General features: G+C 46.0%; 3 protein-coding genes across 5 annotated transcripts; 2 read left to right on the forward strand and 1 right to left on the reverse strand.

Moving 5' to 3' along the window:
• The first annotated feature begins 5,381 nt into the window (after positions 1-5,381).
• ptmab (prothymosin alpha b) lies at positions 5,382-8,745 on the forward strand. Its single transcript, XM_084546965.1, has 5 exons — positions 5,382-5,545; positions 7,402-7,467; positions 7,554-7,638; positions 7,728-7,813; positions 7,927-8,745. The coding sequence occupies exons 1-5, from the start codon at positions 5,501-5,503 to the stop codon at positions 7,969-7,971; spliced, it is 327 nt and encodes a 108-aa protein (XP_084403091.1). The 5' UTR covers positions 5,382-5,500; the 3' UTR covers positions 7,972-8,745.
• A 21,960-nt stretch (positions 8,746-30,705) lies between these two features.
• LOC311489736 (prohibitin-2-like) lies at positions 30,706-47,841 on the reverse strand. The gene is made up of 10 exons (XM_084546961.1): positions 47,803-47,841; positions 46,237-46,366; positions 46,003-46,087; positions 45,427-45,506; positions 38,667-38,851; positions 34,640-34,769; positions 34,261-34,364; positions 33,612-33,689; positions 31,446-31,522; positions 30,706-31,099 (listed from the first exon to the last, which is right to left on the reverse strand). The coding sequence occupies exons 1-10, from the start codon at positions 47,821-47,823 to the stop codon at positions 31,081-31,083; spliced, it is 909 nt and encodes a 302-aa protein (XP_084403087.1). The 5' UTR covers positions 47,824-47,841; the 3' UTR covers positions 30,706-31,080.
• Positions 47,842-49,654: 1,813 nt separating this feature from the next.
• On the forward strand, positions 49,655-58,755 carry LOC311489735 (CYFIP-related Rac1 interactor B-like). Of its 3 annotated transcripts, none has more exons than XM_084546958.1 (11): positions 49,655-50,065; positions 52,948-53,021; positions 54,670-54,791; positions 55,339-55,444; positions 56,134-56,270; positions 56,360-56,437; positions 56,524-56,640; positions 56,965-57,044; positions 57,320-57,446; positions 57,541-57,611; positions 57,699-58,755. In XM_084546958.1, exons 2-11 carry the CDS (start codon positions 52,949-52,951, stop codon positions 57,766-57,768), a joined length of 981 nt encoding a protein of 326 aa, XP_084403084.1. In that variant the 5' UTR covers positions 49,655-50,065; position 52,948; the 3' UTR covers positions 57,769-58,755. The 3 variants fall into 3 exon arrangements, with proteins under 3 accessions (XP_084403084.1, XP_084403086.1, XP_084403085.1); XM_084546960.1 differs by lacking the exon at positions 49,655-50,065 and adding an exon at positions 50,953-51,969; XM_084546959.1 differs by lacking the exon at positions 49,655-50,065 and adding an exon at positions 50,953-51,928.
• Positions 58,756-61,147: the final 2,392 nt, after the last annotated feature.

Genomic DNA, 61,147 nt, shown 5'->3' on the forward strand with positions numbered 1-61,147 from the left:
CTCCTAGCTAACAGTAGCTTTTCCTAGCCTCCCAGCTAACAGTAATGCTTCCTAGCCTCACAGCTAACAGTAGCTCTTCCTAGCCTCCCAGCTAACAGTAGCTCCTTCTTGCTTCCTAGCTAACAGTAGCTCGTCCTAGCCTCCCAGCTAACAGCAGCTCTTCCTAGCCTCCTAGCTAACAGCAGCTCTTCCTAGCCTCCCAGCTAACAGTAGCTCTTCCTAGCCTCCTAGCTAACAGTAGCTCTTCTTAGCCTCCTAGCTAATAGTAGCTCATCCTAGCTTCCAAGCTAACAGAAATGAACCACAACAGAAATGTCTCCAAGGGGTGGAGCTGAGGAGAAAATGAGTGAAATGAGTTTATTTCTTTTTTAACATCCTGATCACACGACTCCTCTTTTATCAGTGTGTCAACAATTAATTAAAACTGACGACATTAAAGATATTTATAATTCCGATGAGGACGTGTTGTTAATTTATCATTTTCGTGGTGTTTCGTCTACTTACAGGTGTTTTCTCTCTCTGAAATCGTCAACTCTGAGTTTCTACAGGACATCAACTCCTCATCAAGACAGAGAGACAGAGAAGACATTCATCCTGCAACAAAGACATGAAAACTTCAACTAGTAAACCCTGGTCTATCAACATTAGTGAGCAGCCAGGACATTTATTAAACAGATTTATGTTCAGGATCTGAGGCCTGACATGTGACCAACCAGCAGATTATTAGTGATTCTAGATTAAGATTAGATTAAAGATGAACCTGTGTGTGTCTGGTCTGAACTCATCAGATTTCCTGAAGTTTAACTGTAGCCGATCTGAACTTGTTCATTCTGCTGCGACGCTGCGACACGTTCAAACACGTCCTTCCTCCAGGTATGAGGCCTGAGGAGCTGAGCGGGAAAACCGATTTAAACTGCTCACGTCTGGCTGACGTCCCGTCATGTGGTCTGAACCTGGTCCCTACAGGCCGACCTGGATCGACCTAAACCTGGATCAATCTAAGCCAGGATCAATCTAAACCAGGACCCTCATAATCTACATGCTGCAGCTTTTAGAGCTGGAGTTGAGTTCTTGTGATGCATCAGTAGTTTTTAGGACTAATAATTAGACTCTGTAATAACTGGATCGTCCACTGGGTTGGTTTCTCCAGCGTTCCTCTAGCACCTACCAAAGGTGAATTAATTAATTAATTAACTACAGAGCGTTAGAGCGTCTGTAATTACTGCAGGTATTTATGGGAAGGAACTAAAAATAGTAGAATAATAAGAAACTAAAGTGACGATGAAAGAGGAGGAAGCCGCCATGTTTCCACAGACCACAGACCTTTAAGGTATTAAGTGGCTGCAAGATCCAACCTCACCACTAGAGGGCACTACACCACACACAGTGGACCTTTAAACAAAATAAAGTTTATTTATCGAAGCATCTTTCAACAATAATGTTTCCTGCGTCACATAAAAAGTTAAAAACACAACATTTAAATTAAATCAGACTTAAAACAGGATTCAACCTCCGCATCACCTGGACAGTCCTCCAGCCAATCAGAGACATTTATACTAATCAGATGACGTGTATGACTACTGTTACTCTTCTGCCTATTACCACATTAAGCCCCACCCACATGATCTGATCGGCCCAGTAGACCTTTGCTTAAGGAGAATCAGTTCTCTCCTCAGACTTTGATTATAAGCGTTTACACGAGGAAATAAGATCCTGGTTCAAACTGGTTCAGATTCTGGTTTAGTCTCTTGCTCAGGTTCTGGTTCAGTTTCTTGTTCACATTGTGATATAGATTCTGGTTCAGATTCTGGCTTACACTCTTGTTCAGACTCTGGTTTAGTCTCTTGCTCAGGTTCTGGTTCAGTTTCTGGTTTAAACTCTGATATCTAATCGTTTAAATAATAAAAGTTCAGATGGATGTCTGAATGCTGTCGTACGACATCAACCCTTTCCAAGGGCCCCGCAGCCCAACTGTGTCATTTGGCCCCAATTATGTCTAGAATAACTGGGGCCTTAAAGCTATGTTTTGACACCAGGCCCCACTACAGGACGGGGCCATGAGATTAAGCGCCTGTCTCGGCTCATATTGTAACTTCAGAGCTGAGAATTCCTAAACAAATCTGCACTTAATCAAATTATGAACAACCAATTGACACGCATTGAACCTGGGGCTTTAGGGGCCTCTCTGGCTCTGGGGCCCCGCGGCAGCTGACCGCTCGGCCCGGACGCTAATCCAACGTTAGCGTCGCTCGGCTCATATGTGGCTGATAGGTTTGTGTCGGGACCAGAACTGGATCAGTACGTGGATCCTGAACCAGACATTTTTAAGAAGTCAGAGATTTGGCTCATGTTTTTCTTTTTGCTCTGGTTTAGTTTGGAAGTTGTTTTTATTCTGTCACCACCAACACCTACTACATTTAGTAGATTTATGGTTTGTTGTTGTGAACTTCCTGCTTCTTTGGAAACACAAGTGAAACCAAAAAGAAATTACAAAAATAAATCATTAAATAAGTCGAGTTTCCTTCTAAAAAGGAACTCAAATGTTTAACGAGCTTTAAAATGTAAATTAATTCTGTCAAAACACTGAGGAGGAAGATTTAAAAGAGACTTAAAGCTCAAAGTTAAGTTTCATTGAGGCGTTTGTTGGGTTTTCTGTCCAGTTTTCTTCCTTTCAGTTTTGTTTTGGGGCGTATTTATCTATTTATCTATCTCTTATCTATTTATATAAATGACCTGGATGTTATAGTTTAATCTTTGCTCCACGTGTTGATCTGAAGTCTATTTCTCTTCTCTGGTGTTTTATTGTGACACAATATTTTTCGACACACTGGTGTAAAAACTTTCTCTATTTCTACTTTTATACTAAAACTCAAGAAAACACGTAAAAAAACAAAACAGCCACGACACCAGCAGATACAGAAACAAAGAAAGTTTTATGACTTTAGTCGACGTTTGCTTCTCGTCATTGTTGTTTTCATGACTAATCATCGGCCTTTAGCTTTTTAATTGAAACAATCTGATAAAACTCACAGTTTATTTGCTCATAAGTGACTTTTATAACATTTAAACATCTATTCTGACCCGTATCGTCATATTTCTGGGGTCATCTGGAAACATTCAGGTTGTTGTTTGTGTAATTGCAACTACTTAAGAAGTGTTTTTAATTGTTCCAGTCTTCATGGTGCTGAGATATAAAGTCCTGGACTCGTTAGTGTTTCTATGGGGGACCCTAAAAACTGATGAACCTGCTGGAACGAGATGTTTCTTCAAAGCTTTATGACTTTAGTTGATGTTTGCTTCTCGTCAGCGTTTGATGGGAATAAATCTTTTCATTGTTTTAATTAATTAATCTGCTGACTGACGACATTAATGACATTTAAAACATCTCTTCTCCTCATGTTGCTTCATGTCTCTGTACAGGTCGTGTTATATTTGAGATGAAGACGTGTTTTTAGTTTTCTTGTTTCGTGTCCTTTCAGGTTTTATCGACATCAGAAAATTCAGAGACTGAGATAAAGTCCTGGACTCGTTAGTGTTTCTACAGGGGACCCTAAAAACTGATAAACCTTTATGAGTTTAGGAGACGTTTGAGTTGTTTACACTGATAAACATTTATTCTTCAGTCTTTTCATCGTCTGTTAATATTGTGCTTCTGTATTTTCAGGTGCTGTTAAATGTTTTGTAGTTTCTGGAACCAGACCATAAACCACATTAATCCGGTTTAACTGTTCAGAGGAGTTCGGGTTTATCGGGTTTTCCAGTGTGAACGGAACTCGGAGTCAAAACACGGTGGTAGTAGTGACGCAGCGGGGACACCGGGCTCGGTTCTGCTGGAGGATCACCCTCCGGTACCGGGTTGTGAATATACTATAAGACGCCGCCACGCAGGGAGCTCGGCTTCTCCTCCGCACCGTTAAACCCCGGTGGACGTTTAACGGCCGCCTCAGATCATGGCGGTAAAAGTGAAAGAGCGCGTGAGCTCGTCAGCAAACGGTAAAAGGTAACATGTCCGACCGACCGGAGAGAAACCCGACACCGAGGCTCCGCGTCCGCGATCCGGAGCCGCCGTTTCCCGCCAGCCCACGGAGCCCGCTGTTTGAACTGACGGACGTCCGCGGCAGCCAATCAGCGGCCGCCGTGCGCCAAAGCCGTGTTTATTCCAGCCCGGCAGCCAATCAGAGGCGTCCTCGGCGGCCGCGTGCGTCAGCAGAGTAGAATGTGAGAGTGGGCTGCCTGTCACCGGAGCTCACTCCGCTCCCATCCCCCATCCTGACCGAGCAATGGCGGCCGCTCTGTGGCCGCTTTGTCCTTCTCATGTTCCGCGTGTAAACGCGCACAAGTGTACAAAACTCGGTAAGGAATGAATACGTGTTCCCTTGTGTTTCATAAGAATGCGCTCACGAGCACATGATGATTGTTCGCACTTGTCTCATCGCATGTCTTGTTATGTCGCACTGCTTTTTTTCTTCCCTCCTCCTCTTCCTCCTCCTCCTCCTCCTCCTCCACGGAGCATTTCTTCTCCGTGGGTTCTAACAATGGACCTGGAGGAAATGAGGCCACCGGCACCGACCCCGTACCCCACTGTCCCCCACTGTCCCCCGGCTTCCTGGGGGGTTTGTTCCACGGAGAGTGTTTTTATTTGTGTCTCGACCTTGGCGCACGAATTTATGGGCTGTTATGTAAAAAAAAAAAAAACTCGAGTGTCAAGTGCGCACATAGATGAGAGGGAGTTTCAAACATGGCCGCCTGGAGGGGGCGGGGCGAGCCGCCGCCGATGAAGAGCCGTGATAAGACATGGCGGCGGTGCTCCACATTCACACCGGCTCCGTCTGGTTGACATGAGCTCATGAAGCGGCGCAGGATGAGACAGTGACGCGTTAAAAGGCGCTAAGCCACTAAAACACGTCCGTGTCCGGGACATTTTGCCGCTTTGCCCCGTTGCCCCGTTTATATATTCCCTCGTCGCGGCGGTGGGCGGGAGAAGCGGACCGTCGTCGCCGCTTGACTCGACCAGACGAACATCAATCAATCAAAGTGACACTACGTCAACCGAGCCGCCGACTAATCGATATATTTGATGCGTAGTTCGGTGTAAACTCGATGTTTTCGCCGTTCGCCGCGTCGCAGCTGCGGCCCCGCGTCCGCGTCGGGTCCGATTCGGGGTCTTTAATCGGGTCTGATGGTTGTTTTAACGGAGAAAGGGACGGTTGCAGCGGCAGGACAGGAGGCGAGAGGAGGGGGGCGTGGCCTACGGGTTTAGAAATTCTAGCCATTGTTCCACTCCGACGCGCGAGGAGAGCACCTCTGTGGAGCGCTCGGCCAATCAGCGCTGCCCCCGACCTCCTCCAGGCCCCGCCCACTACACTATATATAAAGGCTCGGCCGTCAGCAGCGTTGGCCACTGGCACAACATAACACTGATTGATCCGCCAACGAGCAGAGGGATTTACTTTATTCAGCCTTTCATTTGAGCCGTCCTTTATTTTATTCCACTAAAACAATGGCAGACACACAAGTTGACTCCGGCTCGGATATCTCTGCCAAGGTAAGCCTTCCGCCTCACCTCCAGCCTCTGCGCCCCGCGGCTCCTCCAGCCGCTCAGACTCTAACCTACATAAAAAAAAAAACATTTAAACCTCATTTTTGTCCTCGTCTCGTTTCGCGCTCATTCGGACCCGGAGCCCGTGGAGAGGGGGGGCGGGGGTGGTTGCGGGAGATAACGGGTCAGGAGAAGCCGGTTTTCGGTGTGAGCTCCGGGGAGGATGCGTGGAGCGCAGCGCGGCTCTCCGGCTCCGCATCACGGAGATTTGCTGCCGCGGCTCATTGTCCGGAGAGGAACCGTCTGCGCGCGTTCTTTGTTTATAGGAAGCAGCTCGGTTCTTCCCGTAGAAACGAGCATCCCGGACCCGAACTCCCCCCCCCCCCATCTGTGTGCGCGGCGGGTTCGGGTCTCCGGGCTCGTTTCTCCGCCGCTCCGTCGTCTTCCCGCTGAATTGACGCGCACATTTACGCACAATTTATTCCGCGTATTCCGGAGAGAGAATGCACACGAGGAGAATACAAAAACAAATAAAGCCCGGGTCCCGGTAAAAAAAAGAGAGGAGAAGGCGCCTCGGTGCCCGGCTGGAGCGGTACCGGGGGCTGGACGCGGCGGGAGTGAGAAGTTGTTCCGTTTGAATGGACGGAGAGGCAGGCGGTGCGTGGGCTGATCCACTCCGACGGCAACTTTCGCTTCTCCATCTTTTTTTTTTTATTTCTCTTTTATTTGTTTGTTGCTTCGTGGTTTGTAGTTTTTATTTTAAAGGGCACCCCCGGGCCTGCTCCGTCCGACCCGGTTTGTTTACCGACTCCGGAAGGTCGGCTGCCGCTGCCGCCGCTTGCACGGCGTCTCCAGCCTCCGTTTACCGGAGAGGCTGTCACCCGGAGCTCCGCTGCCGCTTCCGCTTTTACCTCCAGGTTGATTCTAGTGATTTTAATCTGGAGGGCGCGTTTTTTTTTTTTTTTTTTTTGTACCGGGGGGGGAAACTTTTCTCTTCCGTGGAGGTGTGATGTGACCGGGGGCAGGGAGGGGGGCGGAGGGGGGGCTGCTGGACTTTGGATCAGATCGGGTAAAACTTTAATAGCCCCGCGGGGGGAGCGTGGTCTGGGTCCGCGGCGGATCTGAATGAGATGGTTGTGATGAACATATGGAGGAGGGGGGGGGGGGGGGGGGGTAAAGTTGGGGCCTGGTATTAACGCTGTTAATCCGGGGGTGTCCGTTCAGACTCTATTTATAGTCGCGGAGCATTTTTACGCACAAGCGCCTTTTTACGCGCAGAGGAGGAAGAGGAGGAGGAGGAGGAAGAGGAGCGTCTCCTGCTCCACAGCTTAATGGATCTGAACCGATCACATTATGTAAAGCAATGAATCAATAGCAGGTTATGTGTTGGGGGGGGGGGGGGGGGGTAAAAAGCTCCGGTGTTTGTGTCGCTTCGTCTCCGCCGCCATGTGTCGTCTTCTATTGTCCTCCTCCGTTACACCGAGCGGCCAGCAGCGTGCGCCGCGTTCACCGCCTCCTCCTCCTCCATCACCAACCCCTCCTCCCTCCTCCCTCCCTCCCTCCCTCCTCCTCCCTCCTCCTGCGCCCTCCTTGTGTTATTCTAAAGCGAAGCGGTGCATCCTGGGTATTGCAGTGCCTCTCCCGGGCGTGTCTCGTGACATATGGCGGCAGCGGCAGCCTGCAGAAGACTACAATACCCAGAGTGCCCCTGGGGCTACATCAAAGTATCAGATTACAACACATTAGAGGGAGAGAGGGAGGAGGGGTGAGGGAGGGAGGAGGGGGGAGGCAGGGGGAGGATCTGCAGAGAGCAGCTTGTTGTGACTAAGTAGGGCAGCAGGTAAAAGTTTCATCTGTTCCAGGACCTGAAGGAGAAGAAGCTGGTGGAGGAGAAGGAGAACGGCAAAGATGCTGCCACCAACGGAAAGGTAACCTCCACCTCCACCTGCACCACCTGCACCCGCCTCCAGCCAATCAGAGCCCTGCCTTTAAATAACTAAACTCTGTCCTCCAGGAGAACGAGGAGAACGGCGAGCCAGAGGTAGACGACGAGGAGGACGAGGAGGTGGACGAGGAGGACGAGGAAGATGATGGAGAAGGTAGCAGCAAGGATCTGGTTTAACCAAAACACTCAGACGGCCTCTGATGACGGATGGATCTCATTCTTCTTCTTCTTCTTCTTCTTCAGGTGATGAGGAAGACGAGGAGGAGGACGATGATGAGATCGAGGGCGGCACAAAACGGGCAGCTGAGGACGACGAGGACGACGACGAGGTGAGACGATGAAGACGAGTTTGAGTCTGAGCGACAGGTTCAGGAGCAGACGACTAACGACCTCCTTCTTCTTCTTCTTCTTCTTCTTCTTCTTCTTCTTCTTCTCGTTTCAGGACGACGTCGAAACCAAGAAGCAGAAAACCGACGACGATGATTGATGCGCTTCCCCCCGCCCCCCCGAGCCATCCTGCTGAACCACTTCCTGAGTCTCCACCTCTGACGGGTGGAGGAGCTGGAGGACTGATTTAAAAGGAGAAAAAATAATAATAATTAAGAAAAAATGAATAAAAAAAATAAAAATCCAACATGGTCATTAGCAAGTAGAGTTCAACAACCCACCACCTCCACCTCCACCTCCATGCAGCGCGACCCCCCCCCCCCCCCCCCCTCCTCCTTCTCTAAAAGCTGCAAAACAAATTTTCTAGAGGACCCTCCAGCCACACCGTCGACGCAGAAATCCGGCTCCAACAACGACCACCACCACACGAACGGAGAATTTGTTTGTATTTTTATTTACATTTTATATTTTTGTACATATTGTCAGGAGGAGGAGGGGGGGGGCTTCTTTCTGTCCACAGCGATCTCTCTTCAGACCAAATCGGTGCTTCTTCTCCAACGACAGATTTTACTTGGTTGACCATGTTAATGAAATCTCAACAGAAAAAAGAAAACCCTGTAAAGATAAACCCAACCTCTTAAAGCCGTTGAACTCAGAGCATTCCAGTAAATTTAATGTATGTACTTTAGCTGTACCATAACTAGTTTGTTTGTATGGGAGGGTAAAGGCCAAAGAAAAGAGCCTCTTTTCTTTTGGGTTCTGTTCTGTTCTTTTTTTTTTTGTCAGCGACTTCTTCTTTTATGACGGCCTGTTTTGATGTATGTGCGAAGTTTGTTGTTTGACAATAAACCGGACTTTTATTTTGTGAGTTGTACCTCGTTTCTCTGCTGCTTCTTATTTTATTATTTAAAGTCGGAGCAGGAGGACGTCCAGGTGAGATCTGACGGGGTCAAAGGTCACGGAGCTGAACGGTTTCAGTAGCTCTATAAATATTAATAAACACAGATCTGACTGAGTCCAGATAAAACAGCTACCAATAATATAATTAAACCATAAACTAATGACTCTATATAAATATAAACTCATTGTCCCTATCACTGATTATTCTGACACATTTAACATCCACCTCTAACCTCTCCATATTATTTATAATCCCTGTATAGATTTATATTCAGGTCACTGTCTCATGTATGAATCAGTTAATCAGCTTCATCTTGATAATAACAGACGTCTCACTGGGTTTGTTTCATTCACTCTCACCATCCGTCCTGTTTAAGTCTGATTCTTGTTCCATGTAGTTATTTAGTTATTTAGTTCCTAGTTATATAGTTGGACGTATATATTATTTTGGTTGGTGTCAGGTCTTTCCAACATAAAGCTCCGTCCTCCTCTAACGATGCTACGTCTCAAGGGTCTAACCCTCAATAAATGGAATAAATTCAACGTATGAGATGAATTTATTGCATCTTGTGAGTTTGGATCCAGAGTCTGATCAGTACGGTCTGGGGGCGGAGCCACGTGGAGCTGTGATATTGATGCCCCGCCCACACTTACTCCAGACTCACTCATGTTTTAGTTTCATTAATACTACGCTCTGCTCTACCTCCACCTGGTACAAGGACATGATGGATTATACTCTGGACTAGTTTTAAAAATTAGTTTTTACTACTCTCATGGTCCCACGGGACCGCTATACAGAGCGGTTTTCATGGCAACTGGTAGTCGCCATTATGTCACATCCTGTTTCTAAAGCGTCAAATAACTAAAACTAAAGACTTGAACATTCATCAACATTATATTAACGACCTAAAATGACAGAAACCATCCTTGAAAATAAATTTATTTGACGTGTATTTTAGTTTTTTAGTTTGGCCCAAGCCCCGCCCACTAACATGGAGGGGGTGGAGCTTATGACCTATACTGCAGCCAGACACCAGGGGGAGCTCTACTTGCTTTAGCTTCTCTTTAGAGGAGCTGTTCTGATCTGAACCAGTTAAATCTAACATAATATTTTACTTCCTGGTTCATTTTTTATTTAGATTTAGTCCGTTTAGAGCATTAACGTCCTCAGCACCTTAAAATAAATCAGTTAGATTCTGTCTCAGATCATAAAGATTTAAACACTATAAATGTTTCCTGGGGACCCTAAACCGTGACGGACCCACTGGGACATAATGGTTCTTTAAAGTCGTCATCAGCTTCTCATCAGATAATCTATTAAATATAAACCAGGTTTTCAACATGAAGGTTTCTCTGAAAACAATACCACAGGATGAAGAACACGTCCACAGACTGTAAACTCTTATTTGACGTTCTTCAGTTCTTCATGTCGTGAGTGAAGAACTTGAACTAGTTCGATTCTCAGGTAGAGGTGGAAGAGATTCTTTAGACATTTTTTTATATGTTTTGTATTTAATCAGGTGAGTTCATTATTATAATATTTATTTAATGTGTATTTATTTTAACTCTTTGTGTGCCTACATCATTTTTATATTAGAGTTTGTATTTTCTATTATAATATTAATTATACTACTACGGTGTATTTGATCATTATTTGATTTTTTTAAAATTAATATTAACACTATTCTTGTAATATTTTTAATAATAGTAGTAGATGTGTTTATTATTATTGTTTTAATTAAACTTTTAAAATAATTGCATAATATTAAAACTATTGTGCAAAATAAACACAATAATATATATTTATATGTATTTTTATGATTATTAATTCCTATTATTCTAATGTCCCACTGAATGGGGGGGGGGGGGGTATCTGCAGCGCCCCCACCAGGACAACAGTCTGCATTAACAACGTGTTGACTGTGTTGACCGTGTTGCTGGTGCTGCTCTGAACCAGTTCCCTGACGTTAATGACTCTTAAACCAGATCAGTCTCTGAGCTCAACACCTGAAATCCGTCTTACCTCAGCAGGTGGTCTGACCCAGACGTCTCACCAACCCCCCCGCGGCTCCCACATGGTCCGTCCCAAACAGAGGAGGAGAGGGGAGGGAGCGGTCCACTTGTACCGGAGCTGGGGGGGAGGGAGGGGGGGGGGGAAGCTGATCGTCCTGAATGACACAGAGAACGAGACATGAATATAAATGTGTCTCACCTGGTCTCACCTGGTCTCACCTGTCCATCCACCTGGTCTTAATCTAAATGTGTCTCCACATGCGTCCCCAGCCAGCACTTGAGATCTGATCTCAGTTTGTGTGTCTGTAAATCAGCAGCGCCATCATGTGGTCAGTAGAATATTGTAGCAGCTGCTGTCTCTAATGGATCTCTACCTACCGCTGGATCAGAACCATCAACAGCTGCTGGTTGCCTTGGAGACATGATCCAGATGTTGGAACAAGATGGAAAGACTCTCACATGTTAAGATCTGATTTAGGTAGAATATCATCCAGCTGCTGTCTGTGGCTGGGACACTGTTCATACGTTCATGTTCCCCTGAGGATGAACTCTAACGTGTTATAATTATTACTCGTGGTCTTTGTTGCAGGTTGCTAAAGAGGAAGTTGCCGGTTGACTCTGTAGCTTTGAACTGAACACGTTTAACGTCCTGAACATGTTTTCAGTAAATGAGGAAACTGAGTGAAACAGGAAGAGGCTCAAGAACGACTTCCTGTTGACGCCACGGAGCAGGATCAGATGTTTGGTGTCAGACCCAGAGTCTAGGTCCAGATACCAGGATCCACCGAGGCAGTGAAGGCAGCACGGAGGAAGGTTCAGCCTCAGGAGACTCTGAACAACAGCAGAGGACACAAGACAAACACTTCCTGGACTGGAGCTGACGTTACCAAACACACATGAACCCAGGTCAAGAAGAACACGACGTTACCTCAGCACCAGGTAGCTACTACCCACAATCCTTTGCTCTCTGCTTTAAACTCTCTTGGTCTGGTTTCTGAATATGACCAGAGTTAAAAACGTTAAAAACGTTAAAAACGTTCCTACGACAAACAGACGTCGTAGACCGGAAACAAAGATGGCCGACACATCAGAACCTCAAAGAACTTAATTACAGACGTGGTTTCTGTGAATCAGTTCCTAACGGAGAGACTCCAGAACAACACTCCTGTCCATGTGTCCATGTGTCCATGAGTCCATGAGTCCATGTGTCCATGTGTCCATGAGTCCATGTGTCCATGAGTCCATGAGTCCATGTGTCCATGTGTCCATGTGTCCATGAGTCCATGTGTCCATGAGTCCATGAGTCCATGTGTCCATGAGTCCATGAGTCCATGAGTCCATGTGTCCATGTGTCCATGAGTCCATGAGTCCATGTGTCCATGTGTCCATGAGTCCATGAGTCCATGAGTCCATGTGTCCATGTGTCCATGAGTCCATGAGTCCATGAGTCCATGTGTCCATGAGTCCATGAGTCCATGTGTCCATGTGTCCATGAGTCCATGAGTCCATGTGTCCATGTGTCCATGTGTCCATGAGTCCATGTGTCCATGTGTCCATGAGTCCATGAGTCCATGTGTCCATGAGTCCATGTGTCCATGAGTCCATGAGTCCATGTGTCCATGAGTCCATGTGTCCATGTGTCCATGAGTCCATGTGTCCATGAGTCCATGTGTCCATGTGTCCATGTGTCCATGTGTCCATGTGTCCATGAGTCCATGTGTCCATGAGTCCATGAGTCCATGTGTCCATGTGTCCATGAGTCCATGAGTCCATGTGTCCATGTGTCCATGAGTCCATGTGTCCATGAGTCCATGTGTCCATGTGTCCATGTGTCCATGAGTCCATGAGTCCATGTGTCCATGAGTCCATGTGTCCATGAGTCCATGAGTCCATGTGTCCATGTGTCCATGAGTCCATGTGTCCATGTGTCCATGTGTCCATGAGTCCATGAGTCCATGTGTCCATGTGTCCATGAGTCCATGAGTCCATGTGTCCATGAGTCCATGAGTCCATGTGTCCATGAGTCCATGTGTCCATGAGTCCATGAGTCCATGTGTCCATGAGTCCATGTGTCCATGTGTCCATGAGTCCATGTGTCCATGAGTCCATGAGTCCATGTGTCCATGAGTCCATGTGTCCATGTGTCCATGTGTCCATGTGTCCATGAGTCCATGAGTCCATGTGTCCATGTGTCCATGAGTCCATGTGTCCATGTGTCCATGTGTCCATGAGTCCATGTGCAGCGCCGGTGTCGCTGACCACACGTCTGCAGCATCAATATTTAAGCTCCAGCGTCTCTGGAGGTCAGCGGAGGTCAAACAGAGGTCAAACAGAGGTCAAACAGAGGTCAAACGGCTCTGACCTCCGCTGTGATACGACCGGTCTGAGCATGCTCAGTCCGGTCTCCCTCTCAGAGTCAGACAGATGTCGGCGGCTGCAGCTCGACGCCATTAGACGCTTTTAATTATTGATCTGGAGAGAAGAGCAGCAGATGGAGAACACACACACACACACACACACACACACACACACACACACACACACACACACACACATTACATGTTATGATCTCATCCATGTTTGTTGGATCATGTTAAACGTCTGAGCATCATTTATTTATCCAGCGTGGATCATTTAGAGCTTCAGACAGTTTAAAGACGATAAAACACAGGAAATAAAAACTAAATAGATATAATTAAATAAATAGAAGCAGTATATATGTCTATAAAGATAACGTACAGCTGTTTATTAACTCAGCTGTCAATCAGCCTGAAAGTGAGACCAGTGACCAATCCTGTGGTCTGAATGTGGATGTGGGCGGGGCTTCTCTGTTGTTAATGTAAATAAACTTAAATAAATAACTAATAAAAGATATTTTGTTCTCGTAGGTTTTATATTTCTTTTATTTATTTCAGAATGTAAAATCATTTTAAATCAGTGTCAATAAATAATAATAATAAATATAATTAAATATATTAATATTCAGTCACTGATGGTATAAGATAAGATATAATATAATAATAAAATGAGGATAAATTATTTATTTATTTATTTATGTGACAGGTTCATAATTTGTCTCTTTTATTTTTATTATTTAATAATTTCTAAACCAGTTAATAAATAATTTATTAGTCTATTATTTGAGACAATAATGATTTTTATAATTAACAGATATGATCTTTAAACACGTCCATTAAATCATTTAAACATTATTTACATCCTTTAATGTTTTTATTATTTAAATCATTATTCATAAAATCATTTATTAGTTTATCTTTATTAATAATAAACCAGTAATGATTCTATAATAAAACATTATTATAATAAATGTCTCTGCTCATCTCCAGGTCTCTGTCTCCCCCTGGTGGCCTCAGGATGAATCACACCTTTAATCCTGTCAAGGACCTGGTTGTCTCCTGGACCTGGTTCTGGTCCAGTCAGTGAGACACACTGGGGACAGACCCTGTCTCAGTTTATGATGAAGACATCTTCTGTCCTCTAAAGGCTGTCCCATGTCCTTCAGGTGTAGGTGGTCCACTACAGAGTCCACTACAGTCCAATAGCATCTAACAAAGTCCAGCAGAGTCCAACAGACTCCAGCAGAGTCCAGCAGAGTCTAACAGAGTCCAATAGAGTCCACTACAGTCCAACAGAGTCCACTACAGTACAACAGAGTCCGTAACAGTCCAATAGAGTCCACTATAGTCCAACAGAATCTCTACAGTCCACTACAGTCCATCAGAGTCCATGACAGTCCAACAGAGTCCAACAGAGTCCAGCAGAGTCCACTACAGGGTCCACTACAGTCCGTTACAGTCCAACAGAGTCCATTACAGTCCAGCAGAGTCCAACAGAGTCCACTACAGTACAACAGAGTCCAGCGGAGTCCACTATAGTCCAACAGAGCTCACTACAGTCCACCAGAGTCCAACCAGAGTCCAGAACAGTTTTCTCTTGACAGGTGTAGTTTTATCAGGATCCAGAACCAGAGGATGGAGGTTAACGGATCCAACCTGAATCTGACACCAGCAGAGAAACCTGGACCCAGACCTCGGTCAGAGATACTGGTCTAGCAGAGACCAGATGCTATTTAGTCTGCCTTCACTAAGTAGCATCTAGCTAGCTACCGCTACAGAGTTAGCTAACGTTACAAATAATAGCTTAATTTACTTAAATGCTAACACAGCTAACGACATTTAGCTGTTTAATTAGCCTCTTGTCTGTAGCTAACTTACCGTCCATGCTAGCGCAGTTAGCCTCCAGACGTAGCCGTTGGTTCTGTTCACATTAACCTGATCCGGGTCCTCACGAACAAACTGACGTTCTGTCAGAGCTAGCTAGCATGTTCCTGCGGGCTGGTTAGCGTAAAACTAGGCCCCGCCCACAAGCTAACATGTTCCTGCGGGCTGGTTAGCGTAAAACTAGGCCCCGCCCACTAGCTAACATGTTCCTGCGGGCTGGTTAGCGTAAAGCTAGGCCCCGCCCACTAGCTAGCATGTTCCTGCGGGCTGGTTAGCGTAAAGCTAGGCCCCGCCCACTGGCTAACATATTCCTGGCTGGTTAGCGTAAAGCGTAAAGCTAAGTCCCGCCCACAGAAAACACGCCATCACGTTTACTAACTCAGGTTACCATGGCAACAAATTAATTTGATCTTTTTTTAAAATGATAAATATTACACGGAGGCAAAACAGGATCCTCTGGGGGCCCTCTGACCGGCCCCAACCCACAGGTTGGAAACCACTGCACCAGATGAAGCAGCTCCACCAGATGTTTAGTTTAACTGATTATTGATCATTTGAACATCTGGACTTTAATTTGTAATTTTATGGCATCACATGTCATTTTAAATAAATCTGTAAAACATTAACATTTTATTTTTTTATTTTTTTAATCTTTATTGTTACATCTGTTCTTCAGTTTTATTATTTCTATGATTCATTTTAATGTTTGATGTTGGTGAATCAAACACTTTGCTTTTAATCATTTATTCTGATCATAGAATAAATGATTACAGAATTAAAGTTGTTTTTAATTTGATTCTTTATTTAATTGAACTTAAAGTTTTCATTCAGCTCTAAACTGATTTTATTAAACAGTAAATATTTTACAGTGTGTTCCAGACTCTGCTGCCCTCTGGTGGTCAACACTCAAACAGCAGATCATTATTATCAGAATAGGAAAAACCTTCATTTGTCCCACGATGGGAAATGTAGTTTGTAACAGCATGTAGAAATGACAGAGATAGAACAGACAGGTGTAGCTGGGTTATAAAGTTATAATAATACTTGGTTGTGGAGCCGAACAGCAGCAGGAAGCAAAGACCTTCTGTATCTTCACACATGGAAGGTGAAGCAGTCTGTCACTGAAGCTGCTCCTCAGTCCTGTCAGGTCTCCATCAGGGGGGGGGACTCATTGTCCAGCATGGAGGACACTTTAGCCAGGACTGTCCTGTCACCCACCTCCCTCACTGAGTCCAAGGAGCAGCCCAGGACAGAGCTGGACGTCCTGACGATCTTATCCAGCTTCTTCCTGTCCCTCTCTCTGATGCCACTACAGGGTCCTGGTTTCATTTTATTGACAGAATAACTTTAATAAACTCATTTATTCATCTTCATTTATGGAATAATATTCAGTTAAATCTGTCGTCCACTAAAATAAAAATGATCTGAACACATTATTTTAACTCAAATCATTTTTTATTGCAGATGAAAAGTTCATGAAATGATTTGTTTAACTTTATTTCTTTAACAGTTTACTGACAGATTTTATTTTATTCATTTTTCATTATTTCCTCCATACTTGTTGTTTTTTATTATAAATATTTTTTTCTTTCTAGCAGAAGTGTTTTATTTAAATATAATTTAATATAAACAGGTTTATTAAACACTGAAATAGTTTAATCTCATTTAATCGATTAAACTTAAAACTAAATTAATTTAGTTCACTTTTATTTATTTGTCTCCTTTAATCTGAGTTTTTATTTACCTGAGTCAATGTTTTATTATTATTATTATTATTATTATTATTAATTAAACTGGTGCATGCTCCCCAGAGGATGAACCCAATACTCTCCTGATGTCAGTGTTTTCTTTTTATCCATTTAAAGATCTCATCATCTTTGAGACGTTTGGTGGAGACGTTCATGGTCCTCAGAGGATGAGTCTCAATGACTGATGATCACATGAGTTGTTCAACATCCTGCAGTTCACTGAAGTACATCTCAGGTAGATAGTCATGGTCCCCAGAGGATGAATCCCTCGTGTGTGTTCCCCTGACTCTACCACCAGTGCTCCCAGCTGACCAACGTCTTTATTTGTTTAGTGAATTAAATCTGTTTCTACTTTATTGGCTACGACAAAACTTGGTGCAGATATTCATGGTCCCCAGAGGCTCCCAGCTGACCAACGTAATCCTTCATCTACCGTATAGATAAGAACAATAACTGGAGCGCACATTCATGTTCCCCAGGAGATGAACACCTAATGACAGTTGTAACGTCATCACGTTTCCACCAACTGGGAAAATATGTCACGATATGTCACGACCCCCAGAGGATGAATCCTGAGATCATTTGAGATCCTCTGGTGCTGCCTACGGAACAAAGATCTGCATCTACTTTATAGACGTTCATGGTCCACAGAGGATGAATCCCAAAAGGACATTTGTGACTTTGGTGTCTCTAATCTGTCCAAGGTTTTGTCTCCTGGTGAATCTGTGTCTGGTCGTTAAACTGGTGCATGGTCCCCAGAGGATGACTCACTGTGGAGACCAGTTCCTCCTGAGGCTGATCCACCCAGACCGGTCTAGTCCAGAGAGCTGCTGACTGACGACAGGAGGTCGCTGAGGTCACGGCGTCGAGCCTCGACCTGCCTCATCCCGCCTTAAAACATCTGAAACATTCAGCTGTGATTTAAGGTGGAAATGAGCCGACGCCACTAAAGGTGGTTTAACTTTTAATGATGTTAATAATAATAATAATAATAATAATAATAATAACAATAACAATAATAAGAATAAGAATAAGAATGTTTCATCCGTCAGTAAAGAACCAGATTAAACCAAATAAACGTGTTTGATTCATATTAAGACTTTAAAAAACAGAGACTACAGATTCAGATTCAGAAAACTTTATTTGTCCCGGGGGGGTGAACGGTATGACGTGAAAAGACAAAAAACTTTTAAGGAACATAAAACAAACAAACAAAAATATATATAGAACAATACAAAGAAAATAAGAACTATGACATCAATGATTTAACTTTCTAAACCGTCCATGGACGAGTAAAGAGCAAATCATGTTACTGTAGAGGTAGTATGGATAAAAATAAAAATAAAAATAAAAATAAAAAAAAATAAAAAATTAGAAATAGAAAGAAAATTAAAATTAAAATTAAAATTAAAATTAAAATTAAAATTAAAATTAAATTTAAAAAATAAATAGAAATAAAATAAAAAACATAAATAATAACAAAAATAAATAGAAATAAAAATAAAAAACATAATTATATAAAAATAAAAATAAATTCAAATTAAATAAATTGAAATAAAAATAAAAAACATAAATAAGATAAAAATTACAGCGTGTAGTTCTCGTTTCATCCCGCAGGTGTCGCCAACGCGTCTCTGGAGTTCGTGTCTGTTGTTGAGCTCTGTCTAATCGTGTGGGTTAAAGCACACTGTTACTATTCACTGTAATGCAGAACAGTAGGACTGGTATTCATGCTGGTTACCCCCCCTCCCCATCTGCTGCCTGTCCCCTCCCCACCACCAAACCGGCCCACACAGACCAACATCAAACGCTCCTTTGATTTGGGATGGCCTTTATGCATGTGGGGTGGAGAGGGGAGGGGAGGGGAGGGGAGGGGGTTAGGAGGCGTTTCCATATCATAAACCTTTTCTTTTCTTTGTGGTGTAAAGTCTGAGGTGGATTAAAGTTAAAAATAAAAGTTTGAAGCCTTAAAAACATCAACATGTGAAAGAGATCATGAGGCCTCGTCGTCTGTGTCAGAGGGTAAATATCTGGAGGACTGATGGAGTCATGAAATGAGGCCTTCTTTTAGTTTTACATTTTTCAGAATAAAAGTCTGTGAGCGTGCCTCCATCATGTGTCCAGGGTTTAAATCTGTTCACAGCTAAAGCTAAAGCGTTGCTGCAGTGGTTCACGTCGACGCCGACCGACGCTGCTGCAGACAAAGACAGAGCAGCTTTTGTTCTTCCATGACAGAGAAGGCCTCTGCAGATCCTGAAATGGCGGCCGGGGAGGAAGAAGAAGAAGAAAAAGCCTGAGTGGTGGCTGGAGGGAAAGACCGGAGCGGAGCAGGGCTCAGACTGGATCTGGATCCTGATCTGGTTTCAGGTTTTACTCAGAGATGGAGACGTGATGAAGCTGAGAGTTTAAAAGCTGCTTCAGGAGATGATGAAAGATAAAAGATTGATCCACGTCTATGAGGAGGAGGAGGAGGAGGGAAAGGTTTTCAGTGTTTAGTGTCAAGGTTTCCAGCTGTTTGTTGTGTTTGAGTCAAGACTTTAGAGATGATTTATATTTTAGATGAATCAGACAAATCAAACATGATCAATAAAACACTGAAGACTAAAGGTTGTTTTAGTTTGTTGTTCACTTCCTGGAGGTCAAAGGTGAGCAACACTAGCTGCTTCCCTCAGTTACCATTCTTTATGCTAAGCTAACCAGCTGACGTGTAGCTTCATGTCCCTGTATGTGAATAACATGTTGAACACTGTTCTAAAAGCCTCTCAAGACAAAGCTACTGTTGTTTCAGAACCATGAACAGCTGTAGATGATCCAGATTTTAGAACAAGCTGAATCACGACGATAAGACAAATCAGACACGTGATCTTTAAAACATGTTTACTGTGTTCACTTCCTGGAGGTCAAAGGTGAGCAACACTAGCTGCTTCCCTCAGTTACCAGTCTTTATGCTAAGCTAACCAGCTGACATGTGTAGCTTCATATCTACTGCACAGAGAAACATCAGTCTGAACATCTCAATGGTATCAAGGCTCACAGCTGTTTATCGTATCTGAGTCATGACTTGGGGAGATGATCTGTATTATAGAACAAGCTGAATGAAAGCACACACGTTATCATTTATGTATCTGTGCTAAAAGCCTCTCAACACGACGCTACTGTTGTTTCAGAACCATCAACAGCTGCTTGTTGACTTGGAGACATGATCCAGATGTTGGAACAAGATGGAAAGACTCTCACATGTTAAGATCTGATTTATTTATGAGTTAATTCTAGTTTAGGTTTAGTTAAATAGTTGTCGGTCCGTCAGTGTGGCCGGGACTCGTTGTGTGTTCACACTAATTACAGAACGTGGTCCCAGGTTTCCAGACCAGATCACTGAGGATGTTAATACCAGATCCTGTAGAGTCTGTTAGCTCCCAGGCCAGCTGCTAGCTGTCTTTAGCCTCAGCTACGCCTCTCTAAACGCTGGTGAATTAGCTGGGAGCTAGGTGGAGTTAGCCAAGATGGAGCTGAGCTTCAGAACAGGAAACACATGAAGTCTTCGTCCATCAGTTCTAAACATTCATCAGGTTTAAGTTCAAAAGCTCCTCATCAGCAGATCTGAACTGGTTTCTCTGGTTCAGATCCAAACCAGTTTAATATATGTTGTATTTGTTTCATCATCAGATTCTACATGTACGCTCTAGTCAGATGGATGTTTATCTCTTAAGGTTCTGCTCCAGGTTCCTTCCTGTTAAGGGAGTTCTTCCTGCCACCGTCGCCTTCAGGCTGCTCTGGAGGTTTCAGACCAGGTTACACGTCTTCAGACGGTTTGTACTGTTACTGACGCTATATAAATAAACCTGAATTAAAACTGAACTTTCACTTCAGCCTCTGGTTTGGCGACGTGATCATCACAGCGATTTATCTTTAGATTAAATTCTTCACAATAACACAGGGTGAGTTTTACTCCCAGCTTCAGAGAAAAACCTCTTATCTGCTGCTAAAAGCTGCTGATGGTTGGGGAAAACCTCGCATGTGCAGTTGTGGGAATTTCCCCCGCGAACAAACAAAGGAAGAAGCAAAAGAAAGTAGATCTGAACGTAGAAGGAAAAAAAACAGTCGATCTGTGACTGGACTCTGGTGGAAACGTCTCCAGAGCAGCAGAGCGAGTGGTTGGTGCTACGTCCCGGCTCGGCCTCTGCAGCTGATTCAGCCCAAACATGAAGAGACATGATGATCCATCTGTTACTGTCAGGAGAAAAACACACAAACACTCACACGCCCTCGATGATGATAGCCAGTCAGTCTGCCTTTCTAAAAATACAGGACTCGCCCTCGGAGGCTCTGGGGAAGCTCAGTCACTCCCTGCTGGAGGCTTTCTGGCGGCTGGAGGTTTGAAAAGTTTCCCCTCAGACCATACATGGAGCCCTGGCTGCAGGAGGAGGAGGAGGAGGAGGAGGAGGAGGAGGAGGAGGTGATGGAGGCCGAGGGAAGGGGCTGGAGAACGTGAACGGCTACCGTGGGTCAGTCTGAGTCAGTTTTTCAGGTTTTCTCAGTAATTAAATAGAAACGACACACCTCTAGAGTAAACACAACTAAACACACATCACTCTGGACTCACACCAGCGTCCTGGTGATGAAATGAACCAAGATTAATGCGCCGCTGAAAATAGTCCCTCCACAAACTACTCATGGACGTACGGGAGGCTTTTTAAAGGTTTGAGAAACAAAATGAAAACCTGAAGGGTCTCAGCTCTACAGTTACCCATAATCCCTTTCACCACTCCTCTCTGCAGAGGCCCCGTTCAGACCTGGTCCTCAGTGATCCGGCCACAGAACGAGTGTGAACACACCTGAGACTCGTTTGAGATCAGCTCGCTGCGTTTAGACGTTAACACACAACAACCAGCTGTTCATGGTTCTGAAACAACAACAGTAGCGTCGTGTTGAGAGACTTTTAGAACAGATAAATAAATAATAACATGTGTGCTTCCACTGAGAATGAGAGTCTTTCCATCTTGTTCCAACATCTGGATCATGTCTCCAAGTCAACAAGCAGCTGTTCATGGTTCTGAAACAACAGTAGGTAGAGATCCATTAGAGACAGCAGCTGGTGCAATGTTCTAGGTTTCCAGGGCCACAAAGCCCCCGTCTGAAGAACCAGGGGCCTGGAGTTTTCCTAAATTTCTATCGAGGTTCAACAGCTGTTTGTTGACGTGAGGAGAAGATCCAGGTTTTGGAACAAGCTGTAAAGTCTCTCATTCTCAGTGGAAGCACATATGTTCAGTTATTATTTATGTATCTGTTCTAAAAGCCTCTCAACACAAAGCTACTGTCGTTTCAGAACCATCAACAGCTGCTTGTTGACTTGGAGACATGATCCAGATTTTGGAACAAGATGGAAAGACTCTCACATGATAAGATAACGTTCTTCTATTGTTACCCAATACTTCCTGGGTCCTTTAAGACCCGCCCACTCACCTCACATGATCTATGTAAATAAATGTAAAGAAGAATGATTTTAGATGATGATCTCTCCTCAGAACCAACGGACTACAGAGAAAGTAAAGTCTGAACAGGAAGTGAAAGCTTTAACTTCTTGTGACCTCACAGTGAATTAAACTAAATAAAAGCTGCTGATGCTGATTTGATGGATTCATTTTAATCTCCAACCACATGTTTTCTTCAGGAGAACCTGTTTTTCTAGCGTCTGACTCTAGTTTCTCATCTAACCGAGCGTTTCCAGCTGTGTGACAGCGTCTTCCTGCTCGGAGGGAAAAAACAAATATTGGCCGTTTAGTGGCTTCAGGAGGAAATGTGAAGAATGAGGAAGCGCCGTCGTGTTTGTGTGAAGGCGAGCGAGGAGAGCTCTGAAACATGTCGGCTGAAATCACTCTGCACACTTCCTGTTTTTCTCTGCAGCTCCACGTTCAAACCTGAGATCAGAAACACGACTGAGAGCGAGAGCCGGCGACAGAAAGTGACTGTGATGAAATAAAAACCTTAGATCAGATTTAGAACGTTAACATTTCTCACCAGCTCAGCTCCGACATTTCTCAACGTGTCCGGGCAGATTAGGTTTTACCACGCGGTGGTTTCAACACAGCCACTTCTTTATGTGCAGCTCCACAGGACGACGGTCATTTAGCTTCAGTTTAAATCAATAAACTCTGGATCTAAACCTGCTCCAGTCAGTTTGAGATGATTTAAATATAAAACATGCTTCATCAGGAGTTCTTCACATTTAACAGAATAAAGCAGGAGTTCATAAGCTGCGCTAGCTATGCTAACAGGAATCAGCTGAGAAGTTAAAGCTGGTGTCATCTTTACATAAGATAGCTAACGTTTCTACTAAACACAAATAAAAAATGTTGGGTCGATGGTGGAACCTGAAGGAGCATGAATATTAGAATATTTATAAAGAATGAATATTCTAATGTCTTTAATAGATGTTGAACATATTTAAATCAATAAATAATGCTGTCCTGACCAACCAACTCCTCCTCCTCAGAGTCCAGCTGCTAAAACATTTGCTCTGATCCTTGAAACCTGAAGTGTTGATCCTCTGGAGAGCAGGAACACGATGAGGAAGATTCAATCCTCAGCTACAGTTTAGACTTTAGTTGGTCCCAACAGATCAACAACAAGACGTCCAGACTGCATCAGTCCATTCACCTGAAATGTTTCTTTCCATTGACCTCTGATCCCTGACCCCTGACCCCTGACCTCTGATCTTTACCCTAAAACCAGGTCTGAACAGGTCTCAACCCTCAGCAGGGTTAGGGTTCCAGCTAGGGTCAGGGTTGAGGTGAGAGTTTGGGTTAGGGTCAGTCCCGACCCCAGAGTGTTGATCCCAGGGTTGAGGTCGGGGTTGGGGTCAGGGTTGGGGTCAGTGTTGGGCTCAGTGTTGGGCTCAGGGGACTCTAACTGTAGAGCAGCAGTCATTCAGTTCTAATCACAGATGTGGACATTTGTGTCTCTGGTAGAATGAGACAGATCGTCCATCTTGTGTCCTTGTCCTGTTGAAGGACATCATCCTGATGGAGGACATCATGGTCTTCATGAGGTGGACTTTAGGACCCAGTAGAGACTATCTGCTGCTTTGTAAGAGCCAGGAAGTGCATCTCAAATTACCTCCTCCCCCCTTGACCCCCCCCCCCCACTTCCTGGACAATTAATGTGTGTGTGTGGTCTAGTTTGTATAATGTTGCGGGGACCAATTGTTCATGGAATACCAACATTACGAGGACATGTGATCCTTGTTGAGGGTTGGAACCTGTTCAGACCTGGTTTTAGGGTAAAGGTCAGATGTCAGGGGTCAGAGGTCAGAGGTCAGGGGTCTAGTGAATGTATTACATCAATGGAAGGTCCTCACAGAGATAGAAACATTTCAGGTGAATGGACTGATGGCAGTCTGGACGTCGTGTTGTCGGATCAGGGCAAACGTTTTATCAGCGGGACTCTGAGGAGGAGGAGTTGGTTGGTCAGGACAGCGTCTAAACCCTGAATCACATCAACTACATGGTCTGTAACTATTCATGATCCTCAGAGGATGAACCCTGTTGATCCAGGTGATGCTCAGCTTGTTTGATGTTCAGCATCAGAAGCATTAACATAAAATCTGCTACAGACGTTCAAGGTCCCAGGAGGATAAACCTGTAGCGTCAACGAGACGACAAAGGTTTTATTTATTGATTTAAATATGTTCAGCATCTATTCAAGATATTAGAATATTCATTGTTTATAAATATTCTGATATTCATGCTCCTTCAGGTTCCACCATCAACCCAACATTTTTTTAATTTGTGTTTACTAGCAAACGTTAGCTAGCTGTTAGCATGCTAACAAGCTGATGTGAGAGGATAAAGATAAAGATGACTCCAGGTTTAACTTCTCAGCTGATTCAGGTTTAAAATGAAGGGCTGTAGCTGCACGTTGAAAAATATTAAGAAACAAACATGTCAGCACCAGGCTAACCTTTAGCATAGCCTCATACAGCTGTTAGCATAGCTAGCGCTGACTTTTAAAACTCTCTCTTAATAAAATGATGTCAGTGACTCATGTCATTTCAAACACATTCACATGTTCTAGTTGATCCTATAGCTTTGATGTGTTTAGCCTATCGTAGCCTAGCTTAGCTCAGATACGTAGGGCTGCCCCCCTAAAGCAGCAGAGACAGTTTATAGAAGTGAAAGTAAATGTTTCAGGCTTTAAATAGTTCATAGAGTCAAAGTTGGTGGTTTGGGTTGAGATCGTTCAGCTGGAAAACCCCTCAACGCCCACAATGCACCTGAAACCATCGCCCTCCACCGCCACCACCCGCCAACGGCCCTAAAAACACAAAAAACAAAAGCCCCGACTCTGATCAGCAGAGAGGGGAGCAGCGTCGGGTTTCTCTGAAAACCAGACGCCCCTGAACACAACACAGAACCTGATCCCAGGGAAACCTGAACCGACCTGACGTCAACAAACACACAGGAGACATTAGTGGACATGTCTCTGCCTCAGAGGGAGGTCACAGGTTTGAGTCCCGCTCAGGTTCCAGGACGCTGTGTCTGCTTTCACTAGACTTTCTGATCTGAGGTCAGATTACATCACTTCCTGTTGAATACGACGAGAGACAGGAAGTGAACGTCTCATCCTCAGAGACAGAAAACGATCCAGATAAGTTCAACTGAAAGAACCAGAGACAGGAGGAGGAGGAGGAGGAGAGGAGGAGGAGGAGGAGGAGGAGGAGGAGAGGAGGAGGAGGAGGAGGAGGAGGAGGAGAGGAGGAGGTGTTGGTTCCTATGTGTCTCCAGGAGTCAAGGAGCTCCTCCCACTGTTACCTGGCAGGTGTGTTTGATGGTGTTGGTAGATACTAAACAGCCTCGGCCTTTAACCTGACGGCAGAGTTAGAACCAGAGCAGACGAAGAGGCTGAACTGGGACACCTCCCCCTCCCCCTCCCCCTCCTCCTCCCCCTCCTCCTCCTCCTCTGGTCCCTGCAGACGAGGAAGAGAAGGAGGTTAATTAGCTCGATCACATCAGCCAATCAACAGGAGGCCGGCACATTAACACAGAGACACAGATCCCAGCGGGGGGTGATGGGGGGGGGGGGGTGATGTCAGGATGCTGTGACCTCTGACCCCCACCACCCTTCTCATTATCAGCTCTGGAGCAGCTATATTAGCTCTGTTAGCTTAGCATTTAGCTGTGTCACATGTCCAGAGATAATATTTATAATGTCTGTTTGTAGCTCAGAGCTAACAGACTAGCTTATATATTAGCATAACTAGCCCCTTAGCTACGCTGCTATAGGCCTAGGCTGCTGGGGGACTTCCCATGATGCACTGCGCTCCAATGTACAGAGGAACATTTTATTCTCTTTAACTAATAAACTAATTAAAGTTCAGGTTCATTGATTCTTTCTCCAGGTTTGAGTCCTGAATCAGTGGAGACAGCAGAGGATGCTGGGAAACTGAGTCTCCTTCACACCCATCATCATCATCATCATCATCACCACGTTCCAGGAGCTCTCTGATTCTGAACAAATAAAAACCACAGTTCATTCATTTATTCATGGTTTAATCTTCATGATGAAGCTGATCAGCTGATTCATATGTTCACATTCTAGTGTTTCTACTTTCAGCCAATCAAATGCTAGAGTTTAGTTTGTTTACAACAAACTGGAGAAACGAGACGTCCAGAGTCTGATATCACGTCTGCTCTAAAAGACAGGAAACACTAAACTACAAAGGCACGACTTCACTTCAACTCCCATGGTGCATTTCTGCAACAAACATCTAATAAAGATTAAAGGGGAGCAACGCCCCCCCCCCCCCCCCAGTAAATCTGAATAGAATCAAAGGACCAGCAGTAGAGAGGAGGTGAACATAGAGTTTGTTTGTTGGAGTGTTGAGGTGGGAGGAGCCAGAGACATCGGTCACATGACTTCCTGGATGGAGCCGTAAATGAAGTTGTTGTTGTGAAACAATGAGCAATAAAAGATCAACCTGCAGGAAGGTTTTTAAACCGAGAAACCATGCTAATACAGAAGCTAAAGCTAAAGCAGAAACCATGCTAATACAGAAGCTAAAGCTAAAGCAGAAACCATGCTAATACAGAAGCTGAAGCTAAAGCAGAAACCATGCTAATACAGAAGCTGAAGCTAAAGCAGAAACCATGCTAATACAGAAGCTAAAGCTAAAGCTACCGACACTGCTAGCGCTAACTAGCAGGTGGGCGGAGGAGCTGGTAGCGCTAGCAGTGTCAGTGTGACCACAAACATACATTTTAGCACAACCCGCTGCTTAGCTAACACCGTAAACATCAAATGACAATGTTAGGAGCTGTTAGCTGGACATGCTAACATCTGAGCTAATGTCTGAGTTAATGTTGGACCATAGAGCTAAACCAGAGGTTTAACTGTGATTTAAATGTGTTTTAATAATCACTCAGACACAGAAGCTAGCTAGGCTAGTTAGCATCTGCTAATGCTGTTTTATTTTTTCTGTCTCTTTTTGTTTTTTTTTCCAGATTATTTTTTATTGTTTGTGTAAAAACTAAATTCCAGTAAAAAGGAGAATGTTGGTGAATTAGCTCAAGCTAACATTAGCCTTAGCTACTAGCCTTTAGCTTCTGTTGTTGGAGGAGTAATAGCTCCTGGGTTTTACTTCCTGTTTGTGTCTGTTTGTGTTAAAGATTAAATCAACCTGGACACAGCTCGTTTCATTTATTCATTTATTCATTTATTCATCACAACATTCACTGAATCATCAGATCAGTTTTATTAATAATAAACTATAAAAACACCTCATCACCTCCTCAGCGCCCCCTGCTGCTCACACTGCCGTAAACACGGAGTCCTGACGACACTGCAGGAAAGCTGCAGGCCCGTCCTCACCCCTCTCCTCACCCCTCCACCCTCACCCTCTACCAGCTCCTCCGCCCACCTGCCCGCCCCGGCAACGGCGGCACGGGCACCGGCAGCAGGTCGCCATGGAGACCGGCCCAGATTGCCGGCCACCGCCACCGTGTGAGGTCAGTGTCTCCATGGCGACGGAGCAGATGAACGGTAATCCGTCCTTGTTTATGTGAAACGGGGGGAGAGGGGGAGGGAGGGGGGAGGTGGAGCCGTGAGCATGTGTTAGCATGTGTGTGTGATAGCTGCAGCCTCACCCCTCCTCACCCCTCCTCCCCCTCCTCCCTCCATCTCTGCAGCAGTCAGGCAGCAAAAAGAAAAGAGGTCAGAGAGAGAAGCAGCTCAGACCAACGAAGAAGAAGAGACATGATACCAGACACGACTAGACCTGGGTTATTTCATTTCATTTCATTTTATTTTATTTTATTTTATTTTATTTTATTTTATTTTATTTTATTTCATTTTATTTTATTCTATTTTATTTATTTATTTATTTCATTTCATTTCATTTTATTTTATTTTATTTTTTTTATTTTTTTTATTTTATTAATTTATTTATGAATCTTATCTTATTTTTTTTTTATTTTATCTTATTTTATTTATTTATTTATTTATCTTATCTTATCTTATCTTATCTTATTTTATCTTATTTTATTTTATCTTATTTTATTTATCTTATCTTATCTTATCTTATCTTATCTTATCTTATCTTATTTTATTTTATTTTATTTATTTATTGTATCGAGCAGCTGCAGTTCCTCGCGGTCACCACCAGGTGTTAACAAAGAGTCGCTGCTCCTTTAATCAGATCCACGTTCAATGACCTTCATCAGAGGACGAGCCGCTCTAGTCACGTGACCCGAGGCGACCATCTGGAGGCAGCGAAGAAGAAAGAGACAGAGAAGAAGAAGCTGAAGAAGAAGAAGAAGAAGAAGAAGAAGAAGCAGAAGAAGAAGAAGAAGAAGAAGAAGAAGAAGAAGAAGCAGCAGCAGCGTTGCAGTTTTTCCTCTCAGGTTTCAAACTGCAGCCGCTGCACATCCACTCCAGCACAAACATTCATCATCCTCCCTTCCTTCCCTTCCTTCCTCCCTCCCTCCCTCCTCTCCTCCTCCTCCTCCTCCCTCCTTTTTTTCCTCTCTGCCATCTTTCAAACGGTGCCGAGGCTCCTGATTGGCTGCTGTGAGGTGTGAGGGGGCGTGGAGCTGCAGCAGCCAATCCCCTCCCTCCTCCTCCTCCTTTTTTTTGTTTAAACCCCTCCATGAATATTCACCCTCCTCTATCATAACCTCCCCCCTCTCCTCCTCCCTCCCTTGAGTTGAAAAAAAGAAAACCCCCTCAGAGACTCCCCCCCCTCCCGTCCCCCCTCCCGTCCCCCCTCCCGTCCCTCCTCCTCCCGTCCCTCCTCCTCCTCCTCCTCCTCCTCCTTTCTTATGTAGACGAACAGCAGCCTCTCACAACATGGAGGGACGGCGGCGGCTTGCTTTGTGTCACCCACACAATGGACTCCATCGCCGCCCTCCCCCCTCCTCCCCCTTTCCTCCCCCCTCCTCCCTCCTCCTCCTGCAGAGCTCTGGTTGCAGTGCAGCAGCCTCCATGCTATAAATAACTCGGCAGCCATCTTATCTCTTCTTTTTTGTGGCAGAGGAGAGGAAAGGGGGGAGGGAGGGGGGAGGGAGGGACTCTGGGGGAGGAATAGATGACTCCAGTCTTCAGAATAAACGCTGAGAAGTTTTTCACAAAGACCTGAACCGTGTGCAGGAGTTAAAACTCTTCCTGGATCTGAGCAGCGACGGCCTCCAGGGGGTTTAAATCTATCTGGATCCTCCGAGACCTAGACCTAGACCCCCCACCCCCAGGTCCCCCCCCACGGCCCCCAGAACCAGACCCGTCCCCCCGTCCCCTGATCACAATGAGCAGCAGCTGTCACTCGTCCCCCTCTGTCCTCATATCCTCAGCGTTGGACCTACATCCTCCTGAAGCCTTGGTTAACCCACAGTGGCCACTTCATTAGGTACAGCAGAGAATGCATTCTAATGTGAAGCCGTCCTCTCAGCTTCACCTGCAGCTCCTCTGATCAGAGCAAAGGTCTGAACATGAGTAAGACACCCGGCCACTTCATTAGGTACACCAGACAATAAATAATGTTAAACTGGACAGAGTTAAAGTGTTTCTATTATTTAGCCCAGCAGACTATGTCAGAATATTAGGAACACGTGTCAGCTCAATAGAACTAAACATTAAAACCAAGAGAATCAACATCATCTCTGAGTCATTAGGAACTAAACCTAGGTTTAATAAACCTAGAGCAGGACTGGGTTCACTAGCGTACCTAATGAAGTGGCCGGGGTTAAAAAACAGGGAACTAAGAGGAGGACGTAGATTATTCAGTTTGTTTCTGTTCCCTAAAACGTTGACGACCAACGAGTCAATGAGACGTTTGGACGTTTGACGGTTCATTCATGTCCTCAGAGGACGGACAGGAAGGTCTGACTTTAAATAATGAACTGTCCAGAGGACGAGTCCAGAGTCTACTGACACGGGACCAGCTGACCTGAGGACGTCTGTCTGTGTCTCTAATCTACTGTCCACAGTCGTGTCTCGGCTGCATGTCAGAGGACAACGTCAGAGCTTCAGTTACTTTATAAAATCTAACTGATAAAAAAAATATATGTTTAAAAATAAAACCTGATGTGATGAGACTATTGATAAACCTTTAAATCTGTCCCACCTCAACAGATGAAGACATTAATGTTTGATTTAATGATCATTTAGCACATCATCATCATCATCATCATCATCATCATTCTGAAGAGACAAAGTAAAGACACCTTCAGAAACAGGGCAGGTTAACATGTGGTCTGAGATGAACCGGTCTCTAGGCTGAGACAGAGACAGAGACACAGAGAGACAGACACAGAGACAGAGTCAGAGACAGAGACACAGAGAGACAGAGTCAGAGTCAGAGACAGACACAGAGACAGAGTCAGAGACAGAGACACAGAGACAGAGAGACAGACACAGAGAGACAGAGACTGAGACAGAGACAGGTTGATGTTGTGTAGATGCAGCTTTAATAGTTCAGGTCAAAGGTCATAAATATGATGAGAGTGACTTTAGCTGTGACCCGGATCAGACTGGACGGGACGGTCTTATTATTATTGTTATTATTTATTTGGTCCTGATTCTTTAAACTGATCCTGGATCTGAAGTCAAACACAACAGGAAGTTAATGTTTATCAAGTGTCCCTCCTTCATCTAATCAATGTGTTCAACATTTAACTGAAACTAAAGAGGAGGAGGAGGAGGAGCTGCTTCTTCTTCTTCTTCATATATAAAAAAACTACTGTGATCCAGGAAGGCAAAGATAATTAGAGTTAAACATCCAGAGGAACGACGACCGCGTCAAACCGGCCCAGACGCTTCTTACTTCAACCCCGACAGACTGGAAGAGAGAAAGAGGGAACACTGTTAGCTTAGCTTAGCATAAAGACTGGACGCAGAGGGAAACTGTTAGCCTGGTCTACACAGGTTATCTAGTAGAACTGGTTCATCAATAAATACATTCATTAGATCTGACGTCTCCTTCTTCTGGTTCTAAACCAACGTCTAGAACCAATAACTTTAGAGGAGCAGGGACCCTTTAATGGAGTTAAACCAGGAGACATGATGGTCAAGGTCTGATCCTGAGCCAGCCTCTAATCAATTAATGAATTAATGAATTAATCTGCTCCGCTCTAAGAGGAACCAGGAAGCCTCAGGCGGTCTGGTGACCTTCAGGACCCACTCACTTGAAGCTCTGGCTGTCCTGCAGGTTGAGGACCAGGTTGTCTGCACTCAGGTACACTCTGTTTTGGGACTGCGCCACCTGCAGGATGAAGACAGAGAGAGAGAGAGAGGGAGTGAGCTCAGAGCGGACCCAGGTGGAAGGTCTGGGCCCAGACACAAAGGGAACATTGTCCCGTGTCGACACTGAGCCGATTCACGCTGAGGAAACACCGTCCCACCGCCCCGATGACGCGAGGCAGCGAGAGCCGAGAGGTCACGGCGTCACAGCGAGGAAAAAAACCCTCGCTAACGCACGGATGACAAACGGCAGCATTCACACGGAGCCTGACCCCTCAACACCCACTCACCCACCGGGGTGTGGGGCCCTGAGGACTCTGGCGGTCGTCAGGGACCTGGACCTGATCACTGATCCTCAGCTGCTTTTATCTACAACTCACTGGTTCAACAGGTTCAGCAAACATCAGCGTTTACACAAGAAACCAGACGAGACCTGATAGAACCACGACCTGGAGTTCACACATGAGGACCCCCCCAGGACCCCCCCGTCAATAAAAAGACTCTGAGGTCACGATACAGAAACGTTTCTTCTTTCTAAAGCTTCTAATAAAAGACGTTAGACTTTATTATTTAAGGTCAGCTAAAGAAAACGACTCATCTGTGTTCTCTTGGCGCCACCTAGTGGACGACGTCCCACCTGACAGATCAACGTTTAGATATTTACAGTCAACGAGGTGAATAAAGTGACTCAAATCATCCTGAAGTAGACAAAGACTAAAGTGAGCCAATATTACATATCATGTCCTCCATGTCTCCAGTATCTGCTGTGACCTCCTTGTAACTAAATGTTTGTGGTAACAGCTGATCAGTGGTCTACAGCAGCTTGGAGGAATTTTAGCCCATTCCTCAGAACAGAACCACTTCAGTTCTGAGATGTTGGTGGGTTTCCTCACATCAACTGCTTGCTTCAGGTCCTTCCACAACATTTCTATTGGATTAAGGTCAGGACTTTGACTTGGCCGTTCCTAAACATTCATCTTGTTCTTCTTTAACCGTTCTCTTGTAGAACCACTTGTGTTCTTGGTTCTCGTTGTCTTGCTGCATGACCCAGTTTCTCTTCACATTCAGCTCATGGACAGATGTCCTGACATTTTCTTTTAGAGTTCACTGGTAGAATTCAGAATTCATTGGTCCATCAATGAGGACAAGCCGTCCTGGTCCAGATGCAGCAGAACAGGCCCAAACCAGGACATTAGCACCCCCATGTTTGATGGAGGGATGAGGTTCTGATGCTGGAATGATGCAGTGTTGGTTCATCTCATTTAAACCAAACTATTCTACTTTGGTCTCATCTGTCCACTAAACATTGTCCCAATAGTCTTCTGTCTTGTCCACATGATGTTTAGAAATGTTCTTCTTGGAGAGCAGTGTCTTTGTCCATCACACCATGGTTGTTCAGTGGATTCATCAACATTAACATCAGCCAATGAGAGAGAGGCCTTTAGCTGCTTAGAAGTTCCCCTGGGTTCCTCTGGGACCTCTCAGACTATGATGGAGTGATCTTTGTTGGTGGACCACTCCTGTGGAGGGGAACAGTCGTCTTCAGTCTGTCTGACTGTGGATTATTTGTGGGTTCCAAACTCTTTAGAGATGGTTCTGGAACCTTTTCCAGCCTGATGAGCAACAACAACTCTTTCTCTGAGCTCCTCAGAAAGCTCCTTTGTCCACAAACATGTGTTGTGAAGATCAGACTGAGACAAATCCCTGATTTATTGAAACTAAACCAGGACCTGAACCACACCTGAGTCTCATTACGTTGATGGAAACACTTCTGAACACATGGACTCTGATTGGATCCTGGAGGAGCTCCTCTCTGATATGTAATATTGGCTCATTTTAGACTCTAATGTTTCTGTTTCCAGTGTAGTTGGGTTCTTTGTTGACTTCCAGGACGTCCTGAGTCATTTTTATAAAGAACTCTGAAGCAGAGCTTTGTTTATCTACTGCCGGTTGCTCTGTGGGATGACAGTTAAAAGCCTGGAGCATAAACAGAGACACTCTGACAGTCATTGTGTTGCTCTATTGTTGGACCTGAGCTTCATAATCCGTCCGTGACCTAAATGTGGACCAGACATGTCCCTTCCTCGTGTCTCTGACCACAGCTTTCTTACCGTCTTGGCGATGTTCTGCGCCGCCCGGATCTTCCTGAGCTTCAGGTAGCCGGGGTTCTTGGTGACGGCCTGGCCCAGCTGTCAGACACATGAAGACACATGTTAGTGTTTCCACAGGAGAGTACTGTTGCACACCTGTCGGCCTCGGGGCTGATGAAGCTGCAGGACCAGGTAGGAGGGGGCGTGGCTCTGCAAAGCTTCAAACACTTCTCACGCATGTTGGCGTGGAGACGAGATAATTAGAGAGAGGAGAGGCCAGAGCAGGAATCTGTCTGTGGTTAACTCTGAGACAAATCTGTTGAAGCAGGAAAACAACCTGGAGACTCTGAGTATTAACCTGTTACAGATGAGCAGCGCCACCATGTGGTCACAGCTGCTGTCTCTAATGGATCTCTACCTACCGCTGGATCAGAACCATCAACAGCTGCTGGTTGACTTGGAGACATGATCCAGATGTTGGAACCAGATGGAAAGACTCTCACATGTTAAGATCTGATTTATTTAAGGAGGGAGGGAAGAGAGGGACTGATCTCATGTGATCAGATCAGTGTCTCTATCTGTAGTCTAGTGATGTAAATCTAAAGTTTAATAAACTGATTTAAATCTAAAGTTGTATTAAAGACGCTGGAGCTCAGTTCAAACATCTCACCATCTTTGCAGCTTCAGCTTCTCCTTCAGCCTGGATGATCTTCTGCCTCTGGTCCTGTTTAGCCTTCTCCACGTAGAACTGAGCTCTCTGCGCCTCCTGCTGGGCTGGAGGAGAAACACCACAACATTATTATTATTATATATAAACCACATGATTATACATCAATTAGATTAATTAAGACTTTAATACAACACATGATTTAATTTAACGCTGACTAAAGTCTAACTGTGTTGTGCTTCTTATTTTTTATTTCAACTCGTTTCATGACTGAAGCAAATACGATCAGAACTGTTTGGTATAAACCTGGACTGTTTAATGATCCTGAGTCAGAGGTCAGAGGTCAGGGGTCAGGGGTCATTCTTCTTCTTCTACTACTCACCAACTTGCTTGGCCTCCACGGCGGCCGTGTACTCTCGACTGAAGCTCAGCTCGGTGATGGCCACGTCGTCCAGGATGATGTTGAAGTCCTTGGCTCGTTCAAACAGGTCCCTCCGGATCAACAGGGAAACCTGCAGGGACCACACAACGGATCAGGACCAGGACCAGGACCAGGGCCAGGACCAGGACTAGGACCAGGGCCGGGACTGGGACTAGGACCAGGGCCGGGACTGGGACTAGGACCAGGGACTGGGACCGTGACCGGGACCAAGGCCGGGACCGGGACCGGGACCAAGGCCGGGACCGGGACCAGGGCCAAGACTGTGGCCGTGGCCGGGACCGGGACCAGGACAAGGACCAGGAGCATGGCCGGGACCAGGAGCATGGCCGGGACCAGGACCAAGGTCGGGACCAAGGCCGGGACCAGGACCAAGACTGTGGCCGTGGCCATGACCGGGACCAGGAGCATGGCCGGGACCAGGACCAAGACCAGGACCAGGACCAGGAGCATGGCCGGGACCAGGAGCATGGCCGGGACCAGGACCATGGCCGGGACCAGGACCATGGCCGGGACCAAGGCCAGGACCGGGACCATGGCCGTGTCCAGGACCAGGACCAAGACTGTGGCCATGGCCGGGACCGGGACCGGGACCAAGAGCATGGCCAGGACCAAGACCAGGACCAGGACCAGGAGCATGGCCGGGACCAGGACCATGGCCGGGACCAAGGCCAGGACCGGGACCATGGCCGTGTCCAGGACCAGGACCGGGACCAAGACTGTGGCCATGGCCGGGACCGGGACCGGGACCAAGAGCATGGCCAGGACCAGGACCAGGACCGGGACCGGGACCGGACCAGGACTAGGAGCAGGACTAGGAGCAGGACCAAGAGCATGGCCGGCACCGGGACCGGGACCAGGACCGGGACCCAGAGCATGGCCGGGACCAGGACCGGGACCCAGAGCATGGCCGGGACCAGGACCAAGACCAGGACCAGGACCAGGACCGGGACCCAGAGCATGGCTCGGACCAGGACCAGGACCAGGACCGGGACCAACAGAGCAGGGGGGGGGGTTTCACACCAGAACCATGGTCCATAGAGGAGGACATGTGTCCCACAGGGTCAGATCCCTCCAGATGCATCACAGCTCCACCAGTGATCTGAACGATCTTTAGAAACTAAAGGTTCTAATGTTATAGAACATCAGGATCATTAATCTGAGGAATTATTCAGTTAACAACCGTTTAGTCGTCAGAGACGTGAACCAGAACATTCAGACCTGTGTCCATGTTCTACAGAGGCTTCATCAACATGAAGAGGAAACTAACTGTAAGAGCTTCTCAGATGTTTGTTAAACTCTGACAGACCTGGTCTTCATGGAACTGACTGATGATTTAAAACAGACAGATCTGTAAGAGGTTGAGTGATCGTCTGATAAATCATGTTCTACAATCAACGAGCACAAACACCATCAGTCACTGACGCCGTACGTCAGCTGTGGAGACGTAACGATATGAAAATATGATATCAATCAATATTATCACGGTTATTGTTAGATGTGTTCAAAATGTTCAGAAAGTACTGTTTTATACTGGGGGGGGGGGGTCTCTGTGGGGGGGGGGGGTCTCTGGAGCGCAGGTGGCTTCAGCCATGTTTTCACAGGACAGACGGTCAGCGTTACCAACTCCTCAGTAAGGAGAGCAGCTATTGGCTGTCCTAAAGGTCGCTATTAGTCCCTAAGTGGCTAATTCCTGGCTAATTTGCATAATTTGTCATTTGGCTGTAATTGTGATGGACGCTGTAGGAGACAGGAATAACATGAATAACAGAATAAAAACTAAATATGTTTAGAACTACAAATGAACATTATCCTGTTGATTCTCTGGCAGAGTTACTTAAGTTTATGTTTTAGTTTTCTTAGGTTTGGTTTAGTTTCTAACTTTACGCTCCACCAGAGCCGACAACGAGTCACAGTAGAACGTGAGCATTTTTTGCCATAACTCGAACATTTTTAACATTTTGTGTATAAACGGTTTTAACTTGAGAAAATAAAAATCTAAATGGATTATTATTTTATTATTTATTTTAGTGTGACAGTGAAGAAACATTTACATCCCGCTCTGTAAACCAGGGCGCGATCAGCGGCAGCTTTGTGTATGCGCCGTTCGTCTGCAGTCTGGACGCGGAGTGGCGTGGGCCTCCTCTCTGCTGCAGCGTGGGGGCGGGGCTACTGAGAGACTGACCACCTGTGAGTGCTTTGGGACGGGGGAGGGGCTCACGGCAGCACCCGCTGCTTGTTGAGGACAGTAACTGAACCGATATGTGTTTTCACATCAGAGTCAAGAACCAGAAAAAGTCGCTAGATTCACCAAGAGGATTTGAAAGTCACTGGATTTAGCGAGAAAGTTGTCAAGTTGGCAACGCTGCAGACGCTGCAGACGCTGCAGACGCTGCAACGCTGCAACGCTGCAGACGCTGCAACGCTGCAACGCTGCAGACGCTGCAAACTGTGCATGTGCTCCTGCTTCTAAGACAGTGCTGTTCAGGTGCCGCTGCTTCAGGACCGTACTAGCCGCCGGGAATGTTACCGTGGTTTATCGTCATACCGGTAATCGTTACGTCAGCTGTGGATGTACCTCACATCAAACGACTTGTTGGACGCGTGATCAGCTGTTCTGTGACCGGGGTCTCCTTGGTGACGCCACTAGCAGCGTAAATTAGCTTCTTTGAGCACAACACACAGAAACAATCACCTGGCTCTACTAATCTCTGCCTCCAGCTACCAACAGGTTTACCGTCTCTGTCTCCTATCATCACCCAGCTCCATTTATTTTAAGTCCTTTATCCGTCAGGACGTCCTCCCCTGGCTTCATGAATCTATGCGTTCCACTTCAGTGACACTGCATCGTGTCTGCTGCGTTCAAGACAAGTAACCGATGAGTCAGCGTTCACGCTGCAGGTCAACGAGGAGGAGAAATAAGAAGTTTGAGATATTGTCACTATTTGCTGAACAATAAAAACATGCAGCAGGAATTTATGCTTATTATGGACGAAGACGGAGAGACGTGTCATTTCTGAGTTGGACGCTGTTCAAGTCATTTCTTACAACTCAGAGCTCGTTTTTTCCCCTGAGTTGTGAACGCAGCATCGTTTGTCCCACAGTTCTTCCAGAGATGATGGCTGTAACACCGTCTCACTGTCCTCTGACTGTCCTCTGACTGTCCTCTGACTGTCCTCTGAGACTTAAGGTCAGTCTGATGTTTCTCTGCTTTAACCTTCACACTCAGACTCAGAGTTTCCTCCTGCTACACTTCACCTCTTACAGATTGTTCAGCACCTTTCAGCCAATCAACATCATCCTTTAGTTCAAGCCAACAATCATTAAACCTACATTTGTCTTTTTCTCAAGTTGATAACGAGGTTCATGTGACAGAAGAAGACTCAGACTAATAAACGTAGCTCCGTCTCGTGCCGTCCTGCTGCAGCAACACAAACCGGTCTGATTCTACCAGATCCTACTTCCAGGTCTCATCTGTAGTTTATTTCTGTTGATAGTCAGATTAATAAAGAACTACACTGAACACATGGAACAAAAGGAATGAAGCGGTAAATGGACGAATGGATTCAAGACCTACAACGTAAAATATGCCTCTATTAGGATTATATGTTATATGTTTTTAGACTTTTTTACACTTTTAAGACTCCACGGAAACCCTGAGCTCTGAGCGTGACCCCCGGTGACTCTGAGCGTGACCTTGAGCGTGACCCCCGGTGACCCTGAGCGTGACCCCCGGTGACCCTGAGCGTGACCCCCGGTGACCCTGAGCGTGACCCCCGGTGACTCTGAATGTGACCCCCCGGTGACTCTGAGCGTGACCCCCGGTGACTCTGAGCGTGACCCCCCGGTGACTCTGAGCGTGACCCCCCGGTGACTCTGAGCGTGACCCCCCGGTGACTCTGAGCGTGACCCCCCGGTGACTCTGAGCGTGACCCTGGCGCCCCAGCGGCTGGGCGGGGCTTCTCGTTACCTGCGCCCTCTGGGTGATGAGCTGAGAGGCGTTGAACTTCGCCACCACGCTCTTCAGGACCTCGTTGACGATGGACGGCAGGACGCGCTCGTCGTAGTCCTGTCCCAGCTGTTGGTAGAGGGAGGGCAGGTTGGACGCCAGAGGCCGGGACAGGACTCTCAGCGTGATGTTGACCATCTGCAGATCTGGGACATGGACGTAGAAAGACAAGATGAACCAAGATGGAGTCCATGTGGACAGCAGGGATGTGGGATATTTCATCGTTTACGATACATCGTCAGAAACATCCCCCACAGTTAGAATATGTCGTCCCGTGACGTATAAATGTCCTCGACACACTCTCAGCCCAACACGTATGTTGACAAACTGCTGATGGAGGAAGGAGGAGCAGATACGCTGCAGCGAGGAGCTCGTTCCTAGACGAGGCTCCACCTCCTTTATCTGGTTTGGTTTTAAAGTCTGACAACATGTAAGGTTTGTAAAAGGTTTGTAAACACATAGTTCATCCAAAGGACAGTAAGGCCACTAGAACACAGCTCAAAGCAGAAGATGAAGAACATGTACAAGAAGCAGCGTCGTCTTCATCCAAAGAGTTCAGTTAAACAACTCAGATAAAACTCACTGATGCTTCAGAGTCAGAAGGACCAGACTGATACGTGTTGATTTATCGTTGACGTGATAAACACAGAAACTATCACGATAAATGTTTAGTCCATTTAATCTCTACTGGACAGACACCATGGAGACATGGAGACATCTGGGTCGTCCTCTAAGACTGTAGACGTTCAGGACTGGAGGAGGACATGGAGGAGGAGGAGGAGGAGGAGGAGGAGGACAAGGAGGAGGAGGAGGACATGGAGGAGGAGGAGGAGGAGGAGGAGGAGGACATGGAGGAGGAGGAGGAGGAGGACAAGGAGGAGGAGGACATGGAGGAGGAGGACAAGGAGGAGGACATGGAAGAGGAGGAGGAGGAGGAGGATGAGGACATGGAGGAGGAGGAGGAGGAGGATGAGGACATGGAGGAGGAGGAGGAGGAGGATGAGGACATGGAGGAGGATGAGGACATGGAGGAGGAGGAGGAGGAGGATGAGGACATGGAGGAGGAGGAGGAGGAGGATGAGGACATGGAGGAGGAGGAGGAGGAGGATGAGGACATGGAGGAGGAGGAGGAGGAGGAGGAGGAGGAGGAGGACAAGGAGGAGGAGGAGGACATGGAGGAGGAGGAGGAGGAGGACAAGGAGGAGGAGGAGGACATGGAGGAGGAGGAGGACATGGAGGAGGAGGAGGAGGAGGACAAGGAGGAGGAGGACATGGAGGAGGAGGACAAGGAGGAGGACATGGAAGAGGAGGAGGAGGAGGAGGATGAGGACATGGAGGAGGACATGGAAGAGGAGGACATGGAGGAGGAGGAGGACATGGAGGAGGAGGACATGGAGGAGGAGGAGGACATGGAGGAGGAGGAGGACATGGAGGAGGAGGACAAGGAGGAGGAGGAGGACATGGAGGAGGAGGAGGACATGGAGGAGGACGAGGAGGAGGAGGAGGAGGACATGGAGGAGGAGGAGGACATGGAGGAGGACATGGAGAAGGACAAGAACATGGAGTAGGACATGGAAGAGGACAAGGAGGAGGACATGGAGGAGGAGGAGGAGGACATGGAGGAGGAGGAGGACATGGAGGAGGACGAGGAGGAGGAGGAGGAGGACATGGAGGAGGAGGAGGACATGGAGGAGGACATGGAGAAGGACAAGAACATGGAGTAGGACATGGAAGAGGACAAGGAGGAGGACATAGAGGAGGACAAGGAGGAGGACATGGAGGAGTAGGAGGACATGGAGGAGTAGGAGGACATGGAGGAGGACATGGAAGAGAAGGAGGAGGAGGACATGGAGAAGGACATGGAAGAGGACATGGAGAAGGACATGGAAGAGGACATGGAGGAGGAGGACATGGAGAAGGACATGGAGGAGGAGGACATGGAGAAGGACATGGAAGAGGACATGGAGGAGGAGGAGGACATGGAGGAGGAGGAGGAGGAGGAGGAGGAGGAGGAGGAGGAGGAGGACATGGAGGAGGAGGACATGGAGGACATGGAGGAGGAGGAGGAGGAGGACATGGAGGAGGAGGAGGAGGAGGAGGACATGGAGGAGGAGGAGGAGGACATGGAGGAGGACATGGAAGAGGAGGAGGAGGAGGACATGGAGGAGGAGGAGGAGGAGGACATGGAAGAGGAGGAGGAGGAGGACATGGAAGAGGAGGAGGAGGAGGAGATGGAGGAGGAGGAGGAGGAGGAAGAGGACATGGAGGAGGAGGAGGAGGAGGAGGAGGAGGAGGAGATGGAAGAGGAGGAGGAGGAGGAGGAGGAGGACATGGAAGAGGAGGACATGGAGGAGGAGGAGGAGGAGGAGGACATGGAGGAGGACATGGAGGACGACAAGGAGGACGACAAGGAGGACGACAAGGAGGAGGAGGACATGGAGGACGACAAGGAGGAGGACATGGAGGAGGAGGACATGGAGGAGAAGGACATGGAAGAGGACAAGGAAGAGGACATGGAGGAGGACATGGAGGAGGAGGACATGGAGGACGACAAGGAGAAGGACATGGAGGAGGAGGACATGGAGGAGGAGGACAAGGAGGAGGACATGGAGGAGAAGGACATGGAGGACGTCAAGGAGGAGGACATGGAGGAGGAGGACAAGGAGGAGGACATGGAAGAGGACAAGGAAGAGGACATGGAGGAGGAGGACAAGGAGGAGGACAAGGAGGAGGACAAGGAGGAGGACATGGAGGAGGACAAGGAGGAGGACATGGAGGAGGACATGGAGGAGGACATGGAGGAGGACATGGAGGAGGAGGACAAGGAGGACGACAAGGAGGAGGACAAGAAGGAGGACGACAAGGAGGAGGACATGAAGGACGACATGAAGGACGACAAGGAGGAGGACAAGGAGGAGGACATGGAGGAGGAGGACATGGAGGAGAAGGACATGGAAGAGGACAAGGAAGAGGACATGGAGGAGGACATGGAGGACGACATGGAGGAGGAGGACATGGAGGAGGAGGACATGGAAGAGGACATGGAAGAGGACATGGAAGAGGACAAGGAAGAGGACATGGAGGAGGAGGACATGGAGGACGTCAAGGAGGAGGACATGGAGGAGGACAAGGAGGAGGACAAGGAGGAGGAGGACAAGGAGGAGGACAAGGAGGAGGACAAGGAGGAGGAGGAGGACAAGGAGGACGACAAGGAGGAGGACAAGGAGGAGGAGGAGGACAAGGAGGACGACAAGGAGGAGGACAAGGAGGAGGAGGACATGGAGGAGGACATGGAGGAGGACATGGAGGAAGAGGACAAGGAGGACGACAAGGAGGAGGACAAGAAGGAGGACGACAAGGAGGAGGACAAGGAGGAGGACATGAAGGACGACAAGGAGGAGGACATGGAGGAGGAGGACAAGGAGGAGGAGGAGGACAAGGAGGACGACAAGGAGGAGGACAAGGAGGAGGAGGACATGGAGGAGGACATGGAGGAGGACATGGAGGAAGAGGACAAGGAGGACGACAAGGAGGAGGACAAGAAGGAGGACGACAAGGAGGAGGACAAGGAGGACGACAAGGAGGAGGAGGACAAGGAGGAGGACAAGGAGGAGGACAAGGAGGAGGAGGACATGGAGGAGGACAAGGAGGAGGACATGGAGGAGGACATGGAGGAGGACATGGAGAAGGAGGAGGAGGACATGGAGAAGGAGGAGGAGGAGGACATGGAGGAGGAGGAGGAGGAGGACATGGAGGAGGACATGGAGGAGGAGGAGGACATGGAGGAGGAGGAGGACATGGAGGAGGAGGAGGAGGAGGACATGGAGGAGGAGGAGGAGGACATGGAGGAGGAGGAGGAGGAGGACATGGAGAAGGACAAGAACATGGAGTAGGACATGGAAGAGGACAAGGAGGAGGACATGTAGGAGGACATGGAGGAGGAGGAGGACATGGAGGAGGACATGGAAGAGGACATGGAGGAGGAGGACATGGAGAAGGACATGGAAGAGGACATGGAGGAGGAGGACATGGAGGAGGAGGACATGGAAGAGGACATGGAGGAGGAGGAGGAGGAGGAGGACATGGAAGAGGACATGGAGGAGGAGGAGGAGGAGGAGGACATGGAAGAGGACATGGAGGAGGAGGAGGAGGAGGAGGACATGGAAGAGGACATGGAGGAGGAGGAGGAGGAGGAGGAGGAGGAGGAGGAGGACATGGAGGAGGAGATGGAAGAGGAGGAGGAGGAGGAGGAGGAGGACATGGAGGAGGACATGGAGGACGACAAGGAGGAGGAGGACATGGAGGACGACAAGGAGGAGGACATGGAGGAGGAGGAGGAGGAGGAGGAGGAGGACATGGAGGAGGAGGACATGGAGGAGGAGGAGGAGGAGGAGGAGGAGGAGGAGGAGGAGGACATGGAGGAGGAGGACATGGAGGAGGAGGACATGGAGGAGGAGGAGGAGGAGGAGGAGGACATGGAGGAGGAGGAGGAGGAGGAGGAGGAGGACGAGGAAGAGGACATGGAGGAGGAGGAGGAGGAGGAGGAGGACATGGAGGAGGAGGACATGGAGGAGGACATGGAGGACGACAAGGAGGAGGAGGACATGGAGGACGACAAGGAGGAGGAGGACATGGAGGACGACAAGGAGGAGGACATGGAGGAGGAGGACAAGGAGGAGGACATGGAGGAGGAGGACATGGAGGAGAAGGACATGGAAGAGGACAAGGAAGAGGACATGGAGGAGGACATGGAGGACGACATGGAGGAGGAGGACATGGAGGACGACAAGGAGAAGGACATGGAGGAGGAGGACATGGAGGAGGAGGACAAGGAGGAGGACATGGAGGAGAAGGACATGGAGGACGTCAAGGAGGAGGACATGGAGGAGGAGGACAAGGAGGAGGACATGGAAGAGGACAAGGAAGAGGACATGGAGGAGGAGGACAAGGAGGAGGACAAGGAGGAGGACATGGAGGAGGAGGACATGGAGGAGGAGGACATGGAGGAGGAGGACATGGAGGAGGACATGGAGGAGGACATGGAGGAGGAGGACAAGGAGGACGACAAGGAGGAGGACAAGAAGGAGGACGACAAGGAGGAGGACATGAAGGAGGACGACAAGGAGGAGGACATGAAGGACGACATGAAGGACGACAAGGAGGAGGACAAGGAGGAGGACATGGAGGAGGAGGACATGGAGGAGAAGGACAAGGAAGAGGACATGGAGGAGGACATGGAGGACGACATGGAGGAGGAGGACATGGAGGACGACAAGGAGAAGGACATGGAGGAGGAGGACATGGAGGAGGAGGACAAGGAGGAGGACAAGGAGAAGGACATGGAGGAGGAGGACATGGAGGAGGAGGACATGGAGGAGGACATGGAGGAGGAGGACATGGAGGACGACAAGGAGGAGGACAAGGAGGAGGACAAGGAGGAGGACAAGGAGGACAAGGAGGAGGACAAGGAGGAGGACGACAAGGAGGAGGACAAGGAGGAGGAGGAGGACAAGGAGGACGACAAGGAGGAGGACAAGGAGGAGGACAAGGAGGAGGAGGACATGGAGGAGGACATGGAGGAGGACATGGAGGAAGAGGACAAGGAGGACGACAAGGAGGAGGACAAGAAGGAGGACGACAAGGAGGAGGACAAGGAGGAGGACATGAAGGACGACAAGGAGGAGGACAAGGAGGAGGACATGGAGGAGGAGGACAAGGAGGACAAGGAGGAGGACAAGGAGGAGGACGACAAGGAGGAGGACAAGGAGGAGGACATGGAGGAGGACAAGGAGGAGGACAAGGAGGAGGAGGACATGGAGGAGGACATGGAGGAGGAGGACAAGGAGGACGACAAGGAGGAGGAGGACAAGGAGGAGGACAAGGAGGAGGACAAGGAGGAGGAGGACATGGAGGAGGACAAGGAGGAGGACAAGGAGGAGGAGGACATGGAGGAGGACAAGGAGGAGGACAAGGAGGAGGAGGAGGACAAGGAGGAGGAGGAGGACAAGGAGGAGGAGGAGGAGGAGGAGGAGAAGGAGGACATGGAGGAGGAGGAGGACAAGGAGGAGGAGGAGGACAAGGAGGAGGAGGACATGGAGGAGGACAAGGAGGAGGACAAGGAGGAGGAGGACATGGAGGAGGAGGAGGACAAGGAGGAGGAGGAGGACATGGAGGAGGAGGAGGAGGAGGAGGAGAAGAAGGACATGGAGGAGGAGGAGGACAAGGAGGAGGAGGAGGACAAGGAGGAGGAGGAGGACAAGGAGGAGGAGGAGGAGGACATACTACTACTACCCTCTACTCCTCCTCCTTCGTCTCCTTCCTGTCTTCTATTCCCTTTTCTCTCCTCTTCTATATCTGCATTCTCTTCCTCCTCCTCCTCACTCTTCTCCTCTCCTTATTCTTTCCTCCTCCTCTCTTCATTATTCTCCTCGTTCTGTTCTATTAGTTTTCCCTCCCCTCCCCCCGTCTCTCCCCCCGTCTCTCCCCCCGTCTCCCCCCTCTGCTCAGTAAACATCTTCAGTCTCTCATTAATCTGATTAAACTAACGACTAAAACCAAAGAACCAGATGTGACCGTAGTGAAGCAGAGAGCGTCTCCTTCAGGTGGATCTGGAGGATCTGGAGGTTCTACAGGTTATACAGGTTCTGGAGGTTCTAGAGGTTCTAGAGGTTATACAGGTTCTGGAGGTTCTAGAGGTTCTAGAGGTTGTAGAGGTTCTGACCTTTGCTTCCAGTGAGAGAGGAGATCTTTCTGGGTCTGGCTCTGATGTCGTAGATGATGGGGTACTGGAACCAGGGTATCCTGTAGACCACCAGACAGAATGAAGGTTAGTTAGAGGAGACGCTGCTGCTGCTGCTGATGATGATGATGATGATGATAAAGGTTTCTCTGAGGGCTCATTTAAAGATGAGTAAATAAATAATAGAGACAGAAACTTTAACTTGAGTCCACCTGTTCAATGAGGACATGTGAGACTTGTCCAGTGAAGACAGTCCTCCTGCATCACTGACAGTTTGAGAAGATGAATAATGACGAGCTGAATATTAAATGTTTAAAATGATAATTATTCATGAGCGTTACAGCGAGCTCTGGTATCAACGAATAAACATGCAAAGATAGAGATTCATAAAGTAAAACCAGCTTTAGTTCTGTTTTATTCACCTGTTGTCAGATTAACCCAACCTGTGACAGGATGACACCTGTACCCCTGTACGCCTGTACCCCTGTACCCCTGTACCCCTGTACACCTGTACACCTGTACCCCTGTACCCCTGTACACCTGTACCCCTGTACCTACCTGAGGTGGAGTCCCTCAGAGAGCACCGTGTCCATCTGCATCCCTCCGATCCTGTTGAAGATGATCGCCCTCTGTCCTCCTTCAACTGCAGGGGACGACACCGGAGGACGTTTTCAGATTAAGGTTAATATTTAACGCAGCTACCATTTAATCCAGAGGATCCAGACTGAGGGTCAGGGTCCCTCTGTTCATTCACAGTTTGACTTAAGAGAGCGTGTCAGTGATTACAGTGACCTGTATATGTGGCTTCCTTCACGCCATACGCCAGAGCTGCAGCACCGATCAGCAGCTTGACGCCGGTTCCTGCGCCTCGCGGTCCGGTCGACATCCTGCCGGCGATCTGCCGCAGCTGCTGCAGAAAACCCTGAGACACCAACGAGGACGTTTCAGACGAGCTCAGAAATAAAACAGTGACCTTCACACCCCCCAACACCTTCACAAGGACCGGATCTGACCACAAAAACACATGTCACAGCAGCAGCCAGACCCCATGAGAAACCCCGCTGTTATTTATAAACTCCACCGAGACACAAATTAACTCAGAGTTGAACACAAATGATTATTAGTTTTGAATTAATGGACTTTAAGCTTCAATTCGGCTTAAAAAAAATCCACAGATCTTTTTAATACAATATCTAAACATGTGCATTTGTTTGCTTATTGCATTGTCTGTCAATTAGACTAGTTTGTGAAACACAGGTGTCTTCAGCCTCATCTTCCCACACATCTCATGGTTTTATTGTCCCAAACTAAGCTACACATGAGCCGAATTGGAGAAGAGGTTCAAGAAACTGCTGTCAAGTTCAAATCAACGATTTTAAATCCGTGTTTAATTGTAAAAATTACGAAAAGTTGCCAATTTGCGGAGTTTTAAACGGAACCTGGGATGTCTCCGCAACTTCAAGGGGTTAGCTTGAATATCGATGCAAGGCTGTTGATAATATGTTAGCAAAGCATCATTAATTAGCTGCCAGAGTCCTCCCTGCTCATTCACCTTTCACTTTAATCCTGTTAAAGATAACCTCAGCTAGCAGGACGTTACCTGAGAGCTAGCTTACATCAGAACCAGCCAGACTTCATTTGAAACCCCTCTACTAATTATAAATCCCCTTCCACATAACCTATAAATACATAGTTCAGCATAAATGTTTAATGTTTTGAATACATGGACTTTAATCTTAAATCCGGCTTACATAAAAGTCACAAATCTGTTTAATATGATACCACAGTTTGAGTAGTTTGTTTGCGTTTAGCGTTACATGTCACTTTGTGTAACATGGATGGCTCCAGCCTTATCTCATGGTTTTATTGGTCCAGACTGAGCTTCACATGCGCCGAATTAAAGAAACGCTTCAGGACACTTTTGTCAAGTTCAAATTAATTACTTTAAACACATGTTTAATTGTAAAAAAAAAAAAAGGCAAAGATGTGTTAATTAGCCAGATATTTAAACTGAGCCTGGCACGTCTGCGTAATTTCCACAGGCTAGCCTGCATGTCCCCATAAGACTACTACAGACATGTTGACAAAGCATCATTAATGAGCTTTTAGAGTCTCCGCTGATCCTTCACCTCTCACTTTAACCCAGTTAAAGGTAACTTTAGCTGCTAGCTAGCAGGACGCTACCTGTGAGCTAGCTTACATCAGAACCAGCCTGACTCACGTGTCAAACTAAAACGCTGCTAAAACGTCACGCTGCGTCGCGCGGGGAGCGGGAAACGGCGGCGGAGACGAACCGAGACAAAATGAGGAAAGTGATAAATAAAGATTTAAAGTCGAGTTTGAGGCAGAAGCACTTACTGCAGGGTCTTTATTCGCCATGCTCGTCCTCTTCGCCTGCTACAAAACCAAGTGAAGAAGAGAACCAAGGTCACGGGTGATGACGTGTTTCCGTGTCCGCAGGGCACCATGGGAAATGTAGGATCCAGGACGTACAGTTTGTTTACATAAAAAAAATGTAATTTCAGAGTGTTTTATAGTAAATACTACAGTAAAATAATAAAATATGAATAAAAACATTATTAAAGTAAATAAACTATAAGAATTACATTAAATTAAGTGTTAAACAATTGTATAATTTCTACTTTAACACTATAATACTGCTGTTATAAGTCTTCAAATCGACCAAAACACTTCTACATGGACTTTTCTTACCTCTCCTTTTTTTACTTACCCTTTATTTTTATTCTAATCTCTTCTATTGTTTCATTTTCCTCTTTTCTATCCTGTAGTCTGTTTTGTAATCTCATCCTCTTTCCATCCTTCCTTTCTTTTATTTCTCCTTTCTATTCTCTAGAACCTGTTACCGACGCCGGGCCGTGCAGCAGAGGGCGGGAGCGTTTTGGATTCACAGCTGCAGCCCGTCAAACCACAGAAGCTGCTCTTTTCACAAAAGCAGCCGTTTTGTGAGTGGAGTCTGGTGCAGCGGCGTTCAGAGATACTGCTGAGTGCGTGGCCTTGTTCCTGAGAGGTTAAAGGTGTCATGTTTCTGTCTCTGTCTACGCTTCTGTTCTTCTCTTCACACATAGTAGAAGCTCTAAATAAGTACCGCTCTTTATATATTTGCACTTCTCCTTTCGCCTCCCTGCATCTGTTTTTATACTTCCTTTCAAAAGTGAAACGAGCCGAAATATGAGACGAGTCAAAACTACGACTTCTTTAATCCAGAGAACGTTTTCAGAGATAAACAGTAAAGTTGTGCCTTCAGTCAGTTATTAGTTCAAACTGTGAGACAAAGAGAACCAGTCAAACGTTATCAGGACTTTTGGGACTTTTAGACTCAATGTTATAAAAGAAAAAGTCAAATCTGTGTCTTTACAGTCAGATTATCAGATTAGAAGATGTTTATATGAACATGTCTAGTTTATTATAAATGATTAAACAGCCTCCTTCTCATAATTTAGACAAATAAGTTCATGACCAATGTTTTAAAGTCATGATTTTAACTTCTGTTAAACTTTAATGTTGAAATAACATAAAACATGAACCATCATCTGATCATGTGGACAAACCTTCAGCATCAGTTAAACCTAAAAGTCATAAAGTTATTTTCACATCAGTGATCTATAAACTAAACTAAACAACGGATTAAATAAAAGTCTTATGTCTATGTCTAAATGTTGAGTTAGAACTGAGAATTAAAACATCCTGTTTTAATCTGGATTTAAAAGGTCTAATCTAATAATCTGACTCTAACAACACTCAGAACCTGAGAATGTTTTACTTTAATCTCTGACTTTTAAAAAGTCACAAATTTCTCTTAATGTTTGTTAAACTTTAGTTTTTATAAATATATAGTTTTGAGCTTTTAAATTACTGTGAGAAGTTTTATCTAAAAATTTAATTCAAACTAAAGAGACATTAAGTTAAACAACGTTTAAAGTCACAGATATTAACTTTTATTTAATTAAATTATTTTGATGCTTCATGATTAACAACCAGACTGTTGGCTTTAACTCGTGTTTTTATTAAAGATGAAGTCAAGTCTGTGTCTTTTCAGTCAGATTATTAGATTACAGATTACATTTATGATCTTTTAACTCCAGATTATTCACCACTATATTATTATTATTATAATTAATCTAACTTTTAACTGAGCATTGTCAGACTCATCTCAGTGTAAAGGAAGGACATTATAAATGACATTTGTGACTCTTTAAGACTTTATTTCAGATTTAAAGTTTGACTAATCTCAGGGACATGTCATTATTCATCCCTGAACCAGGTCTGTGCTCGGTGCCTGCGTTTCCTCGCCGTGGCTCAGGCCGTGGCTCAGGCCGTGGCCCGTGGCTCCTGCAGGGGTCGTTGCAGAGCCCAGGGGCCTCGGCGGGCGCTGCAGCTGCTGCGTTCACGGCCCGTTGATTGGCTCAGGCCTCAGTTCCTCCTGAGGAAATCACTCCTTTTATAGTTAACGCGGCGTCGAGCGGCTGTTTTCCGGGTTCACACTCACCCAGCATGTAGAGGAGGCGGACCGCACGGAGACACCTGGACCGCTGCGGACACACCGGAGCCCGGACGCGACGCACCGCATCGACCCGCACCTATCGATCAGCTATCAGACAAGGTGAGCAGCGGGGGGAGGAGGGGGAGGTCTGGAGCCGGGAGGACGCAGGGGGGAGGCTGCGATCGGGGCCGACAGAGGGCGAGGAGGGTTTGGGTCCTCTGGGTGGGTCCTGGTCTCTGAGCAGACATGTCAGGTCCTGCAGGAGAAAAGTTCCTGGAGCTGCTGAGCTTCATCCTGACGGAGGGAAGGAGGAGGAGGAGCAGGAGGAGCAGGAGGAGGCTGATAGACCAGGTAGAGACTCTGACCCTGCAGAGGACACACCAGAACCAGAACCAGCAGACACCCAGAGACACCTGGACTCACCTGGAGCAGGATTCATGTGCAGCTACAACAGGAAACACAACATTTAGTCACGTGATCCGTTTAATTCAGTCTGAATGAATCAATAACAAGAATTAAAACAACTTTCAAGACCTGATGGTTAGATCAGATCAGAACTGAAAGTGAGACTCAGTCTCTGTTCAGTCACATTAGTTTCCTTTATTATTCTTTAACGTTAATAATGTTGAACATGTGACTTTGTTTTGGTTTTAATCTGGTTCTTAATTTATCGTTTAACAACCAAACCTGTTGAATTTGATCATAAATGTCCTTTAACACTGAGGGACATGTGTGACTCTTTAATCAGGATTAAAACAGAACCAGTAAAAACTTTAACATAATGAAAGGCCCATTAATGACTGAGTGATTCATTCATTCATTAATAACTGCAGCTGTAGAATAAATAACTAGAATCATTAATGATGTGAAACTAGAATAAACTAAAGGTTCATCAGTGGATCAGCAGCAGACTGACTTTATTTAGTCTCAGCTTCTCAAACGAGAGAATTTAATGTTTTTAGAAAATAATTCATCTCACTGACATTCAATGATTCTACTTTATCACCTTTAATATGAGAATGAAACTGGATTTAATTCCTCTTAAACTAAATCTAAACATCTGGAGCTTCATCTAAACTAAAAATAACATTTATATTCTATTTGATTCTCATTGTTTTTTAAACTTAATAACTGATTACGATCACCTCTTATTGGTCTTTTAACTCCAGAGCTTCAACTCAAACACAACGAAACACATCAACAGCTTCACAAGTGATAAAAAGAAAGAACTTTATCAGAGTTTGGTGAAAAAGGAAACTGTTTAAAACGTGTTACAGTGAGAAAGTCTGCAGATCTGAAATGTTAAGTCTGTTCTAAGAAGATAAAACATGAAGCAGCAGCAGCAGCAGCAGCAGCAGCAGCAGCTCACCATCTGGACAATAACAGGCACAGAATTAAAGATAACATCACGTTTGCAGCTTTAAAAGTTGCATTTTTTAGCTAAAAGTCTCATTAGTTTGAATTAAAAGTTATATTTATAACTTCAAAGGTTAAAACTATGATTGTACTGTGATAATGTGACTGTAAAGACTCAGATTTGAGTCTATAAATCTCATTTGAACGTCTTGACGTGTTGTTACTGGTTCTCTTTTAATCTCATGTCCTGGAGCAGCTGGACGTGAGGAGCAGCTCTGGTTGGTTCGAGTCTTTTACTCAATGAACAGGTTGTTTTCGCGTCTCTTTGTTCGCGTCTTACCTGAACCAGGCTCAGTCTGCTTCACTTCCTCTGGTTTAAATTTAGGCCAAACTTTCAGAGACTTCATCACTTCCTCTTTCTCTCTCTGACACGACGGCGCTGCAGCAAACACTCGACTCCAGGACGGAGACCAGAACTCCGTCTCTTTACTGCAATGACGACGGCAAGATAATCCAGATTGATTTAGTTTGAACCGGGTTCAGACTGAGGAAGAACAGAATCCAGATTAGAAACCAGTTTAGAAAGAGCATCAAGGAAAGAAGATCAGGACTCTCTCTGAAAGCCAGGTTTGTCTGTTTGAGTTAACTGGGACCGGCCACTTCATTAGGTACGCTACTGAAGTCACTGTAATGTAAATAACGTCCAGTTCATTCACCTGTTGTATGCTGTGCTCTGCTAGCTAAGCTAACTAATGCTAATGTCAGAGAAAGAGCACAGGAGATAATGTGATGCTAGCTTGTAGCTCGTTGCTTGTTTGTTCTACTCTGGATTCAGTTCTTCTCTTCATGTGATCCAGATCAAGTCCATGGTGTTCAGACCAGGACTCTGTGTTTAGTTCTGGTTCACAACTGTTTAAAAACTGGTTTCAGACTGCATGAGGCCAGGGCTCTGGTCTTGGACCTGGACTTCCTTTAGCTCTGGTTGAAACAGTTTCATAATGACTGGACTTGGTTTTGATGGTTTCAAGCTGGACCTGGTTTTAGAATCAGAGTCTTTATGAGTAAATTAACGTGTCCTGGTCAGACTGGTTCTTTAGTGTCTTGGAGAACTTTCCACAGTTCTTCAGTGGGTTCAGCTTCATGGACGGAAACCAGGATGAGTTTATTCTGGGTCTGAGGCTCGTTATGGACTGGTTTTAGACTCCAGGATCAGGAAGAGATCAGGTCTCTGGTTGTGGGGTGTCCGTTGTTGTGATCCAGACTGTTTTCTTCTCGGCTCAGTTTGAAGTAGTTTAGTAGTTGAAGTCGACTGGATGGACGCTGAATGAATCAGTGTGAGAAACCTTCCTCTTCTGTCTTAAACGTTAACACTTCCAGCCCAGAGATGATCCATCAGCTCGTTAGAGGACGTCCACATCCAAACAACTCACCTCCATCTGTTTAAAAGAAAAACACAGCTCAGAGCTTTTATTGTCAAAATCTGTTTGGTCATCACACTCACTCAGAACTTTCATTTGAACTTTAAAAGAGAACTATAATATAAGTTTATATGTCTATAAATAAGTATGTATATATGGTATATATGGGCAGATAGAAGCGTTCATGGTCCTGATCCTAGAATCTGTTCTTTGTGTTTCTGTCGACAGCATGGGGAACCTGATCAAGGTGTTGACCAGAGACATCGACAACAACGGTGGAAACTTCTTCCTGGACTTTGAGAGTAAGACACAAACAGACAACGTTTAACCCTGTGACGCCTGACATGTGAAATATATAATAAGTAAATGTACACTGATACGTAGCAGCTTAGCATTGATATGTAGCAGCTTAGCATTGATATGTTGCAGCCTAGCATTGATATGTAGCAGCTTAGCATTGATACGTAGCAGCTTAGCATTGATATGTAGCAGCCTAGCATTGATATGTAGCATCTTAGCATTGATATGTAGCAGCTTAGCATTGATACGTAGCAGCTTAGCATTGATATGTAGCAGCTTAGCACTGATATGTAGCAGCTTAGCATTGATACGTAGCAGCTTAGCATTGATATGTAGCAGCTTAGCATTGATACGTAGCAGCTTAGCATTGATACGTAGCAGCTTAGCATTGATATGTAGCAGCCTAGCATTGATACGTAGCAGCTTAGCATTGCTATGTAGCAGCTTAGCATTGATATGTAGCATGCCTTGGTGACTGGTTCCCCTGGGGAGTTCCATGTGTGAACAACATGGAGGAAATCTCCATCTTCTTCTGGATTGTATAATGATCACAATGGTAGAATGTGATGATGTCCAGGATAAATAAAATGTCCAAAGGTTGAATTGTGTGTACGTTGCCTCCTGTAGTGGAATCAGGAGGATTTTGTAGCCAGATTCACTTTCAAGAGGTAAGAACCCAATGTGGAACACTTTGGGTTCTTTGGTTCTCCAGATGTCCAGATGGAGAGTGGGCCTGGTTCTATTGTTACTAGAACCTTTGTGGTATTTCTCTAAACTCTTGGTCCAGTTCTAGTCAAGGGGTTGCTGAATGAGTTCAGAATGACATCATTGCTATCAGGGTGTTTTCTACTCTCTGATCTAGAAGATGTTTTAGTTTATCACTAATTAATTAGACACAATGTTACTGACACTGAAGTCTGGCCTATCCATAGAGACCAGGGTCCATAGAGACCAGGGTCCATGGAGACCAGGGTACATATAGACCAGGGTCATAGAGACCAGGTTCATAGAGACCAGGGTCCATAGAGACCAGGGTCCATAGAGACCAGGGTCCATGGAGACCAGGGTCCATAGAGACCAGGGTTCATAGAGACCAGGGTCATAGAGACCACGGTCATAGAGACCAGGGTCCATAGAGACCAGGATCATAGAGACTAGGGTCATAGAGACCAGGGTCCATAGAGACCAGGGTCATACTGTAGAGACCAGGGTCCTTAGAGACCAGGGTCATAGAGACCAGGGTCATAGAGACCAGGGTCCATGGAGACCAGGGCCAGGAACATGGACCTGATGGTTCTGGTCTAAATCTAAATCTAACATCAGTAACGTTTCTCATGTCTTTTAATAACCTGAAGTCATTCTCCATCCGTCCGGTGCAGATAAGATTTTTTATTTGTCACATTTATAAATAGTACAATGTACAGTGAAATGTGTTTTTGTACCTGCAGCCAGTAGTAGAAAAGTACTACAGTGAAATGTGTTTTTGTACCTGCAGCCAGTAGTAGAAAAGTACTACAGTGAAATGTGTTTTTGTACCTGCAGCCAGTAGTAGAAAAGTACTACAGTGAAACTAATAAATGCACATAATCAAAGTGTTTCTTCTTCTTTTTCTTCCTGTTCTGATTTTAAACGTTCACATCTCGTCTCCAGACGCTCAGCCTTCACAGTCAGAGACGGACGTGTGGGAGAAGGTGAACCAGGTTCTGGAGGAGGCCCGGGTCATCCTGGAAGACCTTCAGTCCTACAGAGGAGCAGGAGATGAGATCCGACAGGTACCGCTGAGCCGAGTAAACCAGGAGATAGACGGGTTCATGTAGAGGAGGAAGTATTCTCAGAGGGAACGGTTAGCAGCTTCACCAGACACTTCATCAGTTAAACCACTGTCAGCCAGAGAGGAGGGTTTTAACCTGATGAGAAGACAACGTCTCTGAGCTCTGGACATATTTCTGACGTCGTCCCACGTCTTTGGAGAGGGAACAAAAACCGCTCTCAGGAAATGGTTTAGTAATTTCAGGGAAGGATTTTGACAAACGCTCCTCCACATAAAGGCCAGCTTCACCAGAATCCAGGTCAGGAGACACAGAAATGTCAAAGAGCGACAGATGGACACGTCCACAAGAGGACGGACACAGATCAGATAGATAATGGAATAAATAGATACTGAAGAAGAAGAAGGCCTAGTCTGAAACCATGACAGGAAATGAAGTAGAAGAGTTTCTAGAAAAAGATTAGAAACGTTCCTTCCAGTTCTTTCTGTTATTTTGTGTCTTCTTCAGGCTTTTATTGTGAAAGGACATGACATCCTGTGTGTGTGTTCAGGCGATCCAGAGTCCCAGTGTGGAGGGGGTCCAGGAGAAGGCCTGGTCCGCTGTGGTTCCTCTGGTCAATAAACTCAAGACCTTCTACGAGTTCTCCCAGAAACTAGGTAACCAACCAACCAACCAACCAACCAATTAATCAACCAACCAACCAATTAATTAATTAATCAACCAACCAACCAACCAACCAATTAATTAATTAATCAACCAACCAACCAACCAATTAATTAATTAATCAACCAACCAACCAACCGACCAATTAATTAATTAATCAACCAACCAACCAATTAATTAATTAATTAATCAACCAACCAACCAACCAACCAATTAATTAATTAACCAACCAACCAATTAATTAATCAACCAACCAACCAATTAATTAATTAATCAACCAACCAACCAACCAACCAATTAATTAATTAATCAACCAACCAATTAACCAACCAACCGACCGACCGACCGACAGACTGGCCAACCAACCAATTAATTAACCGACCGACCGACCGACCGACCGATTAATTAATTAATCAACCAACCGACCGACCAATTAATTAATCAACCAACCAACCAACTAATTAATTAATCAACCAACCAACCAACTAATTAATTAATCAACCAACCGACCGACCAATTAATTAATCAACCAACCAACCAACTAATTAATTAATCAACCAACCAACCAACCAACCAATTAATTAATTAATTAATTAACCAACCAACCAACCAACCAACTAACCAACCAACCAACCAACCAAATACTTTCTTTTCTACCTGTCTCTCTCTGTCTGTCCTCCAGAGTCCAGTCTCCAGTGTCTCCTGGACGTCCTGACCAGTTCTGGTTCCACCCCGACTCAGCACCTGGAGCAGAAACAAGCTCTGGCTCGACAGTTTGCTCACATCATGCACTTCACACTGCGCTTTGACGAGCTCAAGGTCTTCCTCCTCCTCCTCCTCATGCTCTTCATCCTCCTGCTCCTCCTCCTCCTCCTCCTCTTCCTCACGCTCTTCCTCCTCTCTTCCAGATGACCAACCCAGCCATCCAGAATGATTTCAGTTACTACCGTCGGACCATCAGCCGCATGCGAATCAACAACGTGTCTGTAAGACGCCACAGAGTCAATAGTCTCATTTAATCCAGGAGACAGGTGATGGGTTCCCATGGTAACGCGTATTTTTGTCCGTTCAGTCCGACACAGGAAATGAGGTCAACAACGAGCTGGCCAATCGGATGTCTCTGTTTTACGCCAGCGCCACGCCCATGCTGAAGACGCTGAGCGACGCCACGTCAAAGTTCGTCTCAGATGTGAGTCACAGCGTTTAATCCCGTCATTTAATCCAGAGATCAGATTATTATTATTATTATTATTATTATTATTATGAGGAACACGGCCCTCTGTTATTACTGTATGCCATTAACGTGATGAGTTCTTTAGAATTAAAGTTATTTTTATTATCTCTGAATAATCCAAACTTCAGGATGATTGAATTAGTTTAGGTTTTATTTAACTGTGACTAGATTGTGTCCCGTGGTGTTTTCTCCTGAACCACCAGCAGAGGTCGCCCTGGCTCCATGTCACAGTGACGCCTGTAACAGTCATGATGTTTCTGTCTCTGTCCTGATGTTCAGAATCCAGATGTGCCGATAGAAAACACCACAGACTGTCTGAGCACGATGGCCTGCGTCTGTAAAGTGATGCTGGAAACACCGTGAGTCCCGACGTGTCCCTGAACGCACCACCATCACCACCATCACCATGTTTACAGCCTGAACCCACATCAGCTGTTTGTCTTTGACTTTGTTCTGTTTCTGTTGTCGTTGGTTATGTTTATGTTTGTTGTTGTTTATTGTTATTTGTTTGTTTATTGTTTATATTTGTTGTTTACTGTTGTTTACTGTTTATATTTGTTGTTTACTGTTTATATTTGTTGTTTATTGTTTATATTTGTTGTTTACTGTTTATATTTGTTGTTTACTGTCGCAGTGAGTATCGCAGTCGTTTTGCCAGTGAGGAGACGGTCCTGTTCTGCCTCCGTGTGATGGTCGGCGTCATCATCCTCTACGACCACGTTCACCCGGCGGGAGCCTTCGTCAAGACGTCCAACATAGACGTAGGTCAACCACGCTAGAGGGGGAGGGGCCTCCCTCCGGGGCCTCCGGGGCCCTCAGGTCTGCTCACATTGTTGTGGTGTCTCTTGTTTCCAGATGAAAGGCAGCATCAGAGTGTTGAAGGAGCAGCCGCCGAGCAGCGTGGAGGGTTTACTGAATGCTCTCAGGTCAGTCCCTCCTCCCTCCTCCCCCCACCATGAACCCTCCCCCCTCTTCATCATGACCTCTAACCGCCCCCCCCACGTCCTCTGCAGGTACACGACCAAACATCTGAATGACGAGTCGACCCCCAAGCAGATTAAAACCATGCTGCAGACGAATTAGCTCCCAGCTGATCCAGATTTGACCTGAACTACTGAACCGACCTCCAGCTCAGATCATCAGTTTTTATTTCTCAATCATTTGTGTTTGTTTGTTTGTTAAATGACAAAAGAGGAAGAGATTACACAGAAAGCTGCGTTCAGGTCACCTCGAATAATGGCAATCTAAAAGTACTACAGCTCACCTTCACTATAGTAAATATGGTAAATTGGCGCCACCTGGAGGCTGCACTGTTCTCTACAGCTAAAAGATGTAGACACCTGGATATGAGCACCTTTCCAAACCTTATTCTTTGACAGTCTGTTCGCTGGCAGCTCACCTGGAGCTCTGACGTGACGTGAACGCAGCTTTGATCGGTTCTCTGGTTCAGCTCCTTCTCCACCAAGAACCAGAACACGTTTTCCCACCAGCCCAGGAACTCCGGTTCCTTGGCTGCAGTTCCTACCTCAGAGAACAAAAGCCTCCGAGTTCATTCACAGATCAGCTGGAGCCCTAAAGACACAGAGATAACAAACTCAGCGTAGTTCAGGGGCCACATTCAGGGGCCCGGACCAGTAACGGAACAGAATATTAACCTGTAAATAACAACAACTACAGAACATGTTGACATTTAATTGTGTCCCATAGGTCAGATCGGACCCTGTGATGGGCCAGTTTATGTTGGACCCCCATCACGTGAGCGGATCCGTTAGATTAAAAGTTTTATTCTCAGCTCAGAGTTTCCTGTTTGTTTCTGATTCTTTGGTGGAGATGAACCATGAACCAGACGCAGAGACATTTAATCCTCTTTTCATGTACGTTTTTTTAAACCCTGCTGAATCTGTGCCGAAGACGACACGGTACTGAAACGAGGGGAAACCCAACCACTGGGACGTCCGACTGGAAAACCCTCCTGAGCTTTTATTTGTGCTTTGTATGTTATTGCTGCATTATCAGGGATTTTATCGCATTCATTGTTTTTACGTGAGGCCAAAAATAAAGTTTTTACATTTTTAAGAAAAGTCTTTGGTCTTTGTTCTTCAACCGACACGAAACATGTTATCAATAAAAACCAGCTCTGGTTTAATGGAACATCTCACATCATTATTATTATTATTATAAAGATATAATTTACTGGTTGATCTTCATCTAACACAGTCAGTCCTTGAGTCATTCACAGTTTGATATTAAATCTAAAAACACAGTGAAGCTTTAACGACGTTCTACTTCCTGCTTTACACCTGAATCCTTGTGGAGTTCCACAGGGCTCCAGTCTGGGCCCGGTTCTATTCTAAGCTGACGCATTCCTGTTCCTTTCTAGTGACAGAAACAAGGTTTGTTGGTGAAGTTGTCAAGTAGAAGTGATTCTTTAGTCTTGAACATCCTTGAAGTTGGATAAAGTCTTTCCACAGATGAACAGTTGCTGGTTGCTGGTGTTTCCTCGTTGCTCATCTTCCTGTTGACTGAGTCGTCGTCTTCTTCCTCTTCTCTGGTATTTTTGAATCTTCTCTGAGACTCATCGCTCTACTTCTGTTTTTATATCGACGCAGACGGAGAAGTCTGACGGAGGATCTACTTTTGTCTGTCCTGTTTCTTTTTTTATTTTTATTTTGTATTTTTGCTGACTGTGCGTCTTTATTCAGAGGACCAGCTATAAACGACGGCAAAGAGACGAGTTCTCAGTGACGGTTCCTGTTCCACGTCGTGTTTGTCAATCTTTAAAGCTGTTTAGTTTGACCAGGAGTGAAAGGAAGATGAAGATGATGATGAGGAGGATGATGAGGATTAATAATAATAATGAACAGTGAACACAGCAGGTTAACTTCAGATAGAACTCTGATTCATGTTCCTGGGTCTTCTTGGTCTCTCTGGACGTGACTCAGCTCAGAGGAATGTTTTTACTCCAGGACGCTTTGAACGGATCAAACTCTCACTAAAGAGTCTGTGGACAGACGTCACGATACAGAGTCCATCCCCTGACCCATGACCCCTGACCTGGGACCTCAACCCAGACCTTAACTGTTACCCTGGAACCAGGTCTGGACTCTCATGAAGTCGTGGGACTCTGGTGAGTCATAATGAAAACTAGACCCACTCTGTCTCAGTCCTCGGATTCTTTGGACGTTACTGATTCCTGAGAAAAACAGCTGACAGGAAGCGGCACATTCCTGCCACACGGGGTTTCCACGGAAACCAGTTTCCAGCATGTCCTGGATCAGGAGGTTTGTAGGACACTGCTCCACGACAGAGAACCACTCCTACTACTATTACTACTACTACTAGTACCACTACTACTACTACTGCTACAACTTCTTCTTCTTCAATTGTTTATATTGTTTAAGAACGAAGATGTTGATCTTCGTTCTTCTTTTAAACTTTTCTCACTGTTTCCTCAGAACCAAGACACCTCACGGGAAACAAACTGAAGCATCTAGATGGACTACAGCCACAATCATTAGACCTCTACACAATCATTAACATTCATTAATACATTCATTAGATGTTACAATCCCTTGTGCCAAGATCCCAGGTAAAACACATTTAGAGGCCCTGTCCACCTGAGAAACCCTAACAAACCTCCAGTCATGTGATATGATGATTAACCTACAATCTACATGAACTAAGTCAATGTTTCTGGCTTGGCCCACAGAGCAGCAGAGGATTCAAACCTCAGAGCTCTTCACAATCATTAGAGCTTTAACGACTTTGTTACCTGTTGACGAGCTTTGTCAGGTTCTAAGGCCCCGTCCACACGCAAACGCAAAAACGGAGGTTTTTTTCATCGTTTTGGCCTTTCGTCCACACGTATCCTGTAAACGCATAGCCCTAAAACGCACTTTTCTGAAAACGGGTCCCAGGGTGGATAAATTTGAAAACGCACCTCTAGCGTTTCTGTATGGACGCCTAAAACGAATACGATGACGTCATCGTATTCGCCCCCCCAGCAGCCTTCCACCTCCCGCGAGACGTCTCGTAACAACATCAACAACAATGGCGGACTACATGCTAGTTTACCTGCTGGAGAAGATATTGAGCCTATTAGGGCTACTAGGGCTAAATATCATGCTCCTGTGCCACCACGCTGAGCAAAAAAAGGAGATTTGTAAACAACGCTCAAGATTTGTGCGCATGCTCCATCTCTTCTTCTCCGTTTTGGGTGAATTTCTGAAACTGAAACAGCGACACCTATAGGCCGGAATATGAAGTAGCGTTTCAGGTCGAGCTAAAACGGATACGTGTGGACAGGATATTTCTTGAAACGATGACGTCAAAAACGGAGAAAAAAAAGATCGTTTTCCTTTTGGCGTTTGCGTGTGGACAGGGCCTCAATGTTCTCTTTGTGTGTTTGTTCAGACCAGGTGTCAGTCAGCTCCACACCTGCTTCGTCAGTCAACACACCTGT

The sequence above is a fragment of the Chelon labrosus genome, assembly GCF_963514085.1.
Source record: "Chelon labrosus genome assembly, chromosome: 6".
Lineage (NCBI taxonomy): Eukaryota > Metazoa > Chordata > Actinopteri > Mugiliformes > Mugilidae > Chelon > Chelon labrosus.

Bases quoted from the DNA above. Each gene is read 5' to 3' on its own strand.
- ptmab (XM_084546965.1), top strand. From the start codon at position 5,501: ATGGCAGACACACAAGTTGACTCCGGCTCGGATATCTCTGCCAAG. The intron at 5,546-7,401 runs GTAAGCCTTCCG...CATCTGTTCCAG, and splicing joins GCTCGGATATCTCTGCCAAG to GACCTGAAGGAGAAGAAGCT. The intron at 7,814-7,926 runs GTGAGACGATGA...TTCTCGTTTCAG, and splicing joins ACGACGAGGACGACGACGAG to GACGACGTCGAAACCAAGAA.
- LOC311489736 (XM_084546961.1), bottom strand. From the start codon at position 47,823: ATGGCGAATAAAGACCCTGCA. The intron at 45,507-46,002 runs GTAGGTACAGGG...GGTGGTCTACAG, and splicing joins TCTGAGGGACTCCACCTCAG to GATACCCTGGTTCCAGTACC. The intron at 38,852-45,426 runs GTCAGAACCTCT...TCCATGTCCCAG, and splicing joins CTCTCTCACTGGAAGCAAAG to ATCTGCAGATGGTCAACATC.
- LOC311489735 (XM_084546958.1), top strand. From the start codon at position 52,949: ATGGGGAACCTGATCAAGGTGTTGACCAGAGACATCGACAACAACGGT. The intron at 56,438-56,523 runs GTAAGACGCCAC...TTGTCCGTTCAG, and splicing joins TGCGAATCAACAACGTGTCT to TCCGACACAGGAAATGAGGT. The intron at 56,641-56,964 runs GTGAGTCACAGC...CCTGATGTTCAG, and splicing joins CGTCAAAGTTCGTCTCAGAT to AATCCAGATGTGCCGATAGA.